The 63,722-nt window shown below is 38.2% G+C and overlaps 2 protein-coding genes across 4 annotated transcripts; one reads left to right on the top strand and one right to left on the bottom strand.

The window, feature by feature from the left end:
• Positions 1-14,641: 14,641 nt before the first annotated feature.
• On the bottom strand, positions 14,642-34,877 carry GPR15 (G protein-coupled receptor 15). Of its 2 annotated transcripts, XM_028119245.2 has the most exons (2): positions 33,942-34,877; positions 14,642-14,746 (listed from the first exon to the last, which is right to left on the bottom strand). In XM_028119245.2, the coding sequence occupies exons 1-2, from the start codon at positions 34,794-34,796 to the stop codon at positions 14,657-14,659; spliced, it is 945 nt and encodes a 314-aa protein (XP_027975046.2). In that variant the 5' UTR covers positions 34,797-34,877; the 3' UTR covers positions 14,642-14,656. The 2 variants fall into 2 exon arrangements, with proteins under 2 accessions (XP_027975046.2, XP_087880396.1); XM_088024270.1 differs by lacking the exon at positions 14,642-14,746 and having other exon boundaries at positions 32,239-34,877.
• Positions 34,878-42,623: 7,746 nt separating this feature from the next.
• Positions 42,624-50,474, top strand: CLDND1 (claudin domain containing 1). Of its 2 annotated transcripts, none has more exons than XM_088024268.1 (5): positions 42,624-42,730; positions 44,129-44,433; positions 46,507-46,614; positions 48,741-48,878; positions 49,035-50,474. In XM_088024268.1, exons 1-5 carry the CDS (start codon positions 42,624-42,626, stop codon positions 49,253-49,255), a joined length of 879 nt encoding a protein of 292 aa, XP_087880394.1. In that variant the 3' UTR covers positions 49,256-50,474. The 2 variants fall into 2 exon arrangements, with proteins under 2 accessions (XP_087880394.1, XP_027975040.1); XM_028119239.2 differs by having other exon boundaries at positions 42,653-42,730; positions 44,124-44,433; positions 49,035-50,471.
• The last annotated feature ends 13,248 nt before the right edge of the window (positions 50,475-63,722 follow it).

Below are 63,722 nucleotides of genomic sequence, written 5' to 3'. Positions count from 1 at the left end.
TTGTTTCTCAGAGTCCATTGTCTCTCATGGTTCGTCTCCCCCTCCGATTCCCCCCTTTCATTCTTCCCCTCCTACACTAAAGAGACTCCAAGGGTGCCATCAGGCCACAAGTCCATATTTCCAGGATTGGGTGAAGCTCCTCACCTTTTTTGGTGGCCAAGGATTGCTTATAAATAGTCTTCTGGGGTGTCCTGGGCTCCTGCTAACCTCTCCTCCAATGGCCCTACCCCCCCCCGACCCCCCCCCCCCCCCCCAGTGCTCTTGTAAAAACTCTTTCTGTTGTTCCAGGCCTGTCTTAAGCTACCACTTCTGTTAAAGCATTTCACAGGAGGAAGTAGCTTTGCTAACTCAGGCCACATTTTCTAGGTGCTCATGAAGCCGGTACACAGGGTTGTGGCTTTAACAATTGACTTTACTCCCCAGTGAGGATGGAGCAATGGGACAGTTCTGGGAAAAGCTTCCTGGGACCCAGCGGTCCGATGTGTCTCTGCTGCCGGAGGGGCTTCTTGTTCCATTATTCCACCTCTTGTTCCCCTGGATAGGAACCCCAGGCCATAGTCAGGAGGTTGTGGGATTTAGTTGCTCTCCCTGGCAGGGTTCTGAAGCTTGTGAAGAAAAATAACCCTTTAGTTTTCTTTCAGAGGGAAAACAAAACCAAAAATGAAATGAAACGAAGACCAATAGGTGGCAACACACACACAAAAAAATAAATAAAGGCAGAGACTCAAATATTGTATTGTCCTTCCCTCCCCCAAATTTTCCTTTTCCAACCAGACACCAGGGGACCCTTAAATGCATACTGATTATTTCTGACACATTTTAATAATATTCCCATTCTATCCAGCTGCAGGTAGACCAGTCATCCCTTTGTGATCTAGGGAAAGTCACACAGACTCTACTCTTAAGTTAACTCATCTGAAAACTAGAATGAGTAATGTGCACTTCTCAAAATTACTGTGAGATAATGTGTGGGAAAGAGTTCTGTAACCTGGTAAGTGTTGTCTGAACATTCGGTATTTAGTAAATCAGTTAAAACCATCCCGAAGACATTAAAACAAGCGATCAGAAAATGAGACAAATGAGTAGTGGTCGCTTTAAAAATAAAGAGTAGATGAGACTTGTCAGGAAGAAAAGTTGAGTCATTTGCATTATGCTTGCTCCCCTCCAGGTGGGAATTATAAATGTACCGTGTGTTTTGCTGTGCAGGGAAAGCTGGATCCTTTCGCCTTACCCATAAACACCTATGCCACCGGCCAGGTGCTTTCCACCCGGTCTGGTGGCAGTGGCCATCAAAAGTGACCTTACAAATTCCAGAGCTTCAGTGCTATGGGGTCTTAAATAAAAAACCCTTTTGGTGTGAAAAAAAAAATTAAATTAAATTAAAAAATTGAAATTAAACTGCTTTTCACTTTTTCTGGTCAATGTCAAAAATAATCATTACTTTAAAAGCTAAGAAATTTGAGGGACGCCTGGTTGGCTCAGTCGGTTAAGGGTCTGCCTTCGGCTCAGGTCGTGATCCCAGGGTCCTGGGGTTTGGGATCCAGCCCTGCTCCACGGGGAGCCTGCTTCTTCCTCTGCCTTCTGCTCCTCCGGCTTGTGAGCCCCCCCAAACAAATACATAAATCTTAAAAAAATAAAATAAAGCTAAGAAATTTGAGTCATCCAATGGAGAAACTTAGCTGGAAAAGTAGAAAACAATTCAGTGATTGGTATTTACACATCTATCCAAATATTAAACACATTTTAATATATATATTTATTGGGGGAAGGAAATAACATGTTACCTCTGTGTATCTTAATTCTTTTTTTTAACACTGTTTCCCACCCACTATTTAACTTTTGAATTCCCTTTTTTGTTTTTCTGTTTTCTTCCTTTATGGTCAAGTGTACATCACAGACTGGGGACAGCATTTGAAAGTATGCCACATCAAAGGTGACCAAAAGAATTTGTTTCCTGGCTCTGCAAAAGCCTCCTCTCCCTGACAGTTGGCCCTGGTCCTTCCACCATATCCATCTCACCCCACGTTGAACCCAGGAGTATTTGGTATCTGTAACTCCCATCTTATTCTCACGCACTGCTTAGCAGTATCATTTATCTCTTTGTAAATTTAGATTTACGCTTAGATGTTCTATTTCTCCTCACACTGGCTAATATTAGTAGCTACCCTAATTGGGGATTTACTACGTGGTGGGCGCTGTCTAAAATTACATGAGTTAACTTATTCACTATTAGAAATATTCCTATGAGACAGGTACCATTATCCCCCATTGCATGTATGAATAAAACTGAGGTGTGGGGGTGGGGGTGAAGTATTCCCAGCCACAGGTAGTCCAAGTTAGGAAAGCTCCTTTGGAGTCAAGACTTTGCCTCACAGCTGGGTACTTCTCAGCACTTCACCATGATTTGCATTCAATAAGGGACTGTAAATGTGTGTGGATGTTCCTCTGTGAAAACAAATCCATAACAAATTGTTATGGAAAAAATAAAAAAAAAAAGGCTGGGGAACTTATACTCTACTAATGCTATTTTTATGGTTTTCTCCTTGTCTTTTTTTTTTCTCCATTAAATTAAAAATTTTAGATTAACCTGACTTGTACTGAATTCAGAAACAAGAAGTGTTAATGGTACGGAGGTTTTTCTGGCACTGATTTTTTCAAAGTATCAACCTGTGCTTTGGAGACATAACTAGAAACATGGACAGAAACTCCCTATTATGCAACAAACCACTTCCTGTGTCTGTTTATTCATTTATCTGCAGTGTTTTAGCTAAACTCTTCTCCTTGGGTAGGGTCATATAATTACAACTATCTCACTACAATATCACAGTGTGGAAGAGCATGGATTGATTTGGTAGCGAGCTATTGAGGTTTGGATCTTAGATAATTCTGTGTAACTAATACATGCCTCATTAGGGTGGTAAAAAGGATTACTTATGTTAATATATGTAACGCACTTAAAGCAGTGCAAGGCACATAATTAAGTACTTTATATCTGTTTACTATTACTACTAAAACCCCACAATCTTAGGACATATACGTAATCACGCCTTCTGCCATCAGCCGCTTCAACTCAGTTCAACCTGAAGGACAACAAAAGAGAAGCCTCTATTCTCATAGAAACATCAGAGATTAGATATGAAAGGAACCCAAGGGTACGCTGCTCACACTTCTTTAGCATATACCTAACAGGTGGCAGTTGCAATTCTGCCTGAACATTTCCAGTGATGGGAAGCTTGCTATGTCAGACAATGTCCTTCCATGATTGTCAGTTTAATTATGAGTATGTTTATACTTTATACTGAACAGAAATTTATCTTTCTGTAAATTCTACTCACCAGTTCAAATGTTGAATCAGCCAAGCAGTGGTTTTCTGATTTCTTGGGCAGAAGTGCTTTGGGAGTTTTTAAAATGTTTGATTCAAATTTTATTTTTTTTAAATACATTTTTGAATTATTTGTTAAAACTGAAATTCCAAAAAAAAAAAGTTATGGAATATCCCTGGGAAGATTGCTTAGCTTCTCCTATTCTCCCCATATTAATCTGTAAAATGGGCATAATTAGTAAATGAATAATAAGCATTCAATAAATGTCAGCTGCATCTTTATAATTATTATCATTGTATTTTTTGCATTTTGATATGAACTCTTAGGAGGGTTCCTTCAAAACCTGTAACTCACCTTGCTCGTGCTTGCTGCAGACAGTCCTCAACTGTCCTTTTCTTCAACCCAGTGGAGGTCTTCTTGACCTTGTACTACAAGTTTGTCATACAAACTTGCCCTTGTAATAAACTAAGCTGGGTCCACATCCCCATCCCGATAATCCATCATAGGTGATGACTCTTGCAGTCCCTGAGGATCTTCCAGGACCGATGTTCACATTCCCTGTTTTCCTGGTAGTGGATGCTTTGGAAATCCAGGGGAGCTGAGTTTCACCCACACTGAGGTGTTGAGAGGCTTTCCGTGGTTGAGTGACCCTGTGTAAACACTACCCAATGTGAATCCTGCCATTCCTACTCAGTCTCAGCTGCCAGACCCTCCACAGGACTCCATGGCCTCAGAAGAGGGAGAAATCCACCGCAGCGGCTTTTTACTTTGGGATAATTCCCGTCTCATATTAATCCAGGTTTGCAGAGTCTGGAGACCTGGAGATTAGGGAGACTTCATAGCACTCAGTCCTCCAATTCAGAAAATCCTCTTGTGTTTCTCCTGCTTCCCCCTTAGCAACTCTGAACAGGAGCTAGAGTAAGGAGGAAGTCTGCCTGAGCTTGGCGAAAATGATATCCCCCTTTCTTTATCTGTCCTGTAAATATCTGTGAAGCATATTTTTAAACTAGTTTTAAAAATTATAAATGTAATATATGTGCATGGTAACATTTTTTTCCAAACATTACCAGTATAAGTATACAGCATAAAACAGAAAGTTACATATTTCCAACCACTATCACCTCTAATTTCACCCACTAATAAAACTCCTTATAAATTGTTGCAGAAATTGTATACTCTTCTGTATTTCATTAGGCAATTAAGCATATACACCTGCTTTTATGAGAATACTCAGGGATTCTTACTGTAAACATATAAATGTATGCTCCCAATTTGGGGCATTTTTTTTCTGTAGCAGCACATACAGGACGCTCCTGCTTCCTTCTTTGCAAAGGCTCTACAACATTTCATTTAAGAAATTTATTTAACCAGCACCTCATTAATGGATACTGAGATTCCTTTTGTTGTTGTTGTTACTTTAGACTGTGGTAACGAGCCTCAAAAGATGGCCTCCAGTGAGCCTCATCTGCTGGCATTCATGCCCTTGTGTATCCCCACCCCTCACTGAATGGGGCTGACCTGTGTGACAAGAAGATATTATGGATATGGTGACGTATAACTTCCAGAACTAGGTCGTAAAAAGCAGTGGGACTCCTGCCTTGCTCCCTTTTGGGTCCCTCAGTCTGGTGGAAGCCAGTTACCATGCCATGGGGACACTCCCGCCTTCTGCTAACTGAGAAGTCTGTGGGGTGAGGAACTGAGGCCTCCTTCAGCTTGTCAGCCATATGAGTGAGTCACATTGGAACCTGATCTCCCAGCCCCAGTCAGCACTTCAGGTGCCTCCACCCACACCTCGCCTACAGTCTTGCCTAAGCTCCTCTCCCGAGACACACAAACCGTATAAGATAATAATGTTTATTATGACTTTAAGCTTTTAAGTCATGGGGTAATTTCTTACACAGTCATAGATAACTACAACACAAACAGTGCCGTAACAATCATCCTTGTCTGCTCCTTTTTGTGAGACTATGAAAGCTTATAAAACAAATTCCTAGATGTAAAATTACTGAGGTGGGAAGAATGTGAGTTGTAAATTTCACTTAATAATGTTAAATTTAACATTGTCCTACAATGGCAATGAATGAATGGATTTCCTGACATCTACCCCAACATCACAGCCTACACTAGGTTTTTGCCATTTTATAGATTTCTTTTTTTTCCAATTTGGATTTCTTAGTTATGCATGAGGTTGAGTGTGTTTTTCATAGATTTATTAGCCTGTTATATTTATATTTCTGTAACTGTCAATTGCTGTCTTTTACTCACCTTTATATTAAATTGCTCAGCTTCTTCTCATTAATTTGTTAGAGCTCTTTGTATAAGAAAATTAGCCCTTTTTTATATGTGTACATATTTTCCCCCATTTTGACATTTTAATTTTAACATTACTTATAGAGTCTTTTCAGAGTAGAAGATTTTTACTTTTTGTAGGGTATCTTTTAAAAAATATTTTGGATTTTTATAAAAACTTTCTCTACCACCCCTAAAATTACTAAAAGAAAAATCATCATACCACCTTCTGGTTCATATCTTGTATGTTTTTTTCTACCAGCAGTGGCGACTGGAAAATTGGGTCTCAAAAAACAAGAACCCTGATTTGTAGTATTCGCCAATTACTGAAGTGTAAACAGTCCCACCTGTGCCCAGTTATAAGCTATCAGTGTGAACTGAACACAGAGTCAGCTAGGAAAAGATGCACACAATTGGCTCCTACTAGCTGGTATATGGCAGGTCTAGCACATCACTGCACCAGAAATGTATTTTGACATAAGGGATGAGAGAGATCCAGGTTCTTTTTTTGTTGTTTTCCATATGGCTTTTTCCCCCCCCAAAAATGGTAAATTCACTTTTTTTATACTGAAGTGCTCAACTTTATCATATTCATATGTCTTATATATATAAGGGTCTATTTCTGTACCCTGTTCTCTTTCATTGATTATCTATTCCAACACACAAATAGTTTAATTACTGGAGTTTTATAATATCTTAGAGTATCTGGCAAGGCTAGTCCTCTTCAATAGTCTTCTCTTCTGGAGTTTACCCTGGCTCTGTTCATAAATTGCTCTTACAGATATGTGATTGACTTAGAAAGGTTTATAGCTTGACTCTTGCAAAATTTAAGCCTATAAATGTACACCACTAAAAGTATACCGTGATAATGCTTACGTGATCGTGTTCTAGGCAAGACCCAGGGATACCTTTTGGTGAATGTTTTTGTCATGCATCAACACTCAGATAAAAGCAGTTTTGAACATAACTTGGTCATATTTTGATGTTTTTATATAGATAGTGTTAATGCTAACTTTAATTTTTAGATATGTGTCAGACTTTTATATTTATACTAGAGAATGAAAGAAAGTAGTGCCCTTCAGAAGTTCTGAATCAGTTTAATGGAAATAGTCCAAGACTACAAGGTGAGTTCTTTTGAAGAACTGTTTGCAGATATTTATTATTATGAATTAGATTTTTTTCAATGCCATACAACTAAATAAAAATTTTGAGAGAATAGATTGGAGGCTGCCCACAGAAGTAAATGCTGAGGTATGTATAAGACTATAACTTTCATTAAAATAACTAAACTTTCATTCTAACATAAATTTTTAACAATTACAATTTTAGTTAGTATATTCTGTATATAAATGTAAGCTTTTATTTCTTTTTTTATAAAAAAAGATTTTGTTTATTTATTTGTCAGAGAGAGAGACCACGAGCAGGGGGAGAGGGAGAAGCAGGCTCCCCACTAAGCAGGGAGCCCAATGCGGGGCTCCATCCCAGGATCCCGGGATCATGACTTGAGCTGAAGGCAGAAGCTTAACTGACTGAGCCATCCAGGCGTCCCTGTAAGCTTGTATTTCAACATAGGTTTTCACTGTTAAAAAATGTTTGAAATCCACAAGCTGAGCCTTCAGCAAGCTGTGGAGATGGGTGGGGCAGAGAGGTGCATCTCTTAACTCACTTGTAAAGTTGCTAGAGCTTATCTTCAGATATTCAATTCCCCAACCCACATCACCCCGTATATCTTAGGAACTAAATGCCCTCATCTTCTATGTTTTTTGTTTGTTTGTTGTTCTAATGTTCATCTACTCTCATCAAAAACTGATTTTAGAAACATAAATCAAAAGATCAATGGTTGCCAGGAGTTACGGTAGAGGGAGGGATGAATAGGCAGAACATAAAGGAGTTTTAGGGCAGTGAAACTACTCTGTGTGATAAAGTAATAGTGGACACATGTCATTATGCATTCATCCAAGCCCCAAAAATATGCAACACCAAGAGTGATTCCTAATGTAAACTATGAATTTTGGGTGATAATGATGCATTACTGTACATTCATCAGTTGTAATGAATGTATGGCTCTAGCAGGGGATGTTGATGATGGGGAGGCTATGCATGTGTGGGGGCAGGGGTGTGTGGGAAATCTCTGTACCTTCCCTTCAATTTTTTGATTAACCCAAAACTGCTCTAAAAAGTCAAGTTTATTTAAGAAAACCTGATCTCAGACCCTTTGTGATACTGAAGTGCAAATGAAAGATCGAAGTGCCCCTTCTCCTAAGGGCTTCTGTGTTTTTAACAGGGAACAAAGCTGTAAAGCTGATGGACTACCACTTCAGTTCTGGCTGCAGGTGGTTGTGAGAATTTACAGACATCACAGCCTTCCCATGAATCATAAGGAAAGGAGGGGAGCAGAGATGAAAGGCAGGAGGCAAAACTGAAAGAGCAGAAGAATTGAATGCACAGGATTTGTGTTCTGGTTGAGGCTTTATCATTTCCTGGATGAGTGATCCCAAGACTCATTTTCCTCACCTGACCAACAAGCTTAACAAAAGCATCCTATCACTGCTTTTTTTTTTTTTTAAGACTTATTTATTTATTTTAGAGAGAGTAAGCGTGGTGTGTGTGTGTGGGGGGAGGGGCAGAGGGAGAGAGAGAGAGAGAGAGAGAGAGTGTCTTAAGCAGACTCCCTGCTGAGTGCGGAGCCCAAAGCGGGGCTGGATTTCACAGCCCTGAGTTCACAACCTGAGCTGAAAGCAAGAGTCGTCGGTCACTTAACCAACTGGGCCACCATGCACCTCGTCAGTGCTTTCATGAAGATAAATTGAGATAATTTAAGAGAAATGTGCTTCAGTAGTTGAAGTAATACAAAATGTTGCTTAGTCTCATAGAACGCAGATCTGCTTTAGAAACATCTAGACTCCAAAATGGCAAATGGGTCAGTCTGCCTTGATTTCATCAGTTTTACTCTCCTTAAACTCGGTGTCTCAACTTCCTCATTTCTAAAATTGGGATAACAATATTTACTTCTCCAGATTGTTTGAAGGATTAAAATAGATATGATTGTAAAGTATTTAGAAAAGTATCTGTCTCTCCCTCCTCCCACTCAAGTTAAGTGCTCGACAAGGGTTGTTGCTGTTGCTGTTTCCTTCCCAGATCCACAGGGAAAGACATTAGTGTCTGTCCCGGAAGCTCAGCTCAATTGAGTTCAACACCCCTGCCCCAGGACAGAACGCTGTCTGACCTTCCTATGACTTCTCTTAAGGCATTTATCACTTCCTATCCGTCTCTGCGCACAGCTCCCATGCTCCTCCCTCAACACTTTGGGTGGGTGTGTGGCTTTTGCCCCCACCGTTCTATTAAAATTGCACCTGTTTTAGAGGAAGTAAACTTTAAAGGGTTCTTTGGACGGTTAGAAGTGAAGTGATACGTTTAGAAAGGCAGACAACTTTAAAAAGACAGAACTTTACAAACACAGTGATCGATTCTATTTTAACTTGCAAAATGCAGTTAAGGAGAGAACTGGAGTAATACTCATTATTTGTAACTGCTGATACATATCTGAAAAAGATGTTGATTCTTCTTTTCTTCATTTGTATTTTCAGTTGCCACCTGTCTTCTTAGATAGAAATAACTTCCTTTCTATAAAGCTGCTGGTTTCTCTGGGAGCGGGGAGACTGAACATTGCGTGTGATTGCTTTCCTCATTTTAGTAAAGAGATCAGTCACCAAGTCACCCTCTGCTCTCCAGTGATAGCTCCCACCTCTCATTTTCACAAGAAATGATAAGGCAAATGAGTCAGCCCCAGGGCCCTTCAAGAATGGCACGCGATGCTTAGGGTAACCTCAAACTTAGCTGGACCAAAGAGGTCTCAAAAAAAGCCTTCAGAAACACTTCCTCCTGAAATACAGGCACACATCTGGTTTCCTTCTTTTTTCTCTATTTGTCTCTTATTTGGCTTTCCGGATTTCATTTAATTTTTTAAAAACACCAAGGTGTGATTTTTTAGTTGGAATAAAAGAGCAGTGATAGAGTAGCCTGTGATCGTCCCCTTTAAGGTAAGATTCTGCCTGCTTCTGTGTAAAGAAAGTATTTTGAATAGTAGAAAAGGGTGGGTGTGTTGATTCTCCTAATGATCAGTCACCTCTGAGTCAACAAGTACAGTACTAGACAATCTTTTTGCTTAAGCTGCATCCTTGGTTTCCTTCTCTTCCTGAGATAAATTTGGTTTCAATGACCGTTTTCAAAACCAGTATCTTGTGTTTCTGACTACATTTTAAAAAATCACAACAATGTTTAAGTACTTGGAATGATACATGCAATAAAATAATTCTTAAATAATAAGGGAAAAACAAAAATATATGGCCGAGAAATTCTAAATGAATCCTAAATTTAAACCACTTTTTAACCAGCTTTGTAAATAACCACTTGTTTATAAAGGAGGAGGTAATTTATGCGGTGAAAGGGGCAAGAAAGATTTTGGCTTCTTTGAACTTTTATTATTGTTCCTGTGTGTATATCCTCTAGAAAGAAAGCAAACCAATAGCATTTTTTTAAAAAAAGATTTCATTTATTTATTTGGCAGAGAGAGACACAGCGAGAGAGGGAACACAAGCAGGGGGAGTGGGAGAGGGAGAAGCAGGCTTCCTGCCAAGCAGGGAGCCCGATGCGGGGCTTGATTCCAGCACCCTGGGATCATGACCTGAGCTGAAGGCAGATGCCTAACGACGGAGCCACTCAGGCGCCCCAAACCAATAGCATTTTAAAATGGTTTAGTCACTAATCATTGTATTCCATGAGCATTCTTTCTTGTTGGCAAGATTTTAGTGTATTATCAGACTGGTATCATTAGACACAAGGACTCTGGGCAACAGGACAGTGAATAAAGTTGGTGTGAATGGAAACTTTGGTATTAGAGAAGCTGATTTAGCCCCATACACAGGATAGAAAAAGTCAACTATTTGACCAAAACATCTGTCTTTTTAAAAATACAGGATTTTAATCAGATGAACAGATAGGACTTCAGTTGGAATGTTTATTTTTGTCTATTTATACATGTTCTTTATAATCACTCAGATCAAAGGGTTTGGATTAGGTAGTGTTATTCTTATGCAGTTTTGTAAATCAATATTTACAATAAAAATGCTGAAAGATTGTAGGAAAGGGTAAATTGGGCCAGATCTATGATCCATCCACCTTAATCCCACCTGTTTCAGACTGACCCAGGGGGTAGTAGGTGGAATGACCTGGTAGCTGCCCTCCAGGCAACTTCTAAAGTTTGGGAAGAGCCTGTGAACAATGCCAGTTGCCAACAACTGGCAAATGTTTGGCTTGGTAATGCTTAATATCTGTTGAACAAATGAATGAACCATAAAGTAAACTATCCTATAATTATCCACATTCCCTTGAAGCTAATCTTCGTTTATATTACTTATTGGATATGACAAGTTCTTTAAGTGTCTTGCATTATCTTAAAAATTGCCTGTCTTCAGCATCAAGAAAGTTTTTTTTCCCTCCCAACTTTGGTATTCCAGGATTTCATTTGATTTATCTTAAAGCGTAAGACAGAGAGGGAATGCTATATCCCCCTAATTGATGTTCTCCCTGACTCAGTTAAATTCCGGTTTCATTCAGAAGTGGAAGCATTCCGGTTTAGGTTGTAAATGACAAACTCATAAGAAAACAAACTGTTGACCAGATTATTTATAGCATGGCCTCTGTGAAGGGTAAATGTTAATTAGTTATGATTACACCTTAACACCAGGGATGTTAGAAGATCAACAGGAGCAGATAAGAAAGAGGAGCATGATTTATAAGCAACGCCAGCAGAAGGTTAATTGCAGGGGAGTGAGCCATTATTATGTGGTAATGACTTACCTCAATAGTCTCTAACAAGGCTTTCGGAGTATATATTAACACCATTTTAAAAGGCCTGGAGGGACTAAAAGAGGAGGGATGCAGAAGCTAATTCCTTTGGTTAACAGAGAATTTGTTGACAGAGACACTACCATATTTCACAATTTCCAGGAACGAGAAACGGTTGATTAGTCACATCTCTTGTGAGCATGGGAGCGAAAAGTGGAAATCCTTTGCAATATATGGGCTACCCTAGATGAGGCATTGCAGAGAATTTGGTTTATGGTTTGGGGCGTTGGAATGTAATTAAAATAGATCCAACTTGGAGGGGACACGGGATAAAGCAGGACACAGTATAAGATTCTCAGATTTAAATAGCTCTATGGTTAAGACTGTAGAAGTGTGATCCTGATAGCCTGAAACAAATGCTGTGCATTTAAGGTAGGGCTTGAGAGTGACTTCCCCCTGTGTTAAATCTAGGAGTGTGGTCATTTGGTTCCCTGCATTCACGTTGAGTGTATGCAAGGAAAACCCAGTCTCTCCGGTATTTAATTACAAAGAATAACAAGTAGCAAAATTTTAGAACTTTTTTTTTTTTTTGACAACCTTTTTCTTTCAGGTAGAGGAGCTTATTCTGGGAGTAAGGAATCATTTTAGATTTGCATACTTACATCTATCCCACACCAAAAATTCTGCATTGCTTAAGAGAGTGCATTGGCACAAAAATTTTCTACCTCTGGCTTTTTCCTCAGTAAGCATGCACTTTTACCAAATTGGGGACATTGTGAGAATTATTTCAGGAAGTACTTCAACTAGCAAGGATTGAAATGTTTTCCATATGCCTTGTATTGGCTTCAAGGGTATTCATTCCCTTGGCTCCCTGTCTATGGGGTTGCTTCAGGCTGGCGGCCTCCTCCAGTGATGTTTGGGGAGGGTGCACGACTCTTCTTTCAGGTGTGGCAATTGCTTTCTCCCTGTCTGCTTCCTTTTGAACATAGATTTAAGCTCTGTTGTTACCAATCTCAGGCTACATCGCTATTCTTTATTATCTGTCTTTATTAAGCCGCCTTGAATTATTGTAATTTTGGCAAGCCATCTTTTTCCTCCTGGGAGCCTGGCACATCGCCTAATATAATGAGAGAATATAAGAGGTATTTTCCATGTGAAGTAAGAGTTTGTATAATCTGAGAGTGAGAGAGAGACAAAGAGAGAGACAGAGATCTTCCACTAATTGTAATAGGGCTTTGGACTCAGAACTGGTGGATTTGTGAAGTGCAGAAAGGGGGCCAGATAGAGGGAGAGACACCAAGGTCTCAGCTTGCGCGGTGGGACCCACTGCCTGGGAAAAGCTTGGTCTCTTGCAGTTGCAAGTCTTACTTCTCTATTTCCACATAGGCTCATTTAACACTGTAACATTTGCCATAGGAATCTACCACAAAACCCCTCTACTCTCCTTTGGGAATGTCTCCATCTTTTCAGTGAGGCTTCTTCTTTTGGTTCTTTCTAAAATTAACCTAAAATGTGAGATCATTACAGGATCCATACCCTCCTCTCTTGTGAATAGAGAATCAAAGTCATGGGATTTTCATGTTGCCAGGGTCGTTTGAAACTATGTAGGACAATTTTCTCCCTTCATACAGAGGAAACTGAGGTCTCTATAACCAGATGGTGAAGGTCCTCATGCCAAGCCCCATAGCTAGTGTTTATTGGGAGTGTCCGATCCCATGAAATTTATAGCCCTATTTTCTTTGGTCTAATCTTTCTGTCCAGAGACTTTGGACTTGACATGTGCCACTACTCAGATTAGAGGCCTGAGGAGTAAAGGCCTCCATAGGGTGCTTTGCAGGAAGGATGAAGAGAAGAGAACAAAAGAAAAAAGGGAAAGTATTTTTAACTCCTGTGAGAGTTTTCCAAGGTATGCTTTTGAGGAACGTGCTTTACCAGGAATCTTACGGTGATCCAGCCACCAAAAATTTCTGTCATTTTTTTTTTTTTTTTTTTTTAGAGAGAGGACATTTTCAGCAAATAGGGGACAGGGCATGCATGAGGCAGGTAGCCCATGAAAGCAGCCCACTTCCTCCCCCTGTTTTGTTTCAGTCGTGCCTGGTAAACAAGGGCGCCGGGGTGGCTCAGAGGCTGGTTGGCACAGGGCTGAGCTGGGCTCAAGCTTCCACCTGCTAGTTACGGGGAATGGAGTAGAGCCAGTAAATGCTGCAGCTTTTCTATCACTGGTTGGATCCCAGGGTTTATCCATTAAGATTAAAAATTTACAGGCACACTTCATTTCATCATGTGCCATGGTATTGTGCTCCACATGTCCTTTTTACAAATTGGAGGTTTGTGACAACTCTGTGGCGAGCAAGTCTCCTAGCGCCTTTTTTCCAACAGCATTTGTTCACTTCGTGTCTCTGTGTCACATCTTGGTAATTTTCGCAACATGTCAAAGTTTTTCATTACTATTGTATTGGTTATTATGAGTTGTGATTGGTGATTATGACTCGCTGAGAGCTTAGATGTTGGTTCGCATTTTTTAGTAATGAAGTATTTTCTAATTCTGGTATGTACATTGTTTTTTTTTAGACATAATGCTGTGGCACACTTAATAAACTACAGTAGAATGTAAACATGACTTGTATATGCACTGGGAAACCAGAAATACATTTGACTCTATTGCGATCCATGCTCTTATTTCAGTGGTTTGGAACCAAACCGGCAGTATTTCTGGGGCATGCCTGTATTCTTAGTGTAACTTGGCTGGCCTCTAACACTAATGTTTTCTTTTTAAAAGTGGCAACCTGTGTCCAAATGTCCCCATTGGATAAGAACATCAGTCCTATTGGGAGAGACCCCACTCTAAAGACCTCATTTTAACTTGATTACCTCTGGGAAATCCCTGTCTTCAAATAAGGTCACATTCTAAGGGGCTAGCAGTTAGGACTTCAACACACCCTTGTTTTATTTGGCACTTCATCCCAAAACAGTCCAGTCTGTCAAAACTGGGAATGAAATAGCTACATAGCTACTCAAGCTTTCTGTGCTACTCAGAACCTGACGGCCTGATAGCGACTTCTCACCGGCATCTCCAGCTTGGCGTGTGTTGTTTACCGCAAGTTAGGACACAACCGTGTCTCTCCAGCGAGTGGTCTTGGGGCGTGTGCTGGCTGGGCTTGGTGTTTCTGGTGTTTTCCCTCTGCCCTTGCTGAGTTTCACATGTGAGGGAGACACTGCTCGAAAAGCAAGGACAGCGGTGTGCTTGGCTGGTCCTCTCGGTCAGGGCATGGGGGCTTCAGGCAGAGCTGCAAGCGATGAAAAATCACATGGCAGGAATGGTTGCACGTTTTTAGAAATTTGGTTATGAACTAGACCACTCTGTGTTTTGCAGTTATTATTCTTACCCAAAGTGGCTAAGGATGTTTTTTTTTTTCTTTGAGATGAAGTTCTCTCCTTTCTCTAAAAATTACCTAATGATAACAGTAAGGGTAATTCCTAATTATATAATCTTCTAGCTCTGTGAAAATGAGGTCCAACATTTCAAAGAAGTTTTGTATTTTTACACACGAGAGGATTAAAAAATTAACAGTATTATTTAAAGGACTCTTGGGGCATTTTGATTCACTTAGCCATATTCCAATGCATGGAAATATTTGCTTTTTCAGATCTGTAAAAGTAGAAACAGGTGGATTTGCAAACTGACACAGCGTCTCAAAGCATTTAAGACTCTGCCATTTCATAACGATCACCTAAGCAGCCCCACTACTCCTACTTTGACTGCCACCGACACTATTAGTACTAATAGCAGCTGATGTTTATTGAGCACATGTTCTGTGCCAGGCACTGTTCCAAGTGCTTGGCCATGTTTTGACTAATTTTACTTCCACATCAACTCAGTGTGGTAGATACCATTCTCTCTAATTAAAGAAACTGAGGCACAGAGCCTAAAGTTACACACTAAGTGGCAGAGCCGGAATTCAAATCTGGACACAGACCTCTTAATCTTGCTCTTAATTGCCAAACAAAAAATATTCTAGGGCAATACATTCCAAAGTCTGTGCCATGGAAGACCAATTTTATTCAAATCTCCTGAAAAAAGAAAAAAGAAAAAAAAGTTTATGTAATTAAACACATTTGGAACTACTGCAAACTACCACCCCTTCGTGTAGACTCATAATGTAGGCTATATTGAAAGTTGTGAGAATTTTCCCAGAAAAGAAACCTATATAACAGAATGTAAAATTGAAGTTTCAACTAGGCATCAAAATAAAATAAATGCTAAATTCCCAAGTGAGTTGCTAAGTCACCATGTGCAGACTCTACAAGCATAATGTCTGGGGACCTAGTCCACAATTTTTGGCTCCTTTTAGAGAGCAGAGAGGTTTCTGTGAGATTTTCTTAGGAACGACTGGTTGCTGTGCTATGGGGCCCCCACCTTTAACCCTTGGGAAAGTTGCTGCCTCCTACACCGAGCCCAGTGGCTTCATGGGGCCTAGTTAAGGAGATTAATGTGTGTTCCCATATGTCAGGGACACTGCAGACTGAAGTTGATTCCCTCCTCGGAAATGTAGATGCAAAAGTTGGCTCATGAGCATTTTGGTGGTCAGTCTAGGAGCTTGCTGCTGCATGGGGGCAAAGATGTCTCACTGCTTCCTATAAGACATTAAAGAGGGTGGGAACCATTGTGGGGCCGCGCAGCTGGTGGACTAGGGGCTAAATGGGGTGGACATCCGAAGGGAATGAGGAGTATCCCTCAAGTCTTGACAGTTGATGCTAGAGAGGTCTCCTAGGATAGAATGTCCAAAGAATGCTCCAAATGGCACCATCTGCCATGCTTACTTTCACTGGGGAAAGTAAGCACTATAACTCCCCTCCCCTCTTTTCCCTGTGCTCACCTAGGGCTGCCAGTTAAAAGACAAGATGCTCAGTTAATTTGAATTTCAGATGAACGATGACCAATTTTTCTTATAAGTATATCCTATGCAATATTTGGGACATACTTATATTAAAAATTATTTGTTATTCATCTGAAATTCAAATTAACTAGGCATCCTGTATTTTTATCTACAAACTCTGGTAAGCTTACCTCTACCCCACCTTTCCCCTAGCAGCTGGTGAGTAGGTGAATGGTGAGGGGAAGGAAAGAACAGAAGTTGTTCTGTTTTCTGAATTAATATTATTTAAAGAGATTTAAAGATCTTCCCAAAGAATAAGTAGAAAATTGATAGACCTGCCAAGGCCCTCAGGCACGGGCAGGGAATCATTGCTCTACTGAATAAATCTGAAAAGAATTGAATGCGAGTAAAAAAATTAAATTGTATTTTGAGTATACCACAAATCTTCTTTGTTAGATGATCCAGGTCTATCAACTTGACTTTGTGTATTGAGCTGTTCCTCTCCAGGACCTAACTATCAACTTCTCTTGGAAGTTGTGCTCTTCAGAACACATTTTTTTATCATTGTATTTGATTTTGGTTTATTTCATCATGATAAATGTACTCTTTAATCTCCATCCCTTACTTCTCCCATCCCCCTACCTACCTCCCCTCTGGTAACCATCAGTTTGTTCTCTATAGTTAAGAGTCTGTTTTTTGGTTTGTCACTTTCTCTCTTTTTTTTCTTTGCTCATTTGTTTTGTTTCTTAAATTCCACATATGAGTAAGATCATATGGTATTTTTCTTTCTCTGACTGACTTATTTTGTTCAGAATAATACTCTCTAACTCCATCCATGTCATTGCAAATGGAAAAATTTCATCCTTTTTATGGCTGAGTAATATTTCATATATATATATATATATATATGGAGAGAGAGAGTGAGGAGTATAACAGATATGGTTTAATATATATACGTCATCTTCTTTATCCGTTCATCTGTTGATGAACACTTGGGCTGCTTCCATAGTTTGCTATGGCAAATAATGTTGCTCTAAACATAGGGGTGAATCTATCCCTTTGAATTAGTGTTTTTGTATTTTTGGGGCAAATACTTAGTAGTATAATTGCTAAACCATAGAGCTCTATTTTTAATTTTTTGAGGAACCTCTATACAGTTTTCCACAGTGGCTGCACCAATTTACATTCCTACCAACAGTGCAAGAGGGTTCTTTTTTCTCCACACCTTCACCAACACTTGCTTCTTGTATTTTTTATTTTAGCCATTCTTCAGAACACATTTTGAGAAATTCTGTTTTGTTTTATAAATTTGTGGTATAATTAAAGGGCTGTACTGGAGAATTTTGTTGGGGGGCCACTTTATTAATATATGTGGTCCCAAAAGCTTTCAGGTAAAAAAAAAAAAAAACCCAATTCAGAAGGGTTTAAACAACAAAAGAAATGTTTAGGTTCAGGTGACTGGAAAGTCCAAATTAAGGAGGACTTCAGGAATGGTTGGTCTAGCAGCTCAGCTATGCCAGTAAGGACGCAGTTCATTTTGTTTTGCTTTGTGTTGCTTTGTTTTTCTGTCTTATCTCTTTACTGTCAACAATGTTAATTTTACTCCAAGACCGGATTCCTTGCTCTTAATAAGATGGTTGCAAATTTCAACAGGGCCTGGGAAGGGAGAGAGCAATATTGTCCTAGCATTCCCGATAGCCTGGTTGGCCAGTCACCTGCTCACCCTGTGGTGCCTGTAGCCAGAGGCTGGAAGTTACCGAGGACCTGAAGTTTATCCAGGCTTTTCCATGGGGCTGAGAGTGGGTTCAGCTTTTACCAAACACAGGAGCTGTGTGGGAAAGAACAGATAGATGACAGCCAGGGGTGAGGGTAGAGCGTGAGAATGGATGCTGGGTCAACCAACAAATGTCCAGTACAGTTGGGAATTTATGTTGCTGCCATTGATGCATGCAAGGGCAGTATTCAAAACTGTCAACAGCCTGCACCCTCTTGGGCACCAGCCAGCCTGGCTCCCAAAGGCCTCTTGCTTGCAGAGTATTAACCCTTTAGTTGCTTGATGTTGAAGGGTCCAAGAGCTCCTAAGGAAGGTGACAGAGGGCTATGATAGGTGGGCATCCAGAGGACTCAGGGCATTAGCTATTTCTCAACTGAAACAGAAATACAACATTGTCTTAATTTAACAACATTTATAATTGTACCCATGCATACCAGCTCAATGATTTTTTTTTTAATTTTATTTATTTATTAGAGAGAGAGAGCAAGAGAGAACAAGCAGGGGGAGCAGCAGAGGGAGAGGGAGAAGCAGGCTCCACTGAGCAGGGAGCCCAATGTGGGGCTCGATCCCAGGACCCTGAGATCATGACCTGAGTCGAAGGCAGACGCTTAACCGATTGAGCCCCCCAGGTGCCCCTAGCTCAATGATTTTTTTAAAAACTGCAAAAAATTTTTGCTTCTGAATAAGATTCTTCACTTAATTCCTTATTTGAAAAATGAGTGGGTTAATTAGATGATTTTACAACTCCTTTGACAACAATGTTTGTGCTGTACTCTATAAAATTTATATAAATAAGCCTTTAATTTTATCTATCATGCACATTGTGATATGTCTGAATTAAATAGAATATAGTAAACATGCATCTTAAAATGCAGAGAACCAAATTTTCATTTAAAACTTGGCACATTAAATTTAACCGAATTAAGTCTGACTTTAACTAAATCTTTATGTTGAAATTTTCAAATGCACTATTTCTAAAGCTCATGGGGGGTTTCTTATTTCTCATTTTCTGTGTTTTACAGTAAAACAAGGTGGGGGAAAACAACCATTTAACATGTTAAAAACCATTAGTGTTGTTTTGACCTTAACAGAAAGCAGAGAGGCACAAAAACAGAGATGGCTAAAGAAAAATTATAGTTAAGAAGGAAGCCGTGCATTCAAGTGGATGGTTCAGTGGCTGACATAATTCATTCATGGCCGCTGTTGGTGAGGTTATGGGGGGGGGGGGGCGTACGGTTTAAAGGCAGTAGCCATAGGTCATTTCCTCTCTCACTGTGTCAGTGCCCTCAGGGCAGAGCTGATACGCAATTTTGAAAACTTGAGTTTTTCTCGAGGGCTTTGCCTCCTGCTCTCTCACTCCCAGAGAAGACTTCCCAACCTCCAAGGTCCTCAACTGGCCAGTCTTCTCAGATACAAAAAAACACAGGGAAGGAATTTTTTTTTTCCTAAAATAAATGGAAAATCAGTAACAGTGACGATCCTTTTTCCCATTTCCCAGCCTCCTCCCTGTCCCTTCTACCTCCCCACCCAGTCCCTTGCCCCATGGAGTTAATTATTCCAGAAGGCGGTGTTGTGTGTAGGCACCAGAACTGCGGGTGGGAAGAATATTATACCTATTTCCTATTTTTTTTCTACATAGAGACATGCATAAAATGTTTGTGATATTTTGAATTTTCAGTCTGTCTGAGGAGCATTTAAAATATTTGCGGATCTATTTTTGTAGATTTTTTTCTGTACTTTAAGTCATCCAAATGTCAAAGCCAAGAAAGGTTTGGACTTTCAAAGAGAGAACTTTTTGACTATAGCCAACATTTTCTCCTATCTTCAGAGCAAAAAGCTATCCTGATTTGGTAGATCCGTAGGCCCCTCTCTCCTTCTTTATACATAATTTCTGATAGAGTTATAGGCATACACACATCTGATTTAATTAATCCAGATGAAAAATCTTGGAGAGACTTCTAAGAAAACACATAGAGTCACAGGGATAAGGACTGATCATCTTATCCCTTTAAAGGTATTTTCTGTTACAGTACTAACTAGAGCTAAATAATAAATATATTATAATACTTTGAACAAAATAACTCTCAAATATAATTTATAAAATTTGCCACCCAGAGGCTACAATAAATTTATTAACTATGAATGAGGATCCTGTTTTTTGGGGTCTGCATGTTTGGATAAGTATGTAATCTGCCTAATATTTAATGTTATATATAGTTTATATATACTCTTAAGTGTCCACAATTAAATTATTTTAAATTAAAATTTGTTTTTGAAATATATATGTAACAGTGTTTGTACATACAGGATTCATACAGAACTTAAAGACAAAACAAACATTACTCTCATCACCTACATAAGTTTGCTCATCTATTTAGTTCTCAGTAACCTTCAAGGAACAGCATTACCCACATTTCACAGGTGTGAAAACTGAACCAGAGAATGTCAATAACTTGTCCAAGGTTACACAGACTTCCTTCATGGTTTGTTGTGGTTTCCAACTCATATTTTGCTGATTCTAAAGCCTTTATGTTTTCCACTACATCAGACCATGTTTTTTTTACTCCATTATTTGAAGACATTCCTCATTTTAATTTTCTAAAGATGTGGGTGAAAGGTTGAAAAGAGTAGAAAGGTACAAATAGATAAACTGTAACGATGACTACGATGGTAGCTATCACTATAGCGCTGAGAATTTTTACCTATTACCTGAGGTGTCATTGAGGACTTTTCTTAAGACAGCTAATCAAGATACTTCTCAGAGGCACATTTTTACAATTCTCTGCCTAACATAGGACTTTAGCTGTATGAAAATGTAGAAAATGCTTGTTATTCCAATGTATAACACACTCCATCTTTGACATGTCTGAAAGAAAGTATTTTCCAAAAGGGTTCTTTAACCCTAGAAATTTATATTCTCTTAGAATTTTTTTTCTTTATATGTTAGTTCAAGACCTCTTGAGGTCTGCTTCTCCTACTCCAGGGAGTAGGAAAGAGATCTATTGAGAGAAGAAGCTAGAGAAGGTGGGGAGAAGGCTTCAGACTGAAAAGAAGCTCTGACCACTGTGGAAAAAGAGAGAAAAGGAGGGAGGACTAGATAGGTTTTTTTCACAGGTTGGTTGATGGATTAAACGTAATAACATATGTGAACCATTTAACAGTTCCTTGGCGCTAAATGAATACTCCATAAACAGATCTCATTCCTAATCTACATTTTAAAAAATCGTTGCAATGAGAACTGTAGATACTTGTTTTTTTAAAAATTATATTTATTTATTTGAGAGAGAGACTGAGTGAGAGAGAGAGACAGCACGCATGAGTTGGGGGGAGGGGCAGAGGGAGAAGCAGACTCCCCGCTGAGCCGGAAGCCTGACTCAGGCCTCCATCCCGGGACTTTGGGATCATGACATGAACTGAAGGCAGATGCTTAACTGACTGAGCCACCCAGGCACTTCAAGAACTGTAGATAACTTGTTAAAAGTCATCTGCCCTGTGCATTTTTCTTGGTAACAGAGCTGTACCATTACAATGGAAAATTGATGTCAAGCCAGTGGTTCTCCTTCTGAACAATGTTTAGACATCCTGAAAGCTAGAAAGGTTTCTAGGTAAGTCCGTGACAGAGAAAAATGTTAAAAGTCAACATTCTTCCTCATATGATTGCTCAATTAAAAAAAAACCGTTACTTTTATTTTAGAAATCTTTCACTTGGAAATATTTGCACTTTTTGAGTATGTTGTTTGCAAATATTTAAAAATAGAACATTTGGACTAAATGGGAAAACTCATGGTCAACTATTATCCAGCCAATTCTAATTTGCACTTAACTAAAAAGTTGAAATATTTTAAAATAAGACTAAAAAACTGCATCTACATACACAAACTAGCCTGACCTTTGACTTCATGGACAAGCCAATTTAATAAAAGTAAATTGGAAGCCTTGAACCAAACAATGACTTGCTACACATGATATGAGAGCAAATTTGATTTGGTTGAGTTTTATTAATGCTTCATCCAAAGTTACGGAAATTAAACTTAAAATTGAACATGACATTTAAAAAAAATCTTATTTTGACTTTAGAGGAAGAAGCAAAATTGGGCTGAAATATTAATGCATGCTTTATGCCACATGTAACATTTATTTCAACATCCTTTATTTTAACGTTTAAGAAAGAAATACATGTTCATTAGAAAAAATGTAAAACATTCCTAAAAATATTTAAAATTAAAAATAAAATTGTCTTTGGTTCTACTACCTAAAACAACTATTGTTAACATTTTAATATACTTCCAAAATAAAGCAAGTTGAGGCAATTATTCTCAAAAGTATATATTTATAAAATAAATAGCAGGTTTAATACTTGAGTACTATGCTCTCTTATTCTCAAAAATTATGTTTCCTTTTCTCCTTGATTGTGGTCTTTGGATTATTGACCTTATTATCATCTTACTTCAGAACACTCTTAACTGCCCCTCCTAAAAATGCTGCATGGAAAATATTATTTCTTATTTAAAGTAAATTTAAGTCAAGATTTTACATGTTTGGGGCAGTATATAATGTGAAAAACCCTGATGTTTTTTAAAGCTCCAGTTGGGAATCCTTATTAATATTAGGGAGTCATTTATGCAAATTTATACATACGCTTTCTGAAAAGTATAAATGAGGTTCCTGGAGGACAAGAATCTTGTCTATTGAAATTTTCTGCACGTAGAACAGTGAGTGCAGCTTCTTGTCATAACAAACAGCATTTCATAAGAAAGATGGTAAAACTTTCAGTGTCTGATACCAATTCTGGTGACATAACCCATAGGCACACAGTCTATAGTGGGAGCTTTGGCACCGGATTTATCTTTTCTTCTTGCCTTGGGAATATCATAAGAAATCTGTGACCGGAAAAAATTTGAGAAAGAAAGGAAATGAGACTATAATTCTTACCTGGTATGTGTATGCTCTGTAAAAAAAAAAAAAAATGTTTTCCTGTGAGGTCACTGTCTTAGATGCTACTGTCCTTTAATGTGGGGTTGGGTGTGAGAGGGAAGAAAAGAGACAGCTGTCCCTTCCTTATATGCAGCATACGTTGGATTGTCTATATAAGATTTTTAGTGACCCGCTGGAAGGGATAGAAGATGTCATTTCTGATCAATCACAATTAAGGGATTTCACATTACAAGGGAAACATGTTACAAGAAAGTATTATTCTTTTGAGATTGTATTTTCAATAAAGCAGACTTCCTCTTCCTTTGAGCAGTATCTTTATTATGTTAGCCATAAATAGGCATAGGGTTTGGGGGTTTGAGATATTTGCACTAGAAAAAATAAGAAAGAGAGTTTGAATTTGAAAAGTAATTAGAGATAGAAAGAATCAACTAAAGCAAGGGAAGGGTGTGGTGTTAACAGAGTCTATTAAAGAAACTGGGAATCAGAGGAAAAAAATATGAAGTGGAAAAAGCATGAATTTTGGAATCACATAGGTAGGCCTGGGTTTCATTGAAATCCAAAGTTTCATTTTTGGTCCAGTTCATTAAGAATGATGTCAAATAAATAAATAAAATCTTAAAAAAAAAAACTGCTTTAAGAATGATGTGAAATCTGATTTCTTTGAATCCTATTTCCTTTATCTATAAAATGGAACTGTTTCTCAATGGTCATTTATCAAGCTTTTTTTTCTTTAAGAATTTATTTATTTATTTGAGAGAGAGAACACAAGCAGGGTGAGGGGTAGAGGGAGAAGCAGACTCCCCGCTGAGCAGGGAGCCCGACGCGGGCCTTGATCCCAGGACCCTGGGATCATGACCTGAGGCGAAGGCAGACGCTTAACGACTGAGCCACCCAGGCACCCCTCATCCAGCTCTTAATGTGTACCAGATACTGTGCCAAATTCCTTACATTCTCACTTTAATTAATTAGAGCTGACGTGACCTAAAGCAAGTATAACTGTCCACATTTTATGGAGAGAAATAGACTCAGGAATGTTAAGAAACTTGCTCACCTTTCATAGATAATAGATGGTGGAGTTTGGATCTGTGTTCTTTAGCCCCAATGCTATACCACCCTCCCGTGGTCATAGCTGTATCATAATGAATACTATAAGCTAATGATTTAAATGTTTTATATCATGGTATTTGAGTTAGCTCTGCTCTTTCAAGGTAGTGCCAGAAACAGACTATTAACCTCTGTAGCATTTTCCTTAGTTTTTTATAGAGTTTAACTTCCATTTACTTACCCATAATACTCTTCTCATTTCCTCTCAAAAGTGCAGAGTCATATACATTATTTACTATCTAATATGGATTATAGGCTTGGAGTTTGTATCACAGCATCCTGGCAATAGCTGGAGGAACTCTTGACTATCACATGATTATAACTGCTAATCACTATTTTTTATTACAAATCGTATTGAATTTGCACCAAAGAAAAGCCTTCCATTTAAACAGGAAATCAGTGTCACAGAGAGAAAGAACCGAGTAGGAATTAAGTAAAAGTTACTACACCACTTATTTCTCTAATCATAATACAACTAGAATGACCTAAAAAGTTAAAGGAGAGTGGCAAGATGCGTGCTCCTAAAGGAAGCATAACTGGTACAGCCTTCCAGGTCCTCATAGTTACATCATATTAGAAACAAAAGAAGTAAAAATTAAAAAATTGGAATATTTAACATTTATAAAAATTCTTCATTTTAATGTTAGCCAAAGGTGTGATGTTCCTAGAATGTTCAGCCTAGTTCAACAATCGTGAGGGCCTGATTTGGAACAAGGATATAGATATACAAAAATGAAGGCATGGCTCTCCCCCTCTCCCTAGCCAGGCAACAGACCACCGGTGACTCCATAGGCAGGTCGCAATGTTGCTGTGCTACGGGAGGGCACTGGGAAACCGGGAATGAATGTTGGGATGGTCAACCCCTCAGCACCATTTAAAAATTTTAAACGTGTAACAGCCCTGAAATTGTTGCTCTTAAGGAGTCAGGTATTTGTACAGATAACAGAGAGGTCCTCTTGAAAAGAATCATTAGATTATTAGGGAAGGTTTCAAGGCCAATGTAGGGGTTATACTCACTCAGAAATCAGAAATATAGTACAATGAAGAATTGGAGGGCCTATGATGCAGAACTGATGTTTTACAGCAAATTTACTTTTAGCTACTATTTGTACCTGTGTACTTCATTTAAAAAAATTGAACTAAATTCAGCTTTTTTCTTACCACAAAATTAATGCATATTCTTTTTGGAAAATACGGGGAATAACAAAAATAAAAATCACCTGTTACCTCACTACATAGTGAGGAACAAAGTTAACATTTTGCTGTATAGGGTTCTGGAATTCCTGTGTTGTTATATAAATGAAGTAGTCACAGACGTGTGATTATACAATAGATACTGTTTTTTAGCTTGCTCTTTTTTTTTTACTTAATTTAATTTAATTTATTATGAAGATTTCTTTCATGTCAGTACATGGTACAGTACTTTTAAAGGCTATGTAGTTTTCCATTGTAAGGATGTATAGGAACCTTAATTTATTCAATCAATTCCCTATCAGTGGACATTTAAGTTATTTTCATGTTTCTACTCTTGCAAGCAATGCTGAAATAAAAATGCATGCACATATATTTTTTCACAGAGCCATAATTACATATACAATTATGTTCCATGATTACATTAAACTCCTAGAAGCAGAACTGCTTTCTATACATGTTTCTAAGTTTTCTCTAGCTTAATAAACTTACACCCCATCGGCAGTCCAGGGAGTCTTGCCCACACCTCACACCTCCAATCCTGGTCGACTTCAGTACTTAACATTTATTATTTTTTTTAAAGATTTTTATTTATTTATTTGAGAGAGAGAGAATGAGAGATAGAGAGCATGAGAGGGAAGAGGGTCAGAGGGAGAAGCAGACTCCCTGCTGAGCAGGGAGCCAGATGTGGGACTCGGTCCCGGGACTCCAGGATCATGACCTGAGCCGAAGGCAGTTGCTTAACCAACTGAGCCACCCAGGCGCCCAGTACTTAACATTTAAATCTTTGCCAATTTAATAAGTAAAAATTGTATTTTGTTATTTTAATTTGGCTGTCTTTGATTATCATGCCAAATAGTTTCATAAGTTTATTGGTAGTATTTTTTCTATGTTTGAATTATAGAATTGACATTGCTGTTGTTCATAATCCTAAGCAGTGTATAAGTTATGCAGTTCTGCATTTACTTTTTTTCAATTCTTAACTAATTTTATAATTTTAAACTATTTTTATTAGTGCACATGAGTCAGGTCTGCACTGCATGACATCTTTTTCGTTAAGATAGCCATCTCCATCTACCTTTAACTGTTCTGAATCTGTTTTGTTTTTTTTTTCTTTTTTCCTTTTGCTTTAAACATGAAACCATGGGTCAAGTTTCATTTCTCAGTTGCCACTTCTCCACCTGAGTTGTCAGTTTTGTTTTTTGGTCTAAAAGGAAGGGTAAATGGGCGCCTGGGTGGCTCAGTCGTTAAGCGTCTGCCTTCGGCTCAGGTCATGATCCCAGGTTCCTGGGATCAAGCCCCGCATCGGGCTCCCTGCTCCACGGGAAGCCTGCTTCTCCCTCTCCCACTTCCCCTGCTTGTGTTCCTGCTCGCGCTATCTCTCTCTGTCAAATAGATAAAATCTTTAAAAAAATAAATAAATAAAAGGAGGGGTAAGTGAGAGGGCATCTCATTAAATCAATGTCTTTGGACAAGATTTGTATAGAGTTATCTGTTTTGCATATCTTATTTTAGTTTGTCATTTGAAAATAAATTTAAACCTCATACTATTCAATATGCATTTTCGTGTTTAAAATAATCATTTATGCCTGAGAATCTTTAAAAACAACGAAGGTATTTTTCTCTGGGGATGCCAATATTAACATTTCTTTAAGGAAATGTGACAATATTTAGGAAACAACCATATCAAAATGGCAGTTAAATGGAGTGATTTATATAAGGACTGTTCATGGGCCTTTCCCTAAACACTGTAAAAGATCAAAGAAAGTGATTTGACTTGTCCTTTTTTTTTTTTATAACAAGCTCTTCTTGGGTGTTAGTACTTCATTCCTTGGTTCAAAAAAATAAGTAACTATGGGGATTATAAATTTCATAAAGAAACAAATTCTACTTTTACCTCTTTAAATCCTACAGAGTCTATTAGTGCTATATATATATATATATATATATATATACATATTAGATGACTGTGGGAACAAGCTATTTATTCTACCTTTTTTAAAAAAGATTTTATTTATTTATTTGAGAGAGAGAGAGCATGAGAGTGGGGAGGGTCAGAAGGAGAAGCAGACTCCCTGCCGAGCAGGGAGCCTGATGCGGGACTCAGTTCCAGGACTCCAGGATCATGACCTGAGCTGAAGGCAGTCACCCAACCAGCTGAGCCGCTGAGGTGCCTTATTCCACCTTTTAATAGAGAATTGTAATCCATTTATATTTTTGTTGTGATTGTTGGTATATTTACATATGCCATTTTACTTTATATTTCCTATTTACTATATGTTTTCTTTGCTTTATTTTCCTCTTTCTTGCACTCTGTCAAGTACTTTAGGCTGAATATTAGCAACAAGATTCAATAGGTACTTATCAACTGCATTTGTACACCATGTGTTTGTGTATTTGTGTGTGTGCACGTGTATGAGAGAGAGACAAAGAGAGTGAAGTTTTGTAAGTGATTGCTATATGCCTGTTTTTTTTTTAAGATTTTATTTATTTATTTGAGAGAGAGAGAATGAGAGATAGAGAGCACGAGAGGAAAGAGGGTCAGAGGGAGAAGCAGACTCCCTGCTGAGCAGCGAACCCGATGTGGGACTCGATCCCGGGACTCCAGGATCATGACCTGAGCCGAAGGCAGTCACTTAACCAACTGAGCCACCCAGGCGCCCCTATATGCCTGTTTTTGAATCCATCAGTTATGGTAACAAATTTTGGGCTATCATGGTGCAATGAGTACAATAGACACTTTGCAAGAACAGTGTTATTTTTGAGTTATTGACTATTTTCAAGGAACTCCACAAGTCTATGGCATAAAAGGCATAAATTTAAGCCACTGACCTATGATATGATGAGCAATAAATGAGTCATATGCAGAAGGTCAAACATGCAGAATTGACCTTTCAATTCTGCTTTATTTTCTATACATCATGCAGTAGCTCTGAACAGGTTACACTCTATTAAATTTATATGAAGTAAATGATATGCTATTTTAGAATTTGCAGATTTAGAGATTTGTAGAGCTTTTGCAATACAAAGTTCTTAAATACTTGCTGTCCTCCAAAAAGAAAAAGAGCAAAGTTGCTTGTTGAAGACTCTGCCACAGAAAATTTTTTAAAAATTAAAAATAGTCTTTAGTCACATGTATTGTTTGATGCATAACATTTTATTTGATCTAAGAACATCACAAGAATATTTATATCTTCTGCCTTGTATATAATTAAGAGCAAATGGAAGAGTGAATTTATACAGTATAGATCATAAAGTATTGTAGCAGGGAGAACCGTTTATATTTCGTTTTGAACTAATGGTAATATGGAAATGAAATCTTTCCAATGAGAACTGATAGGACTTAGCAAATAAAAATGTCTTGTCTCTTCAGTGTTGACATCATGAAGTACTCACAGATGAAGCTAACTCTTGTTAACATGGCAGTGATAGGAAATTCGCTAATTATTAAATCTTAAGTAGCAAATAAGAAAGTCGCTGAATGATTTCAGATTGACCTTTACTAGGTCTGTAGAGCATTATAAAAATATTATGAACATTCTATCATAAATTCTCTAAATGAGCGACTTGCCTAAGTTAACTAGAATTTAACTTAATCACATGTGGTCAACTTAAAAAAGTTCCACCATAATGTAAAAGTACCTTTGGATCTTAGAAATTTGTTACTCACATACTTAAACCAAAAACTTTTTAGTTTAATAAGATCAGTCAACTAACAGAATACTTCCCCCTACTTTGAGATTAGTAAATGGACATTTCATGTGAGTTTATATTTTACTATGACTTAACTTGCCATAAGAGCCTTTACTTCATTAACAATTTGACACATTGGATATTTAAAAGTAGGTTTGTTTGTTTTCTTTTCAATGTTGCAGAATGCAATCTTAGGATGCAATTCCCATTTTTATTTATTTATTTATTTATTTAAAGATTTGATTTATTTATTTGACAGAGAGAGACACAGCGAGAGAGGGAACACAAGCAGGGGGAGTGGGAGAGGGAGAAGCAGGCTTCCCACTGAGCAGGGAGCCCAATGTGGAGCTTGATCCCAGGACCCTGGGATCATGACCTGAGCCGAAGGCAACTGCTTAACCAACTGAGCCACACTGGCGCCCCACAATTCCCATTTTTAAAATATGTTTAAGAAATGTAGCTTTCTAAGGAGATGACAAAAACAAGAACCTACAAGAGTAATTCATTCTAAGGAGGATTTTTATATCAGCAGTATAAAATCAGGTGACTGGTACTACTGTTTTTCCCTGTACACATATGTAAAGTCTAGTCATAATTGTTTACTCAGAGACTTGATAAAAACAAAGAACGTTGACCCAAAGAAAAGAATTTTTAAAACAAGAACCGGCATTTGCAATGGACAGTCCAATCCATACCAATTTCTGAGGAAGGCAAAATCCAATAACCGTTTACAGATATTCTGATGGTTGGAATTATCTTCCTGCTTTTTCTCCTCATGCTTCTATCTCTCATGGTGCTGGAGGCCATCATCTTGCGAGCTGGCTACACCAATGTCTCTTTTACAGGTAAATTTGTAATTGTTTTAATATTGCTTAACTTCTTTGAATGAACTCTGCAGGAACACTGACACTTACTGTTCATTGTGGCATGCACACCTGACAAGTCATTTCTCACTTTTGAGATTGCCAGTGGGTATAGAGTCAAGATGAATCATAGGAGAAGAGTTCTTTCACTCAGCTCACCATCATCCTGTGCATTTCTGCATCTATTTAAAAACTAACTTGTGACCCCTAGTAATATTCCACCTCCAGTCACGCACATAAATTTCCTTTAAGACCGTTACTCTCACTAGTGTTAGTCTCACTCAGAGGTGATTTTGACTTGTTAGAGTGGACGAATTATGGGACTCCCAGAAACATCAGATAAGTTTTAAGTCTTTTAGTATGGCCTAAATGGAGTAAATGTGTGTTTGCGACTGTGTGCACCTTGAGCACATCGATTTTAAAATTAAAAAAGTTATTTAAAATTATAAAAATTTACAATTAATTATAAGTTATTGGTGACATCTTGTACAGACTTTCTTGGAGAGCTTTTCTGCGGTAAGTTCAAGAAAAATTGCTCGAGAAATGCTTGGGAGATGACTATCCTTTTTTATTTGTCATTAAATTCCTGGCAGTAGCTTTGGACCACTTAGACAAATGACAACAAATGAAGTTACTCTGCAGTGATTGCCTCATATATTTACTCTTATTAAGTTTTATTTTGTTTTTCTAACTTTAGATATAACTGGCAAGTCATGATTGTTAGGATGTCAGATTAATTTTCTAGAAAAATTCATGGCAATGTGTATTGATTTGTTTTAATAATGACATGAAATTACCCCCAAGTAGCCCTCAGAGTAGTTTGAGGTAATAAAGATCTTGATAAACTATGTTTCTACATGTATCTGAATGTATATGTGTATATAAATAAATTTGTATTAAAAATGTGGAAATATCATGGTTTAAAAATATGTAAAATGGGATCTAACCGTATATTTATAATAAAACTTTTAATGCTATTATAATGTAAACTTCATTTCCTACCAGAAGAATCCATAATGACACACCAACTTAATCAAGTTTTGAACTTTTTACTATCAGAGTTATTCTATCTGTAAAATTATGTCTATTTTTTCTTCCATAATTGGAACATTATGAGTATACAATACGCTAAGATTTTCTAATGTACAAAATTAGCGTTATCTACTTAAGGTATTAAAAAGTACATTGGGGAGGGTAAGTACTATGATGAGCGCTGTGAATTGTGTGAGACTGATAAATCACAGACCTGTACCCCTGAAACAAATAATACATTATATGTTAATTAAAAAAATAAAAAAAATACAATAATATATCTATCTTCAATGTTATTTTACATATTTCCAGAAAAAACTAAAGGGATGAAACAGAAGACAGATTCTTAATATTTGTTAAATGAGAGTGATTGTCACTTGATATTCCAGTTTGGAAATTTTATTTTATTTTATTTTTAGGATTTTATTTATTTATTTGAGAGAGAGAGTGTGTACACAGGAGCAGGGGACTTGGGGAGTGGTAGCGAGGGGGGCAGAGGGAGAGGGAGAAGCAGACTCCCTGCTGAGCAGGAGCCCAACCCTGGGCTTGATCCCAGGACCCCTAGATCATGACCTGAACTGAAGGCAGACACTCAACTGACTGAGCCAGCCAGGAACCCTTCTAGTTTGGAAATTTTAAAACAACACTCAATTAAAAAAATTAATAGTAGAAACCCAATAGCTTTATATAATAATTTTTAACTCAAGATTTTAAAGAACCTTTATATTTATGAGTCTTATAATACCCTTGAGAATTCTATAGACGTAGATATTACCAACTACCCTTAGGTATGAAAGATTAAAATGATTTGTTCAATGACCCAACATTAAGGAGGAAGCTGAAACTAACAACCCAATTTCTTTTTCTTTTCCTAACAAATACTTTACCTGATTGATTGAGCTATTTTTTTAAAGTAGCATTTCTGAAAGACACTTATTTTCCTGATTAGTAATAGTGATTTTGCTGATTTGCTTTTAAAAAGCAGATGTCTTCTACCGTCTATATTTTGTTTCCATTTAACGTTTGGAGATCTATTTGTTTTGAATTCAGTTTTGAAGTTTTCCAAGAAAACTTACTTCTTATGATTTATTTTCCTTTATTCTATATCTATGACAAAGTATTAAAAGGCTGTTATGATATCGATATTAATACCAATGTGTTGATAGAAATGAATATAATATAGAATACCTAAATAAGGAAATTATATTTTTATTTAATAAAAGTTTATGAGAAATTAACAAATTAACCAATTTATAAAACCAAAAACTATATTTTCAACTTTCAAATAGATTATAAGAATATGCCCAATATTTGAGATTTCTCTTAATGTGAAAGATAAATGGGATGAACTTGAATTACTTGATCTCTGAAGATTTTAAGCTTTCTCTGATTTTCAAACCTAATATTTAGAAGTAAAATAGTAATTCATTTGAGTCAACACTGAAGGTCAAAACATAACCCACTTTCTCTTGAATCAAAAGATGTTTACAATAATATGTTTTCTGTAGCAAAGCCTTTTGTGGTTGATGCTAATTACGTTTTTCACTTCAAAGTCTTTAAAAGGAATATAGGTACAAATAGACTTAATAAATATTTATTAGGTGAAAGAATTGAGGAAAGTCTCTGGGTTTGGAAAAATGTGTATATATAAAATACCAGTAACATCTTCATTATGGATTTTTAACTTCAGCTGAATACAGAGCATCCTGTCTTCCTATATTACTGAATCAAGTCTTGAAATTATATACACCAAGCAAATAATGCCATAGAGAATATGTAGCATTAACATTTTAATTAAAATACAAAGTGATAATCCACATGATGCTGTAGCTAAGCATTTGATGATCTCCAATTATATTAGTAGTAACATTTTCATTTGCTAACTAAATAACTGGGTAATTAAAAACATGTAATTAAAGCAAAGTCATATCCTAACTTATGAAGTCAATGAAAACAAAAGAGCATAGTAAAACCTTACTGAAAATAATTACTATGCCATTATAATGAGATACGTTTTTACCAATATATCTTACAAGGAAAATAAAAGTCAAACTTTGCCCAATGCTGCCTTTTCAAGATACTCTAGAAGGTCAGGTGATAAAGTAAGTCCTGAATCATAAACACAATACAGAATGATTTTATCCCCGTGAGTTTTTTGCCAGTCCAAAGTTATTGTGAATGGCAAAGGGTGAAAGATAATATTGGAAACAGTAAAGAATCAGTATACAAACTTTTAAAGATTAAGGCCAGACTCTCACTTTGTTACTCAGTAACAATTAATTACAGGGCACAAGTATATTTTTTGCTACCTGCATTGTTACCACATTTCTCACCAAATGGAAGTGGGCAGAATCTTTTAGATGTAGTCCAATTGGAGCCCAATATAAAGGATGGTGTAGATCAAGGTACCACTGTTCTTGAAAGAGGAAAAGGCCTGAATGTACATAAGCAATCATGAAGAAAGGAGTCCAAGAGGAGCCTTTATGTCAGAGTTCAAGGACAATAAGAGTCATATTTTGCCTGGTGAACTTGATTGACAAGAAGGCCACTTAGCCAAAAAAAAAAAAAAAAAAAGCAAAAAACCCAACACCCCCAAACCAGCACATGACCCAATCATACCAATAAATACAGGGACTTTTCAGTCATCTCTTTAAAAATGAACTCTTCCTTATATTTATTTATGAAACACTATGAATGGTATCAGCAATACTTTTCCTCTTTCTTTGTGGCTGACACAAATTAACTCTCCAGTCTACCAACAGAGCTTGAAATGTCACAGTCCCTTTTAGAGTGACACAGACCTCTTCCTCCTTCTGGCAAAGTCCTCTACATGAATGAAGTTGGAGAGAGCCTTAGAGAGGTGACTATCTGATGTCTCCGTGCTGCTCCCAAAGTCATAGTTCTTGATGCAAGGGCACAAGCAGTGCACGATGGCCCGGCGGATGTAGCTGTCAAAGATATAGTAAATGAAAGGGTTGACGCAGCTATTGGCAAATGCCAAAGGCCCACTCACCTCCATGCCCAGCTGGAGAGAAGCCGAGGAAAAGTAGACTTCTTGCTGCAGCCCAGAGACAATGGCCAGGAGCTTGAAAGTATTGAAGGGCAGCCAGGAGAAGACAAAGGCTGCCACGACAATCAAGATGATCTTTATGGATTTCCTCAGCTTTCTGTTATGTTTTCCTGACTGGTGGTAATGTGCACACAACTTCCTTGTGATACAACAGTAGCAGGTCACAATGCTCACCAAAGGGACAAAGAAGGTAAAAATTAAGGCCACCAGGGCCCAAGTCAGTTTCATTGATGTAGCCCTCTTCTCTGCACAGTATGGCTTATCATCAATCAGGGTGAGTTCCCTGGACAGAAGAGTAGGCAAACCTAAAAGGCAGGAGATAAACCAGACGCCGGCACAGACTCCATATGCACAATCTCTCCTCCTGAATTTCCTGGATATGGCTGGACACACGATGGCCAGGTAGCGGTCAACACTCATGCAGGTGAGCAAGAAGACACTGCAGTGCATGTTGACTGAGATCATGTAGGAGCTGCCTTTGCACAGGAAAGAGCCTGTCCTCCACAGTCCTAAAGATGCTTCTTTATCCACCCAGAGAGGCAATGTGACAAGAAAAATAAAGTCAGACGCGGCCAGGTTGATGATGAAGATGTCAATCAGTCTTCGGCTGCCCCGTTTGAAATGCAAGGCACTCATGAGGACGAGGTTCCCCAACACTCCAGTCAGGAACACAGCTGTGTAAAAGACCGGAAGGAAGGCCGACATATAAGGAATATGGGAGTCGGTGTCCTCAAGATCAGGATTTTTGCTGGTAACATAGAAATAATCCAAATAAACTGAGGTTGCTTCTGGGTCCATTGCAAAGGATCAGCTGCCAAACCTGGTATTTCTTTATTTTTGTATAAATTTTCAAAATCACAAGGTGGCTTCTTTTATATAGTGGCTACCTCTTCCCCACCACCCCACCCCTTAAAAGATCTTGGGACAAGCATAAAAACAGAGATTAAAAAAATGCAGTTTCTACCAATCCTCAGAAAGGGCCTACAAGGAACACCACCCTGATTGGTGTTTGGTGGTTGTGGTTGTGGTTTTCTTTATTTGCATTTACCCTGGAGACTGGGGTGCTTTTTGACTTCTGTCTTGAAGATATTGTTTGTTTCTTTAAATCCAGAAATTAAAAAACACACTAACTTTTTCCCCTTACCTACTTTAAAAGATAGCCTTTGTTTTTCTGACACTGACAATCCTTTTGATCTAACTTTCTATTACACATACAAGGTATCACTTTCTTTTAGAATCTTAAGGTGATGATGACAAGGTAGTCCTTTTATTTACATCGAAGTGAGGAAAATAGTCTTTCACTGCAGAAAGAGTGAATTAATAATTCCCCAAATCATACCAGTCCACATCTGCAGCAAACATAATGATTCCAATTAGGGTATGAGATTCTTTCCACATATTTGGCTCTCTCAGTTCATACGTAATTAATCCTGTTACATTCAGTAAGTTTTTAAAAATCCTCTAGAAACTGGGAACATGCCTTGTGCTGTTTTTATTATTATGTGTAAAAATTTTCCACTATCATTAGCACAGTACCTTGCACATGGTAGGCACTTTGGAAATGCTAGTTTATTTGAATTAATTAGGAAAACTCTTGGTTTCGTGGTCCAGTATAATTAGCAAGTATGTATTCAGTGGGCTTCAACTGTAGGCATTTTTGTTAGTTATGTAGCTTACAGGCACAGGTTTAAAAATTGCTATTTTTACACTCTTATCTGCTATTGTAATTCAACCAATCAAGTTCCCTTTTGTTAGAGTTAAAATCCTCGATTTGGAGATCTGCTCCCTACTAATCTTCAAATAACTATCCTTCAGCAGACTCTAGGTCCCATCCGATCTTCTCTTCTTCACACCTCGTAGCAGTGATTTTTTTTTAGCTTTTGAACTATGACTTTTTTTTTTTTTTTTTTCCGAGTAACTCCACACATCAGTGAGCCTCACTCTGGGGATTATTGACCTAGCAAGAGACAGACCTCTAGTAAGTGACATTATAAGGGAGTTGCTGGTTTAGGCATGATAAAAGAAAGATTTGGGGTTCCTTCAAAACACTTGAGAAACAGGCTAACATCAGAAGGACGCTATCCTATTTTCTCTCACCTATTCCTTTTTATGTTAGGAAAACTATAATGAAATACAAATTCTGAAACCAACTCCATTTATTTCCATTATTTTACTGGCCCATGTAGCTCAAGCCTCTTTCCTTTTCTCTTTCCCTTCACCTCATTTCATTGCCAAAGTTCCAGTTTTGGGTTGATATTACTATTGCATCAAAAAATATATGCCAGCGGATAAAAACACCGTTGTTAAACATATAAAGTCCCTTCTACTGAATTTTTATTTCTCCCATAATAAACATATTGAAAAGAGTGGTCTTGCTCTTTTTCCTGATGTGTTCTAATGTTACAGCGGTCTTAGGTGTGTGTGTCTAGGGCAGGGAAGGATGAGGGTTCCCCTGATCTGGGGCAGCCCCAGCAAGTCAGTTGGAATTTGATTTATGACTTGACTCTACCTCCTTTTGTGTCCCTGGCAGCTCTGAGTTGCTCATGGGGGGGCGTATCCTTCCCTAAGTATAGGCTGCAGATGAGAGAAACTAATTAATGCTTTGACATTTCTGGGAAATCTTTCCCACTGAGTAAGCCTTAAATATTTAATAGAATAATTCATTTTGTCAAATAGTTTGAAGTAGGACAATATTTACTTGCTAAGGATTGGTGGAGTAAACATAGAATATTGAAACACCATATCTATATATGTCTCTCTACATAACTGTTTTTCTTGTGTCTCAAGAATTCCACAGAAAAGTGTCATAAAATGGAAAAAAGTTCATGCTCATACTCTAGAGGAAAACGTCTGGCTTATATTTATTCTGCAAGCCTTAAATTTTCTTTCAGGATTCAAAAGTTGTTGGCTTGGTGTAAACTCTCTCAAATAAATCTGACTTCCTCACTAAACCCTGAAGCAGCTATAGACCAAATGTTTTGCTTTATCATAATATAGGCACTTTGGAATATGATAGTGGTAGAATGTTGCAATGTGAGAATATCTACCATGTATCAAAACTATCCTGGGCTCCAAGTCAGAAAACAAATTGTTTTGAGGCAAAAAGGGAACAAATAGCATTAGTACTGCACTTTTAATAACTCAGAGTGCAAAGCTATTATGACAGAACCCACAATAAAAGCCAACTAGGTAAAGTAGGGGAAGTCATCATTCTAAATAAGCTTAGAGCAACGGCCATTTTTAGAACTTTGAATGCTTTTCGAAATAAACATGAGGATAACAAGACCAAAACTCAGAAACAACACTGGATATCATAAGCCTCCAAAAAGGCAGAAAGAACAAAGTGATGACAAAAAAAAACCAAAACAGTAAGATGTAAATATTAATAACTGATGCACACATGCCCACTTTTAAGAATTGTATTTCCAGGAAAAAAAAAAGCTCAACTTTATTTTATTAACAGGTACATAGATACACATTATATTCAACTTTACATGTTATGCTTCCCATCCCTGGCAGGGATAATTGCTTCCACATTTGTGTTCTCTAAGAACTTTTACAGTACTGCTTATTAAGTTCTTATTAGCTCATTTCACATAGTTAGTTGTTTTGGTGTCTGACCTGCTGAGCTGATCACAAGCAACTTGAAGGGAGAGACCATCCATTATCTCTTCGTTGTCTCTAGCATAGGAGTTACCCAACTAAAATCTTTTTTGGACTCTCACAGCCATTGTTTTGAACCGGTGGGTGTCAGGTCACATTTCCCCATTAGAATCACCTGGGGTGACTCCCAAATTGTAGCTTTCTGAACCCTGTCTCAGATCTACTGAGTCAGAATCATTTGGAGTGTACTCCAAAACATTATACTGAACAAGCCTCCGAGGTGATACTTAAACACACACTAAAGTTTAGAATCACTGTTCTAATTTATGTATCTTAACCAACTTTATATGTTAGGCTTCATTACTATTTTGGCTTTCTTTCAAATTACCTCTAAACTTGAACTTCTGATGGGGGGATGGGGTAATTGGGTGATGGGCATTAAGGAGGGCACATGATGGGATGAGCATTGGTTGTTCTGTGCAACTGATGAATTATTGAACTCTACATCTGAAACTAATGATGTACTATATGTTGGCCAATTGAATTTAAACAAAAAAAAACTTGAACTTCTTAGCAATTTTCTAGCCTGGATCTCACAAAATTTTCAGAATTAATTTAGACTTCTGGGCCCTCCCTATTTTGCATCTTATTTCCTGAGATATATGCAGAATTGTGTCAAATGTTGAAGACGGGGAAAGAGTAAGGTGTTGTTCACTGAGATACCTGCTCAAGTGAATAAATTATTCATCACACAGCCTTAGCTGTGATTTGTGGACTGTGCTTCCCAGGTCGGCTAAGGGTTTCGTGTGAGTACAGCCAACCGTAACTGGCATTACTGCGTATTACATCTGCTTTTTCCCTGTCAATCACTCTGACCCCCATATTAGTTAGGGATTAATCAGATTATATAGCAAATAGCACAGCAGAAAGAAATCTCTATGCATATGCTCTACTGATATGGTCCTGAATAAGTGACAAAGACTATGAAGCAAAGTATTTGGTTTTCATTGATCTTACCGGTCAGTGATTATATATTCATTTGTTTGAAACATTCTCTTACTTGAGTATCATAAGGGGTATAACCATTTGAACAGGCCAGTTTAACAGATCTGTTTATATTCTAAGAGTCAGTGATTTTTTTTATTTGGACAGTTACTGGTGAGGGTAGTGTAATGTAAAGTAATATATCATGTCAGACTAAGTGGCACGGATTTGCTCTTATCTGGGTCCTCCCCCACTTCAATTATTAGATTATTTCCTTTGGTATCCCATATTGACATAAACAAAAGTGATGTTCCTATTTTAGGCACATGTACTTTAGGCTTCTTCCTAATAGTTGATTTAACCTAGATTTAGGTTGTGCATCACAAAAATTGTGTTTATTTATATTGGCATCCTCCGTACCCAGCACAATGTCTGGCGTACAACAGATTGCCAATTAATATTTGTAGATCTGGACTGAATTCTGCTTGAATTTTTTGTTATTTCCAGTGAATAGGGACATTTCACAAACTTCTTAGACAGCTTCCATTTTCCATGATTACTGTTTATCGTTGAAACAGCGAAGGCCTGTGTTACTGTATCTTTTCTAATCAGAAGCATAAAGCCTTCCTCTTTTCCTTTATCCATCTGCATTTCCCACTATCTCTGTCTTCTGGTACATCACCTAGGCTGGAGGTGTAGAATATATGAATTTCCTAATGAAACTTAAAGGTGTGGCTCTATGACAACCATATTTTAGAGTGATGTTACTCTTCTTCCAGCAGAATTATGAATCATAAATTTTAGAGCTGCAAGTGATATTACTGATCATAATTATCCATTTTATGAATGAGGACACTGGGACTCAGAAAGAATCACTTACTAAAGACTCACATTGATATTGTGATGATATTAAAATAGAGGACAGTTTAAACTTAAACTTATCACCTGCATTTGGTCCATTCACTGTCCTTCAGAACCATGGATATCTAAACAACTATAATTTGCTACTCTGTGTAGCATTTGACAGGAATTGCTAAAAGGAAAGCCATTTTAGATGCACTTTTCTATCTGCCTTGTCCTTGATTAATTTCGCCATTGTTCCCAATAGTGAATTGGTACAAGGAAGTTCAAAGATTGATACATTTTTCTGAGGAAGGCTGTGATTGGAACCCACAGCTTGCATATATTTCTATTTTTCTCCTTTTTGCATTCCAAAGTTTATAAGGAAAACAACCAGGACAAAATTATATGAGAAAAACATAATGTAGATATATCTTTCATAAGATAATTTTTAGTTTCTAAAAAATGTGTGATTAAAAATAATATTTAAGTACATTAGGAATTTGGTATTGTGGGGAATTCTCACACAAGGAGTCATCACATAAACACAAAATATAAACAAGTTATAATACCTGCATATTTAGATTTTCAGTTATTGGGTTTATTTAAAATGTACTGTAACCCTAACCCCTTCCTGGTAAAACTAGAACCATCATTAACAAATTAAGCCAGAGGTCTAGTTCAAGTTTATTTTTAAATCTAAATTTCATAATCTGTACTTGGTTGCACTAAATCATCCTTAACACTTGTGAAAATATGTCAGGCCAGCTACTGTTTCCCAAAGAGCAGAGTAAGGAATGGAAGCAGAAATTTAACTCCAGGGGCACCTGGGTGGCTCAGCCATTAAGCATCTGCCTTTGGCTCAGGTCATGATCCCAGGGTCCTGGGATTGAGCCCCAGCATCGGGCTCCCTGCTCAGCGGGGAGCCTGCTTCTCCCTCTCCCACTCCCCTTGCTTGTGTTCCCTCTCTTGCTGTCTCTCTCTGTCAAATACATAAATAAAATCTTAAAAAAAAAAAGAAATTTAACTCCATTAATTTTTAAGGATTTATTTTGCCCACACAACAAGCAAGCACCCAAAACAGAAAACAGAAAACACCCAAAATGCAGAGACAAAGAAGAAGTGGTACTGGTGTCATGAGGCAGTTCAAGTCCTCTGTGCTGAGCGGGCAAGATCTTCAAAACCTCAAACACACACACTCTTCCAGGTCCATACTAAATCGTGAATGAAATGTGTCTTGTGTGTTTTCTAAGCATTCTGCAGACTTGATGGATGCAAGTGGCATCCTCCTTTACAGGTTTCCCCAGAAACACCTACCTCCTGAATCATAAAGATTTATGTATGCTCTGAGTCCAGCCTGGGAATCTGGTCATGGCAAGTCTTTCCTAGTAAACTGCAGTTGACCCAGAGGTTCAAAAACCTCCTGAAGTGAGCAGGACGCTTACCTCTATAAATGGCTTATTTCCAGCTTCAAGGGAATCAGAAGTTTTAGATGCTGTTTATACTGACTCTAACAAAACATTATAGATATTCAACAGATATTTGCAAATACTAAAATTTAATGATTGTTTAATATATGCCCCAGGCCCTGGGCTGGACAGATTATATGCGTTTTTTCATTTAATCCTCACAATGGTCACTTGGGATAGGGAATATTATCAACATTCTTATTTTGGAGAAAAGAAAACTGAGATTTAAGAGGTTAACTAAGTTGTCTAATGTCACAAAACTAGTCAGTGCACCCCATTATTTAAGCTTGATAAGTCAGTTATTCACCCTGGGCTCAGCTTCCTTGACTATGAATTGAGGTGTTGTCTTTCTCCTCCTTTTTCAGATTTCCCTTTTACCTGGGTTTATTTGCCATGTGATTTCATGACAGAGGTAGTTCTGGAGGTAGGGGATTTCTAAAGAAGGCCAATGGATGAAGATATTGCCTGGTGCATAAATGAATTTAGGAGTCAAATTGCACATTAACAATTTGCCTGTGTACTTCCACCACATTGTCTAGTTGGTGCCTGACAAAATTCTCCTTTGATCAGGTATTCTACATGAAAATCCAGTCATATTTTAATGTTATATTTGGCTATTACCTTATTTTATTTATGTACTGGATATGAATATCAGTTTGCCAACTCAGGCGAAAGAAATAGAACTATAGAGAAACAGATACCATGCCTTCAATCAGTCAGGGTGGTAGAAACTTAATATCAACTTTGAGCTAAATTCCAAGGTATCTGGGGATGGCATAGAGTCTGAGAGCTTTTCTTGTCCTTGAGTTAGCTGCCTCTGTAGGTCTCTGTTGAGAAATCCATCATTTACTGGTCTTAGGTATGTTCATACCTAAGACCCACACACATGAGTGCAAAGATGTCTCTGCTCTCTGTCAATGAACTTCTGTGCAATATTTGAAGGCTTAGAGTCATTCTGTTACTGCTGTGAACACATGGCCATCTTTGAATTCTGAGGCTGTCCATTACCTTATTTGCTCAAGGCCATGTTCCCCCAAATTCAGTGTTTTTCACACTACATAAACAATTTTTAAAATTCACATTTTTTGACATATCTGGTATCCTCAGCATTATTATAAATTAGTACTTTAATTAACTGGAATTGATTTTAAAGTGAAATTTGACCCAATAAATAGAAAATTAGTATCACTTATCATAAAGAAAAAGCAGCCACTAACATAAATTATATGAAACCCAAACAATGTCATTACATTCTACATGGATACCGTCAAGTCACATCCTTCTTAGTCTAAAATTAAGCAATAAAACCAGAAAGACTAGCTGCTTCAATGGGAGTGAGGTTGTGAGAGAGGAAATAAATAGGTTAATATTTCAAAAGTATAATCCCATTGCTGTTGACATGTTTAGAGGTAGGGTGTGTGACAGGGAAAGCACAGGACTAGAAAAACTGTTATATAAGTCACAATCAATGACTAGCCGTGACCAGAGACAGGTCACCTTACTTTGCGGACCTTTGCTCCTTCCTTCATAAAATATACAATTCCATCAGCACTTCCTTTCCCTCCAGAGTTGAACTACAACCCCCACAATGCACCGCGCGCGGTGCCAGAAATGCGATCCGCCGCCTCCCGCAGCTTTCCCTCTGTCCCTCCTACAACTCCCATAAGCCCCCTCGGCTCCGGGCCTAGGCCGGGCCACGGGTGGAGGCGGAGGCGGAGGCGCGGGAGTTATGGAGGGGGCGGGATCTGCAGGGAAGTGCGTCAGAGAAGGCGCGGGGAGAGTAGGGTGCTGTGGTCGGAGCTTGAGGGTGAAGCTGGCGGAGCAGGAGGATGGGCGGTGAGTGAGCGGGGTCGGCGTCGCTGGGAGGGGGTCGCGTAGCCGTTGGACGTTTCCAGCAGTTTGAAGAGGGGCCCCTATCCGGGAGGGCCTGGGGCCGGGCCGGTTTCGAGCCGCAGCGCTGCGGCGGGGTTTTTGCTTCGGTCGAGTGGTCTGGGGAGGGGCCTGGTCCGGTACCTGGGGCCCCTGGCCTGGGGCGGCGCAGGACGGCAGACCCCGGCCCCAGCTTGCCTCGACCTCCCCGGGCTCGGTAGTGCGCCCTGCGAGGTGACAGCGCCAGTTGTCCGGCCTGGCAAACAGCCACTCAGGGTGCCGGGACCTTTTAAGGTCATTTGAGAGCACCAGGTTGAAAGAGGATTAGAAAAAAATAAGAATACAAAACCAACTTCTGGAGTTATTGTTAATCACTGTAATTGCCCTGATCTCTTCTGTGTCACACTTCCTGTCTTCCAAACTCAGCAACCCCAGTTTGCGAGCCTGTTGTCGTGCGCCTTTGTAAGGTGTTTGGTACGGTCACGGTTTATACTTGCAGTATTTGACTCAGCTTGATCCGCCTTGAGTCATTTTACTGCGGCCATTTACTACTGCCGTTGAGCCCTGTCCACGCCTGGGGAGTGTTCATATTTTGTCTAATTCAGTTTTTTTCTGGCTGAGGAAGAATCATTTAGTTTGCAGATGAGAAGATTCAAAAGTGTAAGGAATGGGGAGAGTAGATAGGAGTGGAGAATTTGGCAGCGTAGGGGAGTTTTCCTTAGCTTCAATAGATTAGGAGCAGATTGCTATCTAGCATTATTGTATGTTGCTGTTCTCTTTGCTCTTCTGCGCACCCGAACAACCTTTCTGTCTGGGTTAACAAACATCTCAACTCTGCCTTCCAAATAGCTCCTGACTCTTAACCTTGTTTTTAGAAGGTTTTCCTCGTCAGAGGAATCTGGGAGGAGCCAATTTTCTCTGCTTGCTTTTCCTATGCCCTTTTCACCCTCAAACCCAGAACACTTAATACTCTGCAGCTGGAATAAAAATTCAGTCTGTAATTAAAAATTTATGTATGGTACACTGCTGACTCTGAGCATGTCTGTTGTTTGTATCTGTAATGTGTATGTCCATTTCAGTGTTGTCTGTTTTAGTGTGCAGGTGATAGACTAGAGAACAAGACCTCTGTCTCCGTAGCATCCTGGGTATGTGAGCATTCAATCAGTACTTTCATGATAATGAATTTTACTTTGAACTTAAGAACATGCTTGCCTTTATTTTTATTCTTTAATGATTATACATTACTTTAAGGGTCAAGGGTGGGGAATAGGATAAAGGGTGATTTTGAGATAATTCCTTTCAAAATAATCTCTCTATGTCCTTGAAGTCTAACTTTCTTCTTTCTCCAACTTTTAAACAGAGCAGTCTGAATGCCAGAATGGATAACCGTTTTGCTACAGCGTTTGTAATTGCTTGTGTGCTTAGCCTCATTTCCACCATCTACATGGCAGCCTCAATTGGCACAGACTTCTGGTATGAATATCGAAGTCCAGTTCAAGAAAATTCCAGTGATTTGAACAAAAGCATCTGGACTGACTTCGCTAGTGATGAGGCAGATGAAAAGACTTATAATGATGCACTTTTCCGATTTAATGGCACAATGGGATTGTGGAGACGGTGTATCACTATACCTCAAAACACACACTGGTATAGCCCACCAGAAAGGACAGGTATTTCTCTTATTTTAACTTCTGTCTCCTTTACCTGCTCAATAATCAACAAAGTTATGTGATGATGACCCAATTATGTATAAGCAGGTTCGTGGGTTTTTTTCTCTCCAAAGAAATAAATCTACGTGTTTCTTCTCTCTCTACCACCTTCTCTACCCAATTTCTATGAATTACCATGATACTCGTCAGTATTGGTTGGATAAGTTACTGTTCTTATTGCGTGAAAGCCATTTTAAATCTTTGTACTTAGTAAAATTCTTTTTATTAATGTCACATATGTCATGAGGAAATAATTGGAAAAGTCCATTGGAAGACTTTAAATATTTGGTAACTGGTAAAAGAGTTAGTGTCCAAATCAAACCAACAAATATGAATTGATAGTCTTTTTCTGTGTTAGCTGTGTTTTGGTAGTTACTATCATTTGCCCTGTAAATCTTAGAGGATATAATTTGACCAACACTACATTAAAACCTGTGCATATTTGAGTCTGTGATAGAGTGTAGGTTAAAAATATGAATTACAGAAATAAAAAAAAATAAGAAATTGTCTGATTTATTTTGCAAGCATTCTTAACATTAAAACATTTTAATTTCCAGTTCTTAACATGGAAACTTTAGAGCTCTAAGGAACAACTTTACAATTTGTTTCTATTTACGACTACTTCTGTTGACCACTTAGTGGGAAGCACTGTGTTCGGAAAACAGCACAACAATTACCATACATCAAAAGGACAATCGTTGTGATTATATAATGGAAAAAAGAAAGTAGGTGGGGGGGTGAGGCTGGGGGGATTGGTTGAAATTATAAAGTGTTCAGTTCTACTTTGGAGAGCATGGGTGCCCTTGATGTTTGAATCTTACCAATCATTTATCATTCATTCAACAAATATTTATTACGTGACTCCATATTCCGTATAGTCCATCGGGGAAAAATATAAATATCTTTAGTCCTGGGGAGCTAACATTCTAATAAGGGGTGGAGGCAGTAAACTGAATAAATAAGTATAATGGTATAAACAATAGTTAATTATATAGTATGTTAAAGGATGATGCATGCTATGAGAAAATGCAGCAAAATAAAGGGATTTGGAACATGTAGTGAAGGGGATATTGAGGGACATAAGTTATGATGTTTAATAGTGTAGGCAGGATAGGCTTCAACAAGAAGATGTCACTTTAGTAAAGACTTGATGTAGGTGAAGGAGTTGACTATATGGAAAACTGCAGGGGGACTCTTTTAAGTTGGAAGGAACAACAACTGCAAGGGCCTCATGGTGGGAGCATGCCTGAAATATTCAGGGACCAGCAAGGAAGCCACTGGGCTGCAATGGAGGGGGAGAGAGGGAGAGTTGAAAATGCTGTCAGAAATTACTCTGGGAGTAGGGCAAACTTTGCAGGATTTTGTAGGCATGATGAGGGCTTCGGGTCTTTACTCTGAATGTGATGGAGCATTGTGGAGCTTTGAGCAGAGGAGAAATGCTCTGCTCACCTAGACAGATGTATTGAAAACAGGCTGCAGACAAAGGTGGAAGCCAGGAGGCTGTTGCACTAATTCTTGTGAGAAATGTTTGTGACTTAGACCATGGTGGTAGCACTGAGCAGTGGCTGGGTTTTAGATAGGTTTTGAACTCACTAGGATTTCCTGGTGGGATGCATGTGGGCAACAATGACTAAAGTTTCTGGTCTGAGGAACTAGAAGGATGGAATTGTAATTACCTGAGATGGGAAGATGGCTAGAGGAGTAGATTTGGCAGAGAAAATCAAAGTTCCCATTTATTTAAGTCTTTGTCTTCTCCTCCTTCCTAGTCTTTTTGCATATCTATTCTCATTCATTTTACTGCTCCTACTTTTTTTTTTCTCTTCCTTGTGCCCCTGTCTTAAGCCTCCTGCTGAGAACCACTGGCATCCATTGGGCATCAGTGAATCCAGTGTGTCACTCAAGGCCAAAGAGGTTGCTCTCCTCTGGGAACATCTTTCAATATCACTTTTTATTTCAGAGAATAATTACTGAAAGGGATTTTTGTTAAATGTTTATAATTAAAACAACAAGCAGTCATTGTTATTCGTGTTCCAGAGTCATTTGATGTCACAAAATGCATGAGTTTCACGCTAAATGAGCAGTTCATGGAGAAATTTGTTGATCCTGGAAACCACAATAGTGGGATTGATCTGCTTCGGACCTGTGAGTACATTGATCTCAGCCGTACATTTGGGGGAAAAAGGAAATAAATTTGCCATTCATTGATCTCTGTTATTGGAACAAGATGAGTCAGTACATTGCATCAACTTGGAATAAGATCTCTGATGGTTTCCCAGTGAACTCTGTTCTGTTGATAATGTATTTTAAAGTTAGATACATCCTTACCAGATTGCAAATACGAAGTTGAGAGAAGCAGCGAATACATTGGATGACAGAATCTAGACCTCCCCAAAAGATGTTATTAGTGGGCCCTTTTAAAGAGTAAATTTAATAAGGATAAATAATAAATTCGTATATTTGAGATAAGCATTTCAGTTACCTGAGTTCAGATAGGGATATGTGAAAAAAGTTGACTACAAGCTCTTTACGAGTCAAGGGTCAGGGCTACCAAAAATGTTAATCCAGTTTTATACAGTATAACAAAAGTATAGATATCAAAAACAAATGAAAACATTTCTTAGGAGCATTCTATTCGATGGTCAGACTACCTAGGAAATACTGTCTTCATATTTGGACCTGATATTCAGGCCATAGAGACTTACTGGAGCTTGCCATAAAATGACCATGTCATGAGAGGAAGCACTGAATAAATGGCGAGTAGAGTTGACCCTTGAATAATGCAGGGGTTAGGAGCACCGCCCTTTTCACACAGTCAAAATCCACGTATAACTTTTGACTCCCCCAGAACATAACCACTAACAGCCTACAGTTGATCAGAATCCTTACCAATAACATAAAACAGTCAATTGAGACACTTTTTGTATATGTATTATATGCTGTATTCTTACGAAAAGTAAAAGAGAATATTACTAAGAAAATCATAAGAGAAAATACATTTACAATACTGCTCTATTAAAAATCTGCATGTATGTCAGCCTGTACAGTTAAACCCGTGTTATTCAAGGTATTCAATTTTGTATTGCAAATATATAAGAAAAAGTTTATTACTAACAGAGTTTGAAGGGAAGTTGGAGAAAAGATTTTCATGTAGTTCCAAAAGGTAAAACTAGCACTAGAGGGTAGAATTTGGTTTAGAGTTGATATTAATACATTACTAATAATTAAAATAATGTAAAAATGGAAGGGGATGCTTTGTAAAGTCATCAGCTTTCTTCCCATGTTGTTGAGGGAATTTATGATAATTACAACTGCCATTTATTGAGTTCAGAGATCCTCCGCTTTGTGCTTTATGTATATTCTCTCAACAGGTCTTTTATAATCAACATTCATTTACTTCTGTTCCTGCCTTGAGATCCTATAAGGATGTAGATTCATTTGTATGTGGAGCCAGAAGGTTTTGCTTCAAAAGCTGGCTCTACCACATACTGTGTTACCTTGTACAGGTTATTTATACCTCTTGCCTTAGTTCCCTCATTTATAAAATGGAGATAATAAGTACCTCCTTCATAGGGGTTTGGGGAGGATTAATACACAAAGCATGTGTAGAACAGTGCCTGACATACAGTGAGCCCTCAGTAATTGTTAACTGTTAGTGTCCTTTTACTTTAATCAGGTAGCATCCTTTCGAACAAAGTGCTTTAGAAAAGAAACCCCAATATTAAAGTATTCCTTTCTCACTTTTTTTTTATTTTAAAGGTTTTATTTATTTATTTGACAGAGAGAGACATAGTGAGAGCAGGAACACAAGCGGGGGAGGGGGAGAGGGAGAAGCAGGCTTCTCAGGGAACAGGGAGCCGGATGTGGGGCTCGATCCCAGGACCCTGGGATTATGACCTGAGCCAAAGGCAGACGCTTAACGACTGAGCCACCCAGTCGCCCCCTTTTCTCACTTTTTTTAAAAAAGCTTTTAAGGAGAGATAAAGGGAGAGAGGTAGTATGAGCGGTGGAGTGGGGCAGAGGGAGAAAGAGAATCTTAAGCAGACTCCCTGCTGAGCATGGAGCCTAGCACAGGGCTCGATCTCAGGACCCTGAGATCACCACCTGCGCAGAAACCAAGAGTGGGATGTTCAACTGACTGTGCTATCCAGGGGCCCCTCCTTTCTCACTTTTTGAGAAAAGATCTCATAAGTACATGAATGAAATTACTATTGTGAAAAAATTGTCTGAAATCGTAGTAACATGTCTTTTTTTCTCTTTTTCAAAATCAGATCTTTGGCGTTGCCAGTTCCTTTTACCTTTTGTTAGTCTAGGTTTGATGTGCTTTGGGGCTGTGATTGGACTTTGTGCTTGCATTTGCCGGAGTTTGTATCCCACCATTGCCACAGGCATTCTCCATCTCCTTGCAGGTGAGTCTTGTCATTATACTTACCTTTTATCTTCTTCCTGTTTCCATAGAGACAAAGAGTCGTAGTTCTTAAACCATTCACACATTGTTGCCCTGTCCTCTTGCCTGAAAATCTCTTACTATGCTCTTACCTAGTTATGTTTTGTTTTCCTCCAAGGTCTCTGTACCCTGGGCTCAGTGAGTTGTTATGTTGCTGGAATTGAGCTACTCCACCAGAAGCTAGAGCTGCCTGAGAACGTGTCTGGTGAATTTGGATGGTCCTTCTGCCTGGCTTGCGTCTCAGCTCCCTTACAGTTCATGGCTTCTGCTCTCTTCATCTGGGCTGCTCATACCAACCGGAAAGAGTACACCTTAATGAAGGCATATCGTGTGGCATGAGTGGGAAGCTGCCTGCTTTGCAATTGCCATTTTAATTATTTTTCAATATTAATATTTCCCCTTGTTTTCCTCTCATTTTTTTAATTTAATTTTTTTCTTTGTGGATATACCATTTTATCCTGAAAATCCATTCTATTTATTCAGACAGTTGTTTCTTAATACCACTAAAATTTATATGGATTATTCTGAATGATTCCATCTTTTAAACAAACTAATCTAGGTTCAGAGTCCAGACAGCAAGAGATGAGTAGACACTTGGCATAAATTTGTGAAAGAAAACTGATAGTGGGAAATTGACCCAAACCCATCTACTGATATCTGTTAGACTTTTCAGTAAATAACTATCTCTGTTGAACTAGAAACTCTTTAGTGTCTCTGAGAAACCTCCCATCTTTGTCAGAATTTATGGTCACTTCGCTACTGTAGATAGCCAAGCCAGTCAGCCAGAGCATTAGTGCTATTTTCAAAGACTAAAGCTATATAAAATAAAGAGATTATCTAAGATCCTTTTCCCCAAATATTGGCGTATAGTTTTATTCAAGATGAAATATGGCATCTGTTTAACCAAACTGTGTCTGTCTACAAGAAAGGAAGTGAAAAATACAGTGTTGACTTGAAATTTTAACTTTGTAACTGCAAGAATTCCAATTCAGCCAGACAAGAGAGTTAACCTTATTTTACTTTACCTTTTTTTTTTGTTTGTTTGTTTGTTTTTTTTGTTTTTTTTTTTTTTAGCTCTCCTTAATATGTCAGGAGGATTTTCAGTACAACTAAACCATTTTGGATTTTTGCTCCTTGCCTCTTCACACATCAGGCTTATTAAGAGTGCTTTCTTTTTAACACTACTTTGGGGTCACAGAATAAAATTTTCCAACTGCTATCTATTTATTCCAGCTCAGTACCATGAAGAAGATTCCACCATAATGACCCTCTGGAGCTAGGAAAACTACCACAAGACCTAAAGCTTTGGCTAGTCATTAACTTCCAACTATGGTCTTTATTTCTTGTGGTGAAATGATGTGCCTTTCCTTGCCTAAATCCCTTCCTGGTGTGTATCAACATTATTTAACATCTTCTAATTCAATCATTTTTTATAAATATGTCTATAAACATTGAACTTTAAAAAATCTTATTTATTTATTCCATTACTGTAGCACTTGACAGATTTTAAAAAATGTAACTTAGTAATTTCTTACAATATCCTAAATCTGTCTTTTTTAAAAAATAAAAAATGAGAAGAAACTCAATTGTGTATAGTGTCTGAGTTGATTTAAATCTCAATATTTTAGGTTAAAGAAGTACAGGATTCTGAACAAGCATTTCTGTGGTTCTTTGGAAAATGCCTTGTTTCTGGGGTCTCTGTTTTATCTTCCAAAAAATATGGGAACCCCTTGCCCCCATTAGAAAATAAGAGCCTCTTTATCCCTTATGTTTCAGAGTTTTAAAAACATGTTTTCAAAGTAGTTTTGTGATCTCTATGTGTCATATTTAATGTGGCTAGATTTTTAAAAAGTCGTATAATGGCTGTGGATATTTATGTTCTGTAGCACAGAAATAATCAAGTCCGCTTCTGACTTACAACAAAGCCAACACTACTCTGCACCTGATTATTGCCTATGCAGTTGCTACTTACTCGCTTTTCCAACTTTCCTCATTTGAAGTTTCATTGTCTTTCAGCAACTTCTGTGGAAGGTAGAAAAGCTAAGTAGTCATACAAAACACTTGGGCATGGGGTTTTAAAATTATTGACCAACATGACATTTTTGTATTGGGAACATATTTATTTTGGACAACATCCTTGCCTATTGTCACCCCAAAGTTGTTTGTGACTGTCGGTCCAACAGCAGTCTTTAATATGCGCTGTGGATACTCAGTCACTACTGGACCTTGTGAGTCCCAGCCTCACTGGTAGCATCCTGAAGCATGGAAAGCCAGCACCATAAACCCTGGTGTTGCATATGTGTTGGGATTGATAATTCAAGCACATTTCAAAATAGCTGCAGTCATCCTCTCTTGGGAAGACTTTTTTCTTTGAAACATATAGGGCTGTATTGTTTCATTTGATGTGAAAATTAGTTTTTCAGCTCTCTCTCGTTTCTAATCAGGTAGAACCATATGAAATTGCTGATCTTTGACCATTTTTGTTTAAAACTAATAAAAAATCAGTGGCAAGTAAAGTTTTGTTAATCTCTTTTCACCTAATCTTTGAAAGCAACCCCCAAAGTTAAAACTTAATTTTCAGATTTTTCAGAACATGAGTTTTGTGGCAATTTTAAGAAACATGTTTTAAAATCTTAATTTTATGGTTCCTCATCTCATTAAATGATGTGAATAAATATCTTTTATATCCTTTTCGGCAAAAGATTCATTTCAAAAATTTTTAGAGATGGCCATAAAAACAGTAAAAGTTGACACAATAAAAAGGGCAAAATAATCCTAGAAGAATTTATTTGTTCAGTTAACACTGCACCTACTATGTATGTCATGATACTCAAGGGTCTCAATAACTTAATGTAGTAATAGTAATGTGTTAACGTTTGCCTGCATAAAGTATTTCTGTGCGTGTGTGTGTGTGTGTGTGTGTGTGTGTGTGTGTGTGTGTGTGTTGGGGTGGGGGAAAGGAAAGAGTGGGTAAGTCACTTAAAGGTGGACTGATTTAGTCACACCAGTGAGAAAAATGAGATGAGCGTAGAACAGATCAATTTAGTTTGTTTATCCATTCTAGAGACCACCAAATTGCAGCCTAGCACTATTTAAAACATAGATCCAGTCATGTTCAACTGACTATAAGAAGATAGTGTGAGGGCATTTTAAAAAATAATCCTCATGTGAACTTTCACCAGAAATGAAAACAACCTATTGAATTAACCTGACTTTGCCTGTTAGAACACTTTTTGAGATTTCCTAGCAAATGAATGGGCTCAGCTTTGAAGAGGCAAATTATAATTTCACAAGCCTGATGGAACTCTGTGCTGGCCGACATGGGTGGAGTCTTGTCCTCCTTTCAGCCCTCTACTCATAAGGGAATAATGATTCATCCTTTGAAAAGAGAGGAATAAAAGAAACATCTGTGTATAGGGATTATTTTTCTATTGCTCATCAGGTGTTCCAACAGACGATTTTCCCTTGGATCCAATTATGATGGTGCTGGCACCTTGCGAATTCATTATATGAGACTTAAATTGCAAAAAGAATAGATTATTTGCTCTATGGAAGAAATTGCCATAAGTCCTTTAATTCCTCTTCAGTGCTAAAAATTCTTTTAGCAAAGTTAATATGTAATTTGACATATTAACATTTACACACTTTCTGCAAACTTACATAAAGTGAGATCCAGTTTATATTACTTTGTACCTTTGCAGCATTTTCAAAATATGAAATGAGAAAAAGGTAATTTTTTCTGTTTTGTCTTCACCTTTTAAAATACTCGAGTTGTTGGGTAATGCATCACCTTTCATCTCTGACTCAGTGTCTCGGTGTGAACTTGACCTCAGCTCTCCTTCAGCCTTTCCGCCCCTCTCAGTCTTCTGTCTAGACTTCTGTTCTTGTTGCTCTCTATGCCGCTTGTATTGTCACTGCTATGTTCAGGAGCGACTAGGACTCCCATGTTCCCATAACCTCCCACGGCCCCTTCCGTCACAATCCGTAGGCTTAAGGCTTATCTCCATAGACTGTGCTCTCCAGTTTTCTTATTCTCAGTCTCAAGACACCAAGGATGGCTGTTCACAAATATTAAGCTCATTCTGTTTAAAACGTTATGCTCTTTGACTTTAGCTGCTCAACAATTTAAACCATCTTTCACTGTTGATTTATTACTACTCCCTACCACACATTCTCCAAATCTCTACAAAAGTTAGTTGTTGGAAACCCTTACTCTTCTTCCTCAACTTACGTAGGGGGAATTTTATGTTCTTTTTCGTGAGGAAATACTGGAATGAACGCTTCCAGTTTCTCTAGTCATTTTTACTCCTCCCTAAAAAAGAAGGAATATATTATGATTGGAGATATTGCTAGGATTATGGCATCCACAAAAAGCAGCACAGTGTGTGATGGTTAAGTATCTAGCTCAGGAGACATTCTGGAATACTAAATTTGTAATCCCAGGTCTGTCACTTAGCCTTTCCAAGCCCCATTTTCCCCATCTGTGGAATGCATGATTATCATACCTGCCTCATACAGTTGCAATGAGCATTATGTAAATTGCTGAACATAAAGTAGTCAGTCAAAATATGCTAGTTATTTAAATAAAAATCTTTTTTTTTTAAAAGAGGGGGCGCCTGGGTGGCTCAGTCGGTTAAGCATCTGCCTTCAGCTCAGGTCATGATCCCAGGGTCCTGGGATCGAGCCCCACATCAGGCTCCTTGCTCAGCAGGGAGTCTGCTTCTCCCTCTCATACTCCCCCTGCTTGTGTTCCCTCTCTCGCTGTGTCTCTCTCTGTCAAATAAATAAATAAAAATCTTTAAAAAAAATGCTAGTTATGACTGGCTGCATGAAGAGGGGATGAGGTCACCAAGCCTATAAAGCAGTGGTTCTCAACCTCAGCTGCACATTGGAATTGCCTGGAGAATTTTAAAAAATATTTGTGCCCCAGAGATTTTCTGATTTATTCCGTCTGGGGTGTGGCCAGGTCACTATGATTTTTTAAAATCTTTCAAAGTGATTCTGTGGGTAACCATGTTTGAAAACTGTATTTGAAACTACGTTTAAAAGCAAGAAATAGGATTCCCTCTCTCCTAGGCAGATTGTTAGAAAGTTGAGAGTGGGCTCTGTCAGGTAAACAGACCTGGTACAGTGCCTGCTTTCTCCAAGCCCTTTTTTTCTTGTACTTTCCAGCACTCTCTTCTGCTGATACCTGGCTCTTTGAGACAGGCCCCAATCCATCCCATCACTGCTGGATGGAGATGTGTACGAAGAGTGTGCCTGCAGATCCAATACACCCTCCTGTGGCTCATCCTAAGGTTCAAATTTGGCAAGAGGTATAGGGAAACTCATTTGTTTTGGCTTCAATTCCAAATTACTTTCTTTAATCTGGTCCTTTCAGGGACCCTGTACTTTGGAGTGGTTAGGCCTTGATAAGTAAACTGAATACTTTGACCCCTGTCTGCTTATCAATTCATTGCATTCCTACTGTTTTGGTTAGAATCACACAGGACAGAGGCATGAATGATTGACATTAGCCTCTACATAAACCAGAAGTGCTTGAGAATGGATGTAGAAAATGAGGATAAAATATTATCTGCCTCGACAGGTTACCGTGACAATTAAATAGATCCTGAAATGCAAGAGCTTAATAAACGGTAGGTATTCGTTTCTGGAGGCCAACACGGCACACAGGGCGGAGGCAGCCTTTGCCTGTCCTGTGTGGTCAGGCTCTAGGATGTGCAGGAGTTGGAGCTGCTGTGGCTTGTCCTGTGACTTCTGTCCAGCAGGGATTAGGGCTGGGGCTGGTGCTACATTAGCGGGGAGAATCCAGTTTCCAGGTTCCAGTTTCCAACAGACAGTGCTTCATTCACTACATGGGCTTTTTAGCCATCCTTGCATCTCAAAGTGGAAGAACGTTTAAAGCTTCTGTTTTTATCTTTTGTCTCAAACAAAAGATCCCACTAATGTGGGATCTTTGGTTTTTCAGTGATTTTGCTAAGCATCAGTTGGTGATTTAAGATTAGCTGCCTCAAAAATCTGTCTTTATCTTGTTTAAATCCACATCCATTGAGGGAACAGGAAGAACTTGGATTTCCATGGCTTATTCTCAGGCTCCTAAATTCAACTGCTACCACCTGCAATGCAGTTTGATTCGGATGGTTCATTTTAAGAAATAAGCATGGCAACGGGTTTCCGGAACACACACCATAGGTCCAGCCTCTGGGTCTTAGTCGTGAGCACTTATAATAAGTTGCAGAGTGGCACTTTTCTTGTTGCCCTGGACCTAAAGGAGCATTCAAGGGCATGTAAGACGAGAAATTAACCAAAAAAATTCTAGAAAGACTTCAAACACTTAGGGCTATAAACCCCTTTTAGGCCTTACTTAGAGGTGTCAGAACAAATTTAACATCCCAACTCTGCAACTATCACCCCCTTCCTTGAAATAAGAAGATGAGAAAAGGGAAGAGGCCTGGGTGTCTAAGTTGAGAACATTGTTGCCTTCTCCTCTCCTCCACAGCAGGGAGGTATGGACTTCCTCTGCATGCTGCACACCATTCTAGGCAGACGAGCAGTGCTACCCTCTGGTTCATTTAAGACTTTCCCATCCAAAGAACTGCCTTGGATTTAGACAGATCTACTGAAAATTCCAGCTCTCCATTTTACTGCTTGAGAATCTTTGCCAATTTAAACAATTTTTTTTACATCTCAGTGGGATAAAAATGTCTATCTTCATGTTTGTTATGAGGCTTGACTAATACATGCTGAACACTTAGCATGGTGTCCAGCACATCTTAGGATTTCAAGAAATGGTAACCATAATTAATCTGCAGATGATTTCAGATCCCCAGCCTCGCCTTCTCTCCCAGGCTCTAGGTCTAAGCTTTCTAAATGCCTTCAAGACAGCTCCATTTGAATATTTCATGATACCTAAAACTTAATATGCTCAGATTTAAACTCATCTTTCTTCTCATAATTTCTCCAGTTCCCATTTTCTTTATGTTTCTTCCATCACCTAGATTTTTAAAGGTGAAAACATCTTCAACTCCTCTTGTTTCTGTGCCTAATATATCCAGTCGGTTATCCAGACTTTTTGATTCTACTCCCATGATATTTATATCACTAAAACCCTCCTAAGCCACCCAGGTTCAGGCTACTGGATGACAGAAGCCTCTCTGCTGGTCTCCTCTCTGCAGGTTCTCTCCTGTAATCCATTTTACACACCCTGCCACTCCAATTCGCAAAAGCATAGATTTGATCACATCAACCTTTTATTTAAAAACTTTCAATGAGGGCGCCTGGGTGGCTCAGTTGGTTAAGCGACTGCCTTCGGCTCAGGTCACGATCCTGGAGTCCCTGCATCGAGTCCCACATCGGGCTCCCTGCTCGGCAGGGAGTCTGCTTCTCCCTCTGACCCTACCCCCATGTCATGTGCTTTCTCTCTCTCTCAAATAAATAAAATCTTTAAAAAATAAAATAAAATAAAAACTTTCAATGAGGGGCGCCTGGGGGGTTCAGTCAGTTAAGTGTCTGCCTTGGGCTCAGGTCATGGCTCGGGATCCTGGGATGGACTGAGCCCTGTGTCAGGCTCTCTACTCAGTGGGAAGTCTGCTTCTCCCTCTCCCCTCCTCCCTGTTCATTTTCTCTCTCTCTCTCTCTCTCAATTGAATAAATAAAATCTTTAAAAGAAAACATTCGGGTAAATACCCAGGAGTGCGGTTGCTGGGGAGCCTCCACACTGTTTTCCAAAGTGGCTGTACCAACCTGCATTCCCACCAACAGTGTAAGAGGGTTCCCCCTTTCTCCACAACCTCTCCAACATTTGTTGTTTCTTTCCCTGTCCATTTTTGCCATTCTAACTGGTGTAAGGTGGTATTTCAATATGGTTTTGATTTGAATTTCCCTGATGGCTAATGATGATGAACATTTTTTCATGTGTCTGTTAGCCATTTGTATGTCTTCTTCAGAGAAGTGTCTTTTCATGTCTTCTGCCCATTTTTTGACTTATTTGTTTTTTAGATGTTGAGTTTGAGAAGTTCTTTATAGATCTTGGATACCAGTGCTTTATCTGTAGTGTCATTTGCAAATATCTTCTCCCATTCTGTGCCTTGCCTCTTTGTTTTGTTGACTGTTTCCTTTACTGTGCAGAAGCTTTTGATCTTGATGAAGTCCCAAAAGTTCATTTTCGCTTTTGTTTCACTACCTTTTGGAGATGTATCTTGAAAGAAGTTGCTGTGGCCGATGTCAAAGAGGTTACTGCCTATGTTCTCAAAGACACAGATGTAGTGAAAAGAAGGGCCATATGCACCCCAATGTTCATAGCAGCAGTGTCCGCAATAGCCAAACTGTGGAAAAAGCCGAGATGCCCTTCAACAGACAAATGGATAAAGAAGATGTGGTCCATATATACAATGGAATATTACTCAGCCATCAGAAAGGATGAATACCCGACTTTTACATCAACCTGGATGGGACTGTATGAGATTATGCCAAGTGAAAAAAGTCAAGCAGAGAAATTCACTTATCATATGGTTTCACTTATTTGTGGAACATAAGGAACAGCACGGAGGACATTAGGAGAAGGAAGGGAAAAGGAAGGGGGAAATCAGAGGGAGAGATGAACTGTGAGAGACTATGGACTCTGAGAAACAAACAGGGTTTTAGAGGGGAGGGGGTGGGGAGATGGGTTAGCCTGGTGATGGGTATTAAGGAGGGCACGTAGTGCATGGAGCACTGGGTGTTATACGAGAACAATGGATCGTGGATCACCACATCAAAAACTAATGATGTATTGTATAGCGACTAACATAACATAATAATACAAAATAAATAAATAAATAAAAGAAAACTTTCAATGATCCCCCATTACTTATAGAAACAATCTAGAATAGTCTAGATTTAGTCTCCCATCCAAGTTCTAGCACTAGCTACTTCTATCTTTGCAGTGTTTTCTGTTCCTCTCTTTTGGCTTTGGGCAAACTCACTATTTCTTGTTCCCAGTTTGTGCTTTCTTAGGTCCATGCTTCTTATCATACTGCCTTTATTTCTGGAATACTATTCTCCACATATTCAAATCCTGTCCATATCACTTTATTGAAATTACAGTTTCAAAAATCATAACCATTTCTTTACCAAGTAGGATAATTTAAAGCTCATCTAAAATATTTATTCTTTTGAACTTTGCAAACCTAGAAGAGAGCCCAGGCAGTAATTTCTCTGACATTGGCCATAGCAACATTTTTCTAGAAATGTTTCCTAAGGCAAGGGAAACAAAACCAAATTACACTGAGTAACTTCTTTCTTGTGACTTTGGTCACTTTCTTTCTTTCTTTCTTTCTTTTTTTTTTTAAAGACGAGAAGCATTAGGTTTTTTTTTTTTAAAGATTTTATTTATTTATTTGAGAGAGAGAGAGAGAGAGAGAGAGAAAGAGAAACAGCATGAGAGGGGAGAGGGTCAGAGGGAGAAACAGGCTCCCCACTGAGCCGGGGGCCTGATGTGGGACTCGATCCCAGGATCCTGGGATCATGACCTAAGCCGAAGGCAGTCACTTAACCAACTGAGCCACCCAGGCACCCAATGACTTTGGTCACTTTCTACCTTGCATAACACTGGTTAATATGCATTAATCTTCTGTACTAGAACTTATTGCTTATTTATTCTTTGTATCTCCCAACATCTTCCACATTGCCTTGCAAAGAGTAGTCACTCAAGAAATAAGAGGTTTCTGAGTGATAATCCTTGAAATTATTAGAAAGTCCCCTTGTAAAATATATGCTTGAAATTACATTATCTAGGAAAGAATTAGAATCAATAGACAAGAGCTCAAGTTTAACACTTTGGTGGGAATGCTCTGTAACAGGTTCTGCAAGGTAACTTTGAGATTTCTAGATTTAGCCTTCCCTCTCTTACCTAGAAGAGGATGTGGGTATAGTTCTTTGCCAGTTGTGATGGCAAGTGGACAATTTAAGTTAATCACTTAGGCTTTTGTGATTTTTTGCATATTTCATAGGAAGAGCTTACTCTAGAAAATGTTTAAAGTTTTTATCAACTTGATTAGAAGAGAACAATTCAGAACTATATTAAACATTGATGAAAAATTGAAGATGACACAAACAAATGGAAAGATATTCCATGCTCATGGATTGGAAGAAAAATATTGTTAAAATGCCCATACTGTCCAATCTATAGAATTAATGCAATCCCTATCAAAATACCAACAGCATTTTTTCACAGAACTAGAACAAATAATCCTAAAATTTGTATGGAACCGCAAGAGATGCCAAATAACCAAAGCCATCTTAAAAAAGAACAAGACTGGGGGTATTACAATCCCAGATTTCAAGATATACTACAAAACTGTAATAATCAAGACAGTAGGGTACTGGCACAAAAATAGACATATAGATCTATGGAACAGAATAGAGAGCCCAGAAATAAACCTACATTTATATGGTCGATTAACCTTTGACAAAGGAAGCAAAATATGCAATAGGAAAAAGACAGTTACTTTAATAAATGGTGCTGGAAAAACTGGACAGCTGCATGTAAAAGAATAAACTGAGGAACTTTCTTACATCATATACAAAAACAAATTCAAAATGGATTAAAGATCTAAATGTGAGACCTGAAACCATAAAAAACCTAGAAGAGAGCACAGGCACTAACTTTCTGACATTGGCCATAGCAACGTTTTTCTAGAAATGTTTCCTAAGGTAAGGGAAACAAAACCAAATCAAACTATTGGGGCCACATAAAAACAAAAAGCTTCTAACTGAGGGTTCTAGAGGGGAGGGGGCTGGGGGGATGGGTTAACCTGGTGATGGGTATTGAAGAGGGCACATACTGCATGGAGCACTGGGTGTTATATGCAAACAATGAATCATGGAACACTACATCAAAAACTAATGATGTAATGTATGGTGATTAACGTAACAAAAAAAAAGAACCTTCCACACTTAGTCCTTACCTAAGAAGTGCATTAAAGTTTTTACCAACTACAAGTCCAAAAATAAATAAATAAATAAATAATAAAAAGCTTCTGCACAGGAAAAGAAATAGCAAAACAAAAAGACAACCTATTGAATGGAAGAATATATTTGGAAATGACATATCTGATAAGAGATTAATATCTAAAATATATAAGGAACTTATACAACTGAACACCCAAAAAAAACCAAATAATCTGATTAAAAATGGGCAGATGACATGAATAGACATTCCTCCAAAGAAGACATATAGAAGGCCAACATACACAGTATGGAGGTTCCTCAGAAAATTAAAAATAAAATTACCATATGATCCAGTAATTCCACTACTGGGTATTTACCCAAAGAATATGAAAACACTAATTCAAAAAGAAATATGCACCCCTATGGTTATTGCAGCATTATTTATAATAGCCAGATAACGGAAGGAACACAGTGCCCATCCATAAATGAATGGATAAAGATGTAGCATGTGTAAACACACACACACACACACACACACACACACACAGGAATATTACTCAGCCATAAAAAGGAATGAAATCTTGCCATTTGCAACAACATGGATGGATCTAGAGGGTATAATGCTAAGTAAAATAAGTCAGAGAAAGACAAATGCCATATGATTTCACTTATATGTGGAAATTAAGAAACAAAACAAATGAGCAAAGAAAAAAGAGACAAACAAAAGAACAGACTTAAACACAGAGAACAAATTGGTGGTTAACAATGGGGAGGTGGGTGGAGGAAGGGTGAAATAGGTAAAGGGGATTAAGAATATACTTGTTGTAATGAGCTTCATAATGTACAGAATTGTTGAATCATTATATTGTACACCTGAAACTAATACAACAGTGTATGTTAATTATAATGGAATTAAAATTTTTAAAAAGTAATGGAGCCTGGTGCCACCTAATGTTAAAGAAATGCCATCACCAGTAGTATACAAACTGGCTCTAAGAGCCACCTGTTGAAAAAGCTGAGGAATAATGACTATTCAGTCAACAAATTTTGGGAGAAAATTAATTGCCCCAAAAGCCCTTTTCAATTCCACTACTAGTTTTCATGAACAAATTGTTATTTATATTGTAATGTTTACTGTATGTTACTGTAATATTTTCCTTTTGTGAGATACTATCAAAACACATAGGGCGCCTGGGTGGCTCAGTTGGTTAAGCGACTGCCTTTGGCTCAGGTCATGATCCTGGAGTCCCGGGATCGAGTCCCACATCGGGCTCCCTGCTCAGCAGGGAGTCTGCTTCTCCCTCTGACCCTCTTCCCTCTTGTGCTCTCTGTCTCTCATTCTCTCTGTCCCTCAAATAAATAAATAAAATCTTAAAAAAAAACAAACACATATTCAATATTAACACATGAATAAAAAAATCATAACGCTGTTGGAGAAGTTTGATGGAGTCAATCCTTATCTATCCTTATCTATATTTAAACTATAAAAAAATTTCAGAACTCAACACTGTTGGAGAAGTTTGATGGAGTCCCTCCTTATCTATATTTAAACTATGAAGTAAAGTTCAATCCTTATCTATATTTAAACTGTAAAGTTCTACAATGAAATCAGGGCATTGTTAATAAAGTTACAAGTTTAATAGGTAAATCAAGGGGAGTATGAGAACTTTAATGGATGTGAAAATGAAATGCCTCATTTCAAAGGCATATTCATCAAGAGGTAACTTTTCATAAGGAGGAAATTTCATCATATATTTCCAATCAGGATCTGTTCTCAAAGAATTCTGCCCAATATTATGCCATTCTCTCTTGATTACTAAAATAGTACTCATCTTAATAGATATTTAATAAACAATGATTTATTTCCTTCAAAGGAAATTAGTCAGTTATTTGGCTCAACAAATAATTTTTATGGTTTCCTAAATTGCTCTTGATAATTAATTTATTTATCAGCAATCTTTTCATTTTGTCCCATTATTCTTAGGATACCTTCCAAGACCCTAAAATGGCCTTACACTCTCGCTGGCAATTTTCATTCTTCAAACAAACTGACTTTTGATTTTTTTCAATGGGCCATACCTACAGTAGTTTAAAAACATGACCCTATAATTCTTTGATCACCCTCCGATTGAAAGGTGTGTTTTCTGTCCCCTTCCCATGAATCTGGGTTAACTTGTATTGCTTTGACCAATAGAGTTTGATTTAAATAATACAATGAGATCATAAAAGGTCATGTGGATTTAGATTGGTTCTCTTGAAACAATTGGTTTTAGAATACTCACTTGTGGAACATTCCCTCTCAGAACCTACCTGCCATGCTGTGAAGCCCAGGCCACATGGAGAGACCTGTAACCCTACGAGCCTCCAATCAAGAACCACTCAGCTAAGCCTAATCAATCTCAAAACTGTAAGAGATAAAAATAATTTGTTGTTTTTGGCTGCTACATTTTGGGGTCGTTTGTTATGCAGTCACAGTATCTAGAATAATCTCCTTTCCCACCACAGGCTTTCAAAAGGATTTTTTCTCTTCCTGAATGGCTTTCTCTGACCCCCCATCCCATGCTCTCCCACTTTTCTGCATGACTAACTCCTATTGATTTTTCTAATCAAGCTTAATATTTACTTATTGAGCAAATTTTCTCTGACCATCTATCTTGGGCTCTTTCTCCCTCTTATTATTTCACACACTCTGAAGTTCTTGAATGTGGTAGTAAAGTCCAAGTTGGGAAGTGATTCTACATGTCATCACTCCTTTTAAACTCTATAGATCCAATCATCCCATACCTTAATATAAGGGAAGAAATAATAATGAAGTCCTTTTGAGAGGGACATGAAAAAAGTTCAGTCCAGTCTGATAATCCAGGTCAGTTAGTGAAATATTAAAACTAAAATGACATTCAAATTTGAAACTGTCTCTTTTAGCTTAGGCTTGTCTCTGGCTGGGAGGGGAGGGGACTTAGTCGGCTTCTCTCTGAACCTCGGTCAGTTTCTCCTTCATGGACAGAGACTTTCTGGCTCTCTGTGGTCAAACCGTGGGAAGAGTAGGTTAGGGAGAAGGACAGTATAATGTGGCTGGTACCATTGTCATCAGACATTGGGACATGTAGCTCAAGCACAATTGTTGGTTCTTTCTCTTTTAAAAGCCATTTTGGGAAGTTTCTCAGAGACCCTCCCTCTGCAGACCTTCAGGCTATATTACTTTTTTTAAAAATTTTTATTTATTTTTAAAATTTTTATTGTTATGTTAATCACCATACATTACATCATTAGTTTTTGATGTATGTTCCATGATTTGTTGTTTGTGTATAGCACCCAGTGCTCCATGCAGAACGTGCCCTCTTTAATACCCATCACCAGGCTAACCCATCCTCCCACCCGCCTCCCCTCTAGAACCCTCAGTTTGTTTTTCAGAGTCCATCGTCTCTCATGGTTCGTCTCCCCCTCCGATTTCACCCCCTTCATTCTTCCCCTCCTGCTATCTTCTTCTTCTTTTTTTTTTTTTTAACATATATTGTATTATTTGTTTCAGAGGTACAGATCTGTGATTCAACAGTCTTGCACAATTCACAGCGCTCAACAAAAGCCCAGGGCCAGATTGCTTCCTAGGGGAATACTACCAAACATTTAAAGAAGAATTAATACCTATTCTTCTGAAACTGTTCCAAAAAATAGAAATGGAAGGAAAACTTCCAAACTCGTTTTATGAGGCCACCATTACCTTGATCCCAAAACCAGACAAAGACCCCATCAAAAAGGAGAATTACAGACCAATATCCTTGATGAACATGGATGCAAAAATTCTCACCAAAATACTAGCCAATAGGATACAACAGTACATTAAAAGGATTATTCACCACGACCAAGTGGGATTTATCCT

The sequence above is a fragment of the Eumetopias jubatus genome, unplaced genomic scaffold, assembly GCF_037043125.1.
Source record: "Eumetopias jubatus isolate StellerSeaLion01/CBP00866 unplaced genomic scaffold, mEumJub1_p1.0 scaffold_1, whole genome shotgun sequence".
Classification (NCBI taxonomy): domain Eukaryota; kingdom Metazoa; phylum Chordata; class Mammalia; order Carnivora; family Otariidae; genus Eumetopias; species Eumetopias jubatus.
Note: the sequence above shows the minus strand (reverse complement) of the source record. Positions and strands in the feature narration are given on the sequence as shown.

Coding starts and splice junctions, on each gene's coding strand:
- GPR15 (XM_088024270.1), bottom strand. CDS start 34,796: ATGGACCCAGAAGCAACCTCAGTTTATTTGGATTATTTCTATGTTACC.
- CLDND1 (XM_088024268.1), top strand. CDS start 42,624: ATGGAGGGGGCGGGATCTGCAGGGAAGTGCGTCAGAGAAGGCGCGGGG. Junction 42,731..44,128: donor GCGGAGCAGGAGGATGGGCG/GTGAGTGAGCGG, acceptor TAAACAGAGCAG/TCTGAATGCCAGAATGGATA. Junction 46,615..48,740: donor GATTGATCTGCTTCGGACCT/GTGAGTACATTG, acceptor TTTCAAAATCAG/ATCTTTGGCGTTGCCAGTTC.